At 40.7% G+C, this 72,089-nt stretch overlaps 2 protein-coding genes across 2 annotated transcripts; both read right to left on the reverse strand.

Annotated features, from left to right (window-relative positions):
• Positions 1–2,389: 2,389 nt before the first annotated feature.
• On the reverse strand, positions 2,390–3,459 carry LOC110920636 (chlorophyll a-b binding protein of LHCII type 1). The gene has a single exon (XM_022164812.1). The coding sequence runs from the start codon at positions 3,385–3,387 to the stop codon at positions 2,584–2,586; it is 804 nt and encodes a 267-aa protein (XP_022020504.1). The 5' UTR covers positions 3,388–3,459; the 3' UTR covers positions 2,390–2,583.
• A 30,004-nt stretch (positions 3,460–33,463) lies between these two features.
• Positions 33,464–35,087, reverse strand: LOC110925844 (universal stress protein PHOS32). Its single transcript, XM_022169673.2, has 2 exons — positions 34,289–35,087; positions 33,464–33,728 (listed from the first exon to the last, which is right to left on the reverse strand). The coding sequence occupies exons 1-2, from the start codon at positions 34,944–34,946 to the stop codon at positions 33,712–33,714; spliced, it is 675 nt and encodes a 224-aa protein (XP_022025365.1). The 5' UTR covers positions 34,947–35,087; the 3' UTR covers positions 33,464–33,711.
• Positions 35,088–72,089: the final 37,002 nt, after the last annotated feature.

Below are 72,089 nucleotides of genomic sequence, written 5' to 3' on the forward strand. Positions count from 1 at the left end.
TTTTTATGGTTGAATCTTCATGATTATATGACGAACTTTTCATTGATGTTGAGTTCCTGATTATGTTTGATTATCTTGGATAATGAATCTGTGGTTAGTGGGATGGTAACTATTTCTTGATTAATCACTTGTTTGTAAACTTGTTTACACCATGAGACTAGAGAGGGGTATTGGTTTTATCTAAGATATATCTTATTTTGATTAGGAATGCTTTCTTGCACGTAAGGGTTCTAACGAATTATATGGTGTTGATTACATGTTCTTGCATGTGGTTTATGATCCTTGTTTAGTAGTTTTGATCTGAAATTGCTGACATAGTAGATTTGTGTTCAAGACTTGTAAAGGTGAAATATGTTTTTATATGATCTACTTTAATGCTTATCCTCGTGGCTGTATTGTGACCATCGGTATTGCTTTCTCTGATAAGTGAGGTTAGACAACTCCTAGCGGATGACTAATCTATCTTTAAAGGTTTACATGAATGGATATCAATAGCTCGCTAAAGAATGAGTTTAGGTGGTTAACGTGTGTATATCGCGTTAACTTTCCGAAGAATCATCATGTTAGAAAACTCCTAGAGGATGACTAACTGTCTCGAATTTGGAAAATTGATTAAGTGCTTCTATGACGTATGTAATGTAGATAACATGTTTAGGATATTTGTGAAACAATATAATAGTATATTTTATGTTTTAGAGATAATTTAGATAAGTTAGTTAAACAACCATTCACCTATCCTTTTATCTGGTAATCTAATGACAAAGATTTAGTACTTAATAACGCTCGTGTTCCATGGATCGATATCTGGCTCTTACCAACACTTTGCTACATATATGACGGGATATACTTGTCCTTTGTTGTGTGTGTTTTAATGTTAAGGTATAAACCATTTTTATAAATAAATAAAAACATTTCGTTGCATGTGAAAATATTGTAAATAAATGTATAAAAAACACGTACGTCATATGCTACACGTAGGAAGGACTCGGGCCGTTGTTTACCTTAAAATCTAAAGACAATTGGTCATGTTTTATTTATGTTCCAAGATAATGTAATTTAATTAATCAATAACAATGAAACTTTAAATACCATGTGTTGTGAAACAATTTGTAACGTGACTCTCTGACGATTCCACCGTGGGTTATTATACGCGGTCGGGGTGTTACAATACACACCGGGTCTCAGTCTATTTAGATGGGTTAAATTTGTATCTAGCATTTCCTTCAAGGCTGAAAAATTACTTACGAGTCAGTTGGTTTTAAAGGTAAAATACAACAAAGTGAAATGTACCAGGTCACACATATATGGAGATCTGATCGTGGTGTGTTTCTGGTACGCGGTATTGCTAACAAATTAGCAAGTTATGAGATTTAACAGTTTACTATGTTTCTTTTTTTTTGGAAGCCGAATTTCATTATAGCACAAAACTAGCAAGGCGCTAGAAAGGTAAACAGGGAAACAAGATGGCTAAACAACCAAACAACACCGGTACAACTACACATCAGAGAATTTAAAGGACTTCTATGTTGCATCATTCAAGGAAAATGACTTGACGCGATTCTTTATAAGCGAAGACCCAACGCGTTGAGTTCATCAATAACACAAGCATCAATCCTCTTCTTTTTATTGAAGATAACAATGTTTCTAACTCACCAAATAGCCCAGCAAGTAAGGATCATAGCTGAATGCACCCATTTGTATAGTTCAGTTTTACTTTATAAATTAAATATTGTTATGGTTGTGAGAAGTTAACCCGACTCTCTTGTGCAACGACTGTGGGGAATAATATCCTATGTATATAAAATTACATACAATACATCAAAGTTTTTTTCTAAATATTATATAGAAATATTATACTTAAATTCTAAGTAATTAAATTCTCTATTTATGAAAGTAATTTGAGTTTATAAAAATGATGAAACCAGATTTAAGCCAAAATGTGTAACCATTAAGGCTTACTAAATGTTAACCTTTCTGCCCTTAGGCCACACGGGGTGGTCAAGTTATATACCGTGATATTATTGTATCACTTGTGGAACACCGCCCCGCCCAATTCCCATCACTCGTGGTCAAGTATAACGAGTTATATATATAACGCGTTGAAGTTGGAGGGTGATGAATGTGTATCTTGTACATTGTGTATTAATACTTGTACATTGGAATCCCATCACTAGTGATACCATCCCCCCCCCCCTACATTTCTATCACTAGTGATAGAATATTGGGTGCTGACATGGCATGATTTGATTGGATAGTGGGAGTGATAGAAACTATCACTAGTGAACCACCCCTCATCCCCTTATGCAATGTAACTCTTTGTCATTGACGATTTTATCACTCTTCAATCTTAACCATTGATAAAATAAAATCAAAGGTTCGGATCAAGTTCTAAATTCTGAAGATAATTACTTTTTATTATATGTATACATACATACACACACTCAATACAACAAGAGTACAACCATCATGTATTTCAACCACCATATTCCTTAAAAGAGATCTTTGTCGGCTGGATGATACTTTACAAACTCAAATTCACCCATCTTAAAAACACTTTAAAAACCATATTTCAATCTAATGATCTCATTTTCCGGGAACAAAGTTGGTGGCATAAGCCCATGCATTGTTGCTAACTGGATCAGCTAGGTGGTCAGCCAGGTTCTCTAGTGGGCCTTTTCCTGTGACTATAGCTTGAACATAGAACCCGAACATTGAGAACATAGCCAACCTTCCATTCTTAATCTCCTTCACCTTCAACTCCGCGAAAGCCTCGGGATCGTCCGCCAAGCCCAACGGATCAAAGCTTCCTCCAGGGTACAAAGGGTCGACAACCTCTCCAAGTGGCCCACCAGCAATTCTATAACCCTCTACTGCGCCCATCAAGATCACTTGGGTGGCCCAAATGGCTAATATGCTTTGTGCATGTACCAAATTTGGGTTCCCCAAATAGTCTAGCCCACCCTCGCTAAAGATTTGTGATCCGGCCTTGAACCACACGGCTTCGCCAAACTTGACACCATTGCGGGCCAAAAGCTCCGGGAAGACGCATCCTAGTGCTCCAAGCATGGCCCATCTGCAGTGGATGACTTCAAGCTCACGGTTCTTAGCAAAAGTCTCAGGGTCTGCTGAGAGTCCAGCTGTGTCCCAACCGTAGTCACCTGGGAATTCGCCTGTAAGGTATGATGGAGCCTCACCAGAGAATGGGCCCAAGTACTTGACCCTGTCTGGACCATACCATGGGCTGCCAGATGAAACAGTTTTGGGCTTGACCGCACTTTTTCGCATGGTGACTCGTCCTTCACCAAGCAACTTAGAGGTTGAGAGGGCAACCTTCACGGCCTGCCCGGCCAACGAAGAAGGCGAGAGAGTCATTGTTGATGCAGCCATTGGAACTCTTGAGTAGAAATCAAAAATATGGATGAAGAAGGTTTGTATTGAAATGGGATGCTTTGTAGACTATATGGGTACCAGTAATTATAGGTGCATAGCGGGATTGAGGTCCTTATCTAGTGAAATTGAAATCTTGCATCTTATTGGCTCATAATATCATTTAAGAATTCAAAGATTTTCGATAAAATGGCCCACATATCTCTATTTTTATCCAATTTATTGTGAGATTCTCACGAGATAAGCTATCAAATATGGCAAACCAATGAAAACATGCACATTAGTCGATCTAATTCATCCCACACATGTCTATTTTATGTAGCGTCTAGTGTACTAGATTTTTTTTATGGCAAACGAGCATGAAATCCATGCGTCAAATTCAAAATATTTGATAAAGCTAGGTATTGAACAGAATAGTTTTAAAAAAATTCGCAGATGTAAGATGGGTATGGTAGTAAGTAATAACTAATTCAATTACCCTTAACTTTTAGTCTTTGAATTTCTAATTTTATTGGGTGATCCCATAAATAAAAGTAACTGTCACAAGGCTGGTGTTCAGCCACTCCACATTAAGTTTTTAGCCAAAACTGAAAGCATAACATGTTGGAAGTGAGTTCACATTTTGTTAAATGATATAATATAATACAATATGTAATAACGATACTCTTGTTATTCGTTAAAAATAAACATATACAATACCGTATAAAAATATAAAATGAACATAAAGATAAAAAACTATGAAATGTAAATAAGTTGATTCAAAGTTCAAACCAATATCATTTTGAAGAACTTCAAACACACTTGTTGAAAAACACCGCTACAAGAATAAACTAATCATTGTTGAAGGTTTTGGTTGAAAATCGTGTTTGACACAGGTCCCTTAAAATAGATTCTACGCTTCCTATAAGACGAATGTGTTTCTCTCTAGGTACAACCATCGGAATAGCATGTGTACTAACAAAGAGAACACTTGAGCCCCAGATAGTATCGGGTATAAGAGTGTTTACAAATATAGGGGGAAAAGATGTGTAAAAGAAACAATTCAAAGAGTGTTCCTCACTAACTTGTCCGTGGGTATTGAAGTCTATGGGGTTCCACTCTAAAACCAATTGGTGATAGAGGGAGTAAACCAAGATCTTAATTAATACAACCGGAAGGTCTTATTCTTTCGATGTGGGATGGGCTCCTCCAATACCCTCCCGCACGTGTAACCCGGTCTATCAAGAGGTGTACACGTGGCCTTAACCGGAGCTGACATAGAGCCGTGGCTCTGATACCATATTGAAGTCTATGGGGTTCCACTCTAAAACCAATTGGTGATAGAGGGAGTAACCCAAGATCTTAATTAATACAACCGGAAGGGCTTATTCTTTCGATGTAGGATAGGGCTCCTCCAATAGTGGGACAGTGAATCTGTATGTATGTGTATTTTACTCTCTCTATAAAATACCATATTCATCTTATATACATAGACTTGAAGACTCATACAACCCTTATTTAATAGATGTAATAAAAAAGATAATAAATCTTGCAATAAACGCAATTTAATGTTGTTTTTAATGGATTTAAGTAGCAGTCAAAACCGTAGTTTTCATACCTAACACGAGTTAAAATGGCTGGATTGCAACGTTGTTGCTCGAAATGGTTGTTCTAGACCGAGACGATTGCTCAAGGCTAGGGGTGTTCTTCGGGTTTTTAATCGGGTTTCGGGTTTTTCAGTTCGGGTTTTTCGCGTTTTCAAAACTAAATATTTAACCCGATAACCAAACCTTTCTAGGTTCGGTTTCTTCGGTGTTCGGGTTAAATGGTTTGGATTAGAACGGGTTGGGTTAGATCGGGTTTTGGGTTAGAAAATGAATTAGTTATTAAACAAGCTTTTCTTAAATGATTGAAACTAAAAAGCTATCAAGAATAGTTTAAAAGTTAATTATGAAATAAAACAAAACCACAATCCCAAAATATATCAACCAATTGTTAAAACAAAACGTATCAATAAAAAAAAAGCCATTAGAATAAGTTTGATATTCTTCTTCACGCTTCACGGTTGACAACTTGACATTGCAAACATCATGTATGCTCCTCTATATCCAATGCTTTAGTAAATAAAAATCAGTTAAAATTAGCAATGATCCGTGTTATAAAACGAATAAAAATTACTAAACTAATTAATAAAAAAACATACCTTTATCCATTTCTTGGATTATATCCCGATCTTCTTCAGTAAAGAGACCCGGGATCGAAGTAGAACCATCCCGAATCCAGTCTTGGGTGCAGACTAAACTCTCAACAATCCTAGGAGTCATAGAACTCCTATACAGGTCCAAAACTCTCCCGCTCGTGCTAAAAACAGACTTAGACGCCACCGTTGACACTGGAATGGCGAATAAGTCTCTAGCCATTAAGGACAGAATCGGGAATCTCGGACTATTAACTTTCCACCATTCTAACAGACTGAAGTTCTCTGAATCGTTTTCAAAATCTTCGCTTAAAAATTTGTCTAATTCACCAACCGGTTCAACTGTTTGTGCTTGCATTTGCTCCCTTAGTTTGTTTCTTAAATGTGGTTTTGTGTCATATCTTCAGGTTTTTTCCGGTTACCTAATACTACTGAATCTGAAGACTCAATAGTTGTATTAGAAGCTTGGGAATGAATTCTAATGTACTCATTATATAATTCTTTCATAGAATCTATAACAGGTTTGAAATTCTTCTTTGCCAACTCTATTCCATAACGATCAATAAAAAGTAAATTCAAGTAGTGCGTTTTATTCCTTGGGTCTAAAACTAGAGCAAAGTATAACAGTAAGTTAATCTTCTCTATGCTGCCAAAATATTTCTGAAACTTTGCATTCATTGCCATTGCAATCTGACAAAGAGTCTCATTGCCAATAGCCTCATCTAATATGGTACGAATTTGATATATCTCATCTATGCATGAATTTGATGTTACATAATGTGTCCCTGAGACCCTCTTAGTAATATCAAAAAACGGTTTCAAAAAATGGCACAAATCTCTAACACTTTGCCAATCTTTAGGTTTAAGTTCCTCATGACCCGCTTTTTCAAGTTCGGTTCTAAAGACAGACTCCTCAATATCATATCTCTCAAATGTTTTCTCATAAGATTGTGCAACCTCCAACATAAGGTATGTTGAGTTCCATCTAGTTGCTACGTCTACAAGTAGGTGTTTCTCTGTATTGGCATTAACAAGCTTAGCGAAATTGTTCAATTTGTCAATCCTAGAAGGTGATTTTCTAATCCACCAAACCGCCCACCTAATTTTATCAACCGACTTATTAACCTTTTTAACCCCATCCTGAACCACTAGGTTTATAATATGTGCAACACATCTAATGTGTGTCCATTTGGCATTTAAAAGACACTTGGTGGAATTTCGGAAAACCCTTTTCAAAAAATCTATTGCAACATCATTAGCACTAGCATTATCAACTGAAACTGTTAAAATGTTTTCAATTTCCCATTCTTGTAAACATTTTTCAACTGTTTTCCCAATGTCAACACCACGGTGGTCCTCTTGAGGACAAAAGGCCAAGACTTTGCTCCTTAACTTCCACTCGATATCTATGAAGTGCGCAGTGAGACACATGTAACAAGATTGTTCGCTAGAAGTCCATGTGTCTGTTGTCAAACAAATCCTCCCGACATTTTATTTATAAAATCACGGACTTTTGTTTTTTCTTCTTGAAACATATTGTATATGTCTTTTGTAATGGTGGTTCTAGATGGCACTTTAAATTGTGGTTGACATAGGCTCATGAAATACCTAAAACCCTTTCTTTCCACAAAACTAAATGGTAATTCATCATGTATTATCATATAGGCTAGACCCTTCCTAATGGTTTTTTGATCAAATTTCCAAGCGATTATTTTATTTTCCACCCCAAATGCAATTTGTGTTTGTCCACTAGTTTTTTTAGCAAGGTACAGGGCGCATTTGGTTAAATGTACGCTAAGAGTGAAGGTACCTTGACTTGATGGACACTTGTACGTATTATTACAATGCATACATCTTGCTCTTTCAGCATCATTTTCATCTTTGTACTTTTCAAAATCATTCCACACAGCCGATCTTGGTCTGTAGACTTTAGGTTTCTTGGCAACTTGTTCAGTTGTTTGTAGAATTTTATCTTCAGCCGAATCATGTGATCCTGACATCTGTTAAAAAAAACTTTAGATGATATATATGCTCAACATCAAAACATATAATCATTTAGATATAATCATTAAAAAATTGACACCTTAAAACAACATACGTTGATTGCAAACTTGAATAATCATCTAGATTAAAACATGCATAACTTAAATATAATTTGATTTAAATGTACTTGATTGCAAACTTGAATGTAGTTGAATGATTAGAAGTTGAAATAAGAATGGCAGAGGGGATGAGTACGTGAAGGGAGGATTAGAGAATATATTGAATTGAAGATATATGTTGATATTTTAAATTTTTAAAAATTGGAGATATGGATGGAATTAGTGATTTAAAATTTTTAGAAGATATGGTTGGTTTCATCATGGAATAGGAAAGGATTATTAGTTCCTTTTAAAAGATATAACTATATGTAGAAAATATGTTAATTGTTTTAAAGTTATTTCGGGTTTTTCAGGTTAAACCGTTTACCCTTTATTCAACCCATTAACCAATCCATAGAACTATATTCGGGTTCGGGTTTACAGTTATTCGGTTACTAGTTCTTCGGGTTTTGTCTACTACGGGTTTGGGTGACTTCGGTTTCGGTTTGGGTTTCGGGTTTCGGTTAAAAAAGACAGCCCTACTCAAGGCAAACAACTACCTTTAACAATTGCACAACTACCTTTAACAATTGCTATAAGATTAAATATATTTTTCTTGCAATATTTAATCTAGTAGCCATATATTTATTTATATGACAGAGATCAAAATATATTATACCTATTATATAATTAGTTGGTAATTATTGATGCAACACATTACCCTTATTAACTAATTAGATTTCCTCTTGGGTGTATATATATGGAGATAACTAGAGAGGTTAAAGGACACACAAACTTGGACTCCCGTAACATCAATAAAATCGTCATCCATCTCTCTCCCCATAACCATACGAATTCTACCCTTGACTACGGTTGTTCACCATCATCATCTTACACCCTAAGGAGGAACCAGATCAAGCTGACAATAATGTCAAACTCAATGGTTGCTTCTCTGACTGTATTCTCTGCTGGTCTGTCTGCGATTACAGATATTCTAAAGAAACACCAAACCAATCTGGTGATTAGTTTGTGATTTGTGTCTCGACAAATAAGGGTTAATCTTTTTTGTCTCGTCTAAGCAGCTATGTCGATGATCCTGCAAAACAGTAACACACCGTAAGCTCGGTACAAGGAGGAGAATAGGGGGGTTCTCCTTGTAACCACCCACCGGCGTGAGAATAAGTAACTACTTTGAAGATAATAGTGTGTGTATAAAGTGAGAGAGCAGGAGAGCGTTGCTTAAACCTGGAGGTAAAGTTCACTATTTATAATCGAGATGGTTTGTGACATAGATGGACTGATGGGCCTTGGTCCTGTAGTCGATAACAAGGAATACCCATTCTGCCTCCTCTGCCACGACCGTTGGTGCTTTTAGGCGAGAGAGTAGCTAACGCACGCTGAATGAATCCATGTGTACTGACGATTCTCCTTGTTGTCTGGTCTGTCATCAGCAGCTAAGTGCAGATCGTGGAGCAGTGGTTGGCATATGTTGATTGGTGCCATGTGTGCGTCCTTGTGTACCTTTTTGTCTCTTGTACAATTGTCCATTGTGCAACATGATCAGATAGAGCCTGTTGGATGCTCATTGGTCCATTGCTCTGCCACTTGTACCTTTGGTACTTGTCCTAGGTTTACATGCGCTTGTTACCTCAGCGCGGCCCCCGGGGATATCCCGTGTAGTCGGCGCAAGGTCTAGGAAGTCAGAGTTTTTATCCAAGGAGTTAAGTATCAAACTGATCCTGTGTTAGTCCTGACCTCGCGCGCGACCTGGGTTACACCCGATTAGCCGACGCGAGGTCGGGAAAGCTACCAAATTGGTCTGATATGAGTATGGTCCCGTGTGCGACCTGACTAGTCAGCGCAGGATTTGGGACCATACCCCTTCTGCTCGAAACAACTGGTCTGGTCTAACGGCTGTTGACCAAACAACTGACGTTGCCAAACATGTGTTGCTCAGGAAGAAGTGCCGGTTCGAACCAATAGTTGTTTAGCTATTACCACTGTTAAGCTCATCAGCAGATGATGATGCCTCAACTGACGTCAACAGTTGTTCTGGAGCCGACACGTTGGACTTGCAGCACACAGCGCCATAAATTGATGGATGGTGTTATGGGTTGGATTAGTTTATGAGATTGGAGCATTCTTATTATCAAATATTTTAAGGAATAAATGTTGGTGTGGTACTAGCAAAGAATCTCCCTAAAGAGGAAACTAAAAACGCTAACGAAGAACAACAAGCACTCTTTCAAGTGTATGAACATATTCATAGGTTGACAAGAGGTCAAGAGTTCCCCAAAGATCTCTCTTGGACCGGTTTGTAATCATCTAACCCTTGTGATAAATGAACTTTGAACTCTTTAGAAAACTTAGAGATCTTACCCTTTGAGTTCCTCATCAAAAAATTGAGCTTAGCTAAGTCGAAAAAACCAATTAAGATTATATCTTCATCAAGAACGATAGATATAAAGAATGATGCAGAGTTTTAGGATGATACATTGAATGTATATACATAGTATTTTAGAGATAATTTCGTTCATAGTTCATTGTAAACAGTTGAATTTGTTCCAAGTGTTGTAGACTAGATCTAGGTTTATACTAATTATTTAAACACTTTTGTCATTTTACTAATTCCGCTAAAAATATCATTAAATGGACGAAGAGGAATTCACGTTGACTCGGGTGTGACTCGACATTTCGGAGGACGAAGATACCGGTAACCATTATATATATATATATATATATATATATATATATATATATATATATATATATATATATATATATATATATATATATATTGTCACACCCCAACCGATGGCGGAATCATCGGGGCGCGGCACTGAGCGAAACAGATTGTTCAGAAGTTCCCACAACAACTATCATACAATTCAGTTATATAACACGTCCCATACCGTGTCCCAAATAATAACAAGTTATCATAGAAATCAACCAAACAATATGGGAACTGTTCCGACAACTCATGTTCTTAATTATTACAGACCGAAAGTAAATATCATTTTAAGACTTCTAGACGGTTATCCGTAAACCTTACTGACTACAGGTGCCAGTACAAGATCTACAGATAATTATGGCCCTGGAACAGATACGTGGGCACTGTCCTAAGGTCACGGGCTCCTAGAAGCTTATTATTGCCCTGCTTCCCTAGCACGCTAGTAGCTTAAACACCTGTCACATACGTTAAAATAACAGTCAATACATATAATGTAAAGGTGAGTACACAAGTTTGATATAGCATATAGAGTTCGAATAGTTTACGCATAACCAAGCACGTACACAAGGGCAACCGATGCATGTAAATTATCAACATGGGACCATCGATACCAACGACTTCGAGTTGACTGTCCGAGACAGTTCGCAATACATGATTACCACCGTAATCCATGCAAGTAATTGTCCTTAGCAACCCCCGTGTGAACGGGTGCTGAGTCCAAACTATAGTACTATGTTGCTAAAGCAGGTAGATAGCACTCCACGTGTAAACATAATAAACAGCAATCATTTAGACAAGTATTACATGCAAATAGGTTAGCGTTCAAATGGTTTGTGTCGTTTGTGAATTTGATAGATTACGTATGTAACACCCAAAAGTGCTGAAAGCAAAAAGGGATCGAGTATACTCACAGTGGTTGGTTGTGGATTGAAGGGAGCACTGAGAATAGGTTAGCCTGAATAGTTCGATAACACAACGATGAGTAACGCGGAAAAGTAAACAATGTACTTGGATCGAGTAGGCCATTCGATCGGACAGCAGTTCGATCGAGTGGGCTGTTCGATTGGTTTGAAAGTCCGTTCGAACATCCATTCGATCGGCTGGCTGGTTCGATCGGCTGGTTCCTTCAAGTGGATTGTTTCTTCCTTTGATGTGAAGGATGTGTTTGTGTACGATGGTTTGTACTACCTTTCAAGTTGGCCGATCGAACAGCTGTTCGATCGGTTAGCCCAACCGATCGGTTAGCATTGCATTGTTTTCAAATATGTCACTCGATCGGTTGGCATGTTCGATCGGGTGACATTCCAATGTTTCGAAAAGTCTAAGTGTTTTAAAGTATAGTATCTCATGATCCGAGCAGTAATGATTACAATCGAGTGGCGTAGTCGATCGAGCAGTACCTCGTCAATACTACACTTTTAGTGAGTTGGTGGGTCTAAGTGCTAGTCGATCGGTTAGCCTAACCGATCGGCTGGCATAGTCGTTCGGTTGGGCTGTTCGATCGAACAGCCTAGCCGTTCGGCCAGCTTCTCGATTTGGTTAACCTATCACTTAACACTTGTTTCTTCCCGTGAATTGTTGATGTTTTAGAGATATTTTGACTACGAGTTGAACCACCAAGCTGAAGTCCCTATTTAGTCTACTGACTCGAGCAGGAATCACCCAAACTCGGTCAGAGACGGTTTGGAACCCAAGTTTAACGTTTAACCCGGAATCGGTATATCTCTCGGTAGAACCCGAATCTTGAACCATGTGTTTGTTTAGATGGTTTATAAATCGGTTCGAGCTTCGTTTTCACCGGTTTGAGTGTAAAAGAGTTGAAAGATAGATGAAAACTCATCTTCCAATCCTTTTCCACCGTGAAATGTTAAGATCTTTGGAAGATTTTAGGTTGTTTATGTGGAAATCGGTTAGATCTAGCTTATTCATGGTTGAATGAAGTCAAGAACATGAAGTTCTTGATGAACACCAAGAACACCATGATGACATCACTCAAGAACACCTAGATCTTGGTGATTTCATGGATGAAATCCAAGTTTTGAAAGATAGAAAGATGGAGAATCGATTAATGAACAAAAACGTACAAGGATTAGAACGAAATACTTACCGGTTTGAGAGAAATCTGAGATTTAGTGGGAAGAAGAGGCTGGTCGGTCAGAGCTTTTCCAAAAGTGGAAAGCTTGACAAGGACAGCCCTATTTATAGGCTTCCAAAAGAGGAAAGGGTCTGCTGATCGAACAGCATCCCTGATCGAGCAGCTGTCCGATCGAACAGCCTGTTCGATCGGCTAGCCTGTTCGATCAGGTTGCCCTGTTCGATCGGCTTGCCTGGTTTTTGAGTGTTTTGCGATGATTTTCGATATTTCGAGTTCGATGAACGATGATTTGAGAATGATAGAATTCCTAATCAAATTACTTTTAGTTCCAACTACTATATCTAACATACAAGCATCCTTACACCACGATTTGGATTCGTTTTCGGTTGAGTTTGATTCACCTTTGAGTCTTGATTGATTTGATTGATTCACCGCACACTTTAACATCAAAGTAAACATGCACAAGTAACACATAAGGCACACACACACGTATAAAAAGTACTAAAAATTCCCACACTTGAGTTTGATGATTGATTCGATTAGCTTGATTATTGATTGACTAGCTTTATTGCGTTGTTACTTCCTATCATTCACAGTCGGTCGTTGATTCACAGTTCGATTATCGGTCGATTAGTTTGATTATACAACACTTACTCCAAATAATACGAAAATCAAAATAAAACTAAAATGAAATTAATCTTTATTAATCTTTAATTCCAATAACAGTCAACACTTGACTTTGACTTTGACTTTGGAAAACACGGGGTGTTACATATATATATATATATATATATATATATATATATATATATATATATATATATATATATATATATATATATATATATATAGGGGGCTGCTAGAATGAAAACCACCCCGAGTTGTAAGAACCGCGAGAACTACACCCCACGGAGCGCCGTTCGCCATGATTTTTTTTACAAGTAGATGTGTGTGTTATAAACACAGCCGTAAAAAATCATGGCGAACGGCGCTCCGTGGGGTGTAGTTTTTTACACCACAAGTTTGGTGTTTTTTAATTTTTTTTTCTTTTTTCTTTTTTTTTCACCAAACTTGTGGTGTAAAAAACTACACCCCACGGAGCGCCGTTCGCCATGATTTTTTACGGCTGTGTTTATAATATACACATCTACTTGTAAAAAAAAAATCATGGCGAACGGCGCTCCGTGGGGTGTAGTTCTCGCAGTTCTTACAACTCGAGGTGGTTTTCATTCTAGCGGCTCCCTATATATATATATATATATATATATATATATATATATATATATATATATATATTATTTTACTTATTTTGTTACTTTATTTTTTAACATACAACTTATAATTTTTTTTTAATTTGTAGCAAACTTTCAAACGGGCCCGGTTTTTGGGGATAGGGTTCGTGCACTCTTTTTTAGCACGTGGGGTCAAGGCGAACATCGGGACAAAGATTCCATTTCTAGCAAATGGACCGACATCAACAACAAGTGTCATGTGTTCCAAGAAGTCTACCAACGTAACTACGATAATCGCCCGAGCGGAGAAAGTGACATCAGGGTTTTAACGAGGACTTTGGAGGAGTTCGAGAGGACGAAATGCCCTTTCACGTACTATAAGAGTTGGGAGCTACTACGAAAAAGTCCAAAGTGGGCGGTAGTTAATCCAATGACGTCTAGTAGTAGACGTCGGGCTAAAAGGTCAAAAACATCATCCTTCGTTGACACGTCAACTCCGATATCAGATGCCCGCAATGTTGATTTAAATGAGGCGGTGGACGTTGACGAGGGAATTCAAGAAGAGTTGGTCCGACCCACCGGTAGAAGAAAGGGAACCGGGAAAAAAACGGTCGAGTCGTCTTCCGATCTCGAGTTAAAGGAAGATTTCGAGGAGATGAACCGTCGTCTCCAAGACATTCGCGACCTCGGCCACCAACGTTATGAGATTATGAAAGAACGAGTGGCCGAAACCAAAAAGTTTAACGAGATGCAAGAGGCGAGGCAAATGGAAAAGGACATTGAGTTTTTGTCCAAACCTATCGACCACCTACAAGGCGATGCGTTGATCATTGCGTAAATGCGTCGCCAAAAAATTAGAGAAAAATATGGACTTTAGATGATGTTCTTTTTTTTTTAACTTTCTTTTATTTTTTCTGTTTTTTTCTGTTTTTTTTATTTTCGGTTTTTTTTTCAGTTATTTTTTTTTTTAATTTCAAGTAGTGTAATTTTTTTTTTAAATTAATGAAGTTTTTTATGTTTTAAATTAAAAAAAATAATTGTGAAATGATTGAATGGGGGGTTATTGGCATAATGCCCCCCTACGCCACTTTTTGCTATAATGTCTAAATATGACTAGGATGTCACGTGTCGGATAATGCCCCGTGATAGGGGCATTATACCAACGTACCACTACACATGGTCTAAGAGTAGGGCTACAACCATTTACTTAATAAAATTTTAAAACCTTATAAATGATAAAATCATCTTTATTTTGTTAAACTACAACTAAGTATATTCATCCCCTCTTGAAATCATAAAGTCATGGCTATTGTTAGTCAATGGTTGTCTATGCAGTCCATGCACAAGTGCTCCACATAAGCAAAGTTTGAAACTAAAAAATAAAAAAATAAAAAAAAAACAAAAAAACAAAAAAAAAACAAATCTGGGTGAAGGGGTATGGTCCCAGATCTCGTGTCAGCATCGACCGCGAGTGACCATTACCCTTATCAAAACCCCCACCAGCTAACAACCTACTTGTGCCCATGCGAGAACGCGTCGACACAAGGGTTGAATCCAATCTATCTAGTAACGACGGAGGACTTACATGGAACATGAGAACGGTAGAGTGATGCGACATAGCATCACATCTGGTGTATGAAAACGCAAGTATTCACAGCGATGCGGCCTCGCACCGCGTCCAGTGAACACTTCTATCAATACAAGGAAGCCTTACCTTAGGCGTAGAAGAAGATGAACGTAACGATGCGGCTGGCACCGCATCATATGGGCATTTTCGTCACGATAAGGGATGCAGGCAAACAATCGCCGTGTGATTTTACCTATTTGATGCTTCAGATCTATCTGAACAACTGCGGGTACTTGGCCTTCATGTCACTTTCGAGTTCCCAAGTAAACTCCGCGCCTCGTTTGCCTTCCCATCGTACCTTCACAATAGGAATGCGAGAGCGTCTGAGTTGCTTGGTCTGTCGGTCCATGATTTCGACAGGCTTTTCCACGAAGTGTAGAGTCTTATTGACCTGAAGATCGTCGAGTGGTATTATTGCGTCGTGGTCAGCTACGCATTTTCGAAGGTTTGAAATATGGAAAGTCGGGTGGACATTGCTGAGTTCCTCCGGTAGTTCGAGTTTGTAGGCAACTTTACCGATCCTCTCCAGAATCTTAAAAGGTCCAACAAATCGAGGCGCAAGTTTCCCTCTTTTGCCGAATCGGACTACTCCCTTCCAAGGTGATACCTTTAGGAGCACGTAGTCGCCAACTGCAAATTCGCGGGGCCTGCGTCGTTTATCGGCGTACATCTTTTGTCTGTCCCGGGCCTTTACCAAATTTTCCCTTATCTGGTGGATCTTGTCAGTCGTTTCTTGCAGAATCTCGGGCCCAGTCAATTGTGAATGACCGACCTCGTGCCATACAATAGGCGAGCGACATCTCCTCCCATACAAGGCTTCGAAAGGTGCCATTTCGATGCTGGAGTGATAGCTATTATTGTACGAAAATGTGACAACTCGAATTTCCAAGATTTCTATTTTGTATTTATTGCACGATCATGTATTGATTGCCGTGAAGTTATTTATGTGTTGATTGTTTGATTGTATTTGTGAAACTTGTCAAATGTGTAAACTTGGTGGTGAAATTGTGTAAGTAATTGGAATGGTGCACTATTGTAAAATATAATACTTGAGGATGTAGAGGGCAATTAGTGAAATTCTAGTAACACTTAACCCTAATCCCCTCCCTAATCATTCACTAATCACTTTCACCAAAACCAAAGAACGTACTCTCATTTCTTGGGCTCTAGCAATCATCACCACCATCATCACCAAGATAATCATCACGAGTTTGATCACTTTACTCATCTAGAATCATTCAAGGTAATTGTTTAATCATTGTTGTGAATAATTGTTGATTGTTTATTGATTTCTTGATTCTTGTGTTCTTGGAAAACCCTAGTTCTTCATGTGATAGGTTGTGATTTTGGTTTGATTCTGAACTATTGATGATAATGATTAGTCGTATGATTGATAGATGGTTCCTATAATGATATAGTTTGATTGTTGTTGAGCATGAATGGATTGATCATGATTCTGCCGTCATATGTTTTGATTTAGGGTTTGTTGAATGAAAAACGTAACTGTTCTGATCCTATTAAATTCTGTGCAAATTGAAATTCATGCATGATAGTCTGAGTTAATGGTTAATTGAAAGTCTGAGTTTAAATGTGACTTCATATGGCCCGAACTTATTTGATTGAATGTGGTCCGAATATAAACAATTGTAAATGGTCCGAGTATATTATCATCTTGATTGGTCCGAGTTTAATTAGGACCACTATGGTCCGAGTTTATTGGACCACTTTTGGTCCGAGTTTAATTGGAGCAACTTTGTCCGAGTTTATTTTATGTCAATGGTCCGATCATAATGTGCATCACTTAGTCCGACTTTAAATTGGATTAATTGGTCCGAGTTTAACATGTCTTCAATAGGTCCGAGTTTAATTCAATTAAAGGGGTCCGAGTTTAATTCAATTAAAGGGGTCCGAGTTTAATTCCATTAAAGGGGTCCGAGTTTAATTCAATCAAAGAGGTCCGAGTATAATTGGATCATTGATTGGTCCGAACTTAATGTAGCCTAATTGGTCCGAATATAATGGGCTAGATTGGACCGAGTTTAATAAGATGTCATTGGGCCCGAGTTTAAATGAATGTGTCAATGGATCGAACTTGTGTGTGAATCATGATGGTCTGAGTTTATTGTATGATTACATGTACTATCCGAATTTTGAACAGGGGAGACCCCCCCCCCATACTTGTCTGAGTTTTGTGAGATGCATGATCCTGTATATATTCATATGAATTACGTGAATTGCATGAATGGGTTAACTGTTACGTGATACATGATTGATACATGATATTGGCTGTCAAGCACCATACGACATTAAATTACATGCGTATCATTGTGAACATGAACTGATTTGTATACGTGCATACAATAGGACTTGGTTAATTACTTGTGAGCGCATAACCTAGCATACCGAGCAAACCAAGGTGAGTTCACACTCTTACCAAGGCATGGGGTTCCCGGGGTTGGGAATGGGATTGGAAGGTTGATTAGATACTCTATTGACACTATGACTAGACTACCACATCACTATCCTCGGTTGTGAAGGATACCTATAATTACGAGTAGTCTAGTGGTTAGGAAACGTGGAACACCACCACAGGAAACGTGGAACACCACCACAGGAAACGTGGAACACCACCACAGGAAACGTGGAACACCACCACAGGAAACGTGGAACACCACCACAGGAAACGTGGAACACCACCACAGGAAACGTGGAACACCACCACAGAAAACGTGGAACACCACCACAGGAAACGTGGAACACCACCACCAGTAACGTGGAACACCACCACCAATAGAATATGCAACGGCCCAGTAGAGCCACCTATTACAAACGAACTTATTGTTACGCATTTCCTTTATGTGAACTCGCTCAACTAGTTGTTGATCATTCTGTTACATGCCTTGCAGATCGCTAGGTACTGGGAGCTTGCACTGGAGAAGCGGGTCGTTGTGGACAAGGATCGTGGCTTTTCCATTGAATTATTATGACACTTAAACTGTTAACTATTACTGGTTATTTACTATGCTTCCGCTACACTTTGAAACGATTTATTGTTGAACACCTTTTGTATTGAATGGATGGTTTTCATTTCTTTTACTTAATATTAAATGCATGTTCAATATGATTGGTGGCTTGATCCTGGTCAGTCACGCTCCCAAGCGGTGATACTCCGCAGGTGGATTTTGGGGGTGTGACAGAAATTTCCATGGATTTTGTTACCGGTCTGCCTAGATCTCAGCGTGGGAACGATACAATATGGGTCATAGTTGATCGACTCACCAAGTCTGCACACTTCCTACCGATCAAGGAAACGGATAAGTTCTCCACTCTCGCAGACGTATATCTTAAAGAAGTTGTTTCGAGGCACGGAGTGCCCACCTCTATTATTTCGGATCGCGATGCACGATTCACGTCAGAGCTTTGGCAAGCGATGCACAAATCCTTCGGCTCACGATTAGACATGAGCACAGCATATCACCCTCAGACGGATGGGCAGTCTGAGCGCACGATTCAAACCCTAGAAGACATGCTTCGAGCGTGTGTTATCGATTTCGGCAACGGTTGGGAAAAGCACCTCCCTTTGGTGGAGTTCTCGTACAATAACAGTTACCATACCAGCATTCAAGCCGCTCCATTCGAGGCATTGTACGGACGTAAATGCCGGTCACCTCTCTGTTGGGCAGAGGTGGGGGATAGTCAGATTACGGGTCCAGATATTGTAGTGGACGCCACAGAAAAGATTGCACGGATACGACAACGCATGGCGGCAGCACGCGACCGTCAGAAAGCCTACGCGGACAAGCGTAGAAAGCCATTGGAATTTGAGGTCGGGGACCGGGTTTTATTGAAAGTTTCACCCTGGAAGGGTGTGGTTCGATTTGGTAAACGAGGCAAACTGAATCCGCGGTACGTCGGACCATTCGAAATCTTAGAAAAGATTGGCAAAGTAGCCTACAGATTAAACCTACCTCCTGAACTCGGTGCAGTTCACAATGTATTTCACGTGTCGAATCTGAAGAAATGCCTATCAGATGAGACCCTTATAGTTCCTTGTAAGGAACCCACTATCGACGAGCGGTTGCAGTTCGTCGAGGAACCAGTTGAAATCACGGACCGGGATGTTAAGGTCCTCAAACACAAGAGAATCCCTCTTGTTCGAGTTCGTTGGAACTCCCGACGTGGTCCAGAGTATACCTGGGAACGCGAAGATCAAATGAAAGAGAAGTACCCCCAGTTATTCGAAACCAATGCATCCACTACTGAGGCTGAAGCTACTACTACTGAATTTCGGGACGAAATTCCAAATCAACGGGGGGATGATGTGACACCCCAGGAAAACCAGTGAACGATGTAACTTACCTAGCTTCCTCAGTGAGTGCGTACCAAATTTCGGGACGAAATTTCTTTTAAGTTGGGGATAATGTGACAACTCGAATTTCCAAGATTTCTATTTTGTATTTATTGCACGATCATGTATTGATTGCCGTGAAGTTATTTATGTGTTGATTGTTTGATTGTATTTGTGAAACTTGTCAAATGTGTAAACTTGGTGGTGAAATTGTGTAAGTAATTGGAATGGTGCACTATTGTAAAATATAATACTTGAGGATGTAGAGGGCAATTAGTGAAATTCTAGTAACACTTAACCCTAATCCCCTCCCTAATCATTCACTAATCACTTTCACCAAAACCAAAGAACGTACTCTCATTTCTTGGGCTCTAGCAATCATCACCACCATCATCACCAAGATAATCATCACGAGTTTGATCACTTTACTCATCTAGAATCATTCAAGGTAATTGTTTAATCATTGTTGTGAATAATTGTTGATTGTTTATTGATTTCTTGATTCTTGTGTTCTTGGAAAACCCTAGTTCTTCATGTGATAGGTTGTGATTTTGGTTTGATTCTGAACTATTGATGATAATGATTAGTCGTATGATTGATAGATGGTTCCTATAATGATATAGTTTGATTGTTGTTGAGCATGAATGGATTGATCATGATTCTGCCGTCATATGTTTTGATTTAGGGTTTGTTGAATGAAAAACGTAACTGTTCTGATCCTATTAAATTCTGTGCAAATTGAAATTCATGCATGATAGTCTGAGTTAATGGTTAATTGAAAGTCTGAGTTTAAATGTGACTTCATATGGCCCGAACTTATTTGATTGAATGTGGTCCGAATATAAACAATTGTAAATGGTCCGAGTATATTATCATCTTGATTGGTCCGAGTTTAATTAGGACCACTATGGTCCGAGTTTATTGGACCACTTTTGGTCCGAGTTTAATTGGAGCAACTTTGTCCGAGTTTATTTTATGTCAATGGTCCGATCATAATGTGCATCACTTAGTCCGACTTTAAATTGGATTAATTGGTCCGAGTTTAACATGTCTTCAATAGGTCCGAGTTTAATTCAATTAAAGGGGTCCGAGTTTAATTCAATTAAAGGGGTCCGAGTTTAATTCCATTAAAGGGGTCCGAGTTTAATTCAATCAAAGAGGTCCGAGTATAATTGGATCATTGATTGGTCCGAACTTAATGTAGCCTAATTGGTCCGAATATAATGGGCTAGATTGGACCGAGTTTAATAAGATGTCATTGGGCCCGAGTTTAAATGAATGTGTCAATGGATCGAACTTGTGTGTGAATCATGATGGTCTGAGTTTATTGTATGATTACATGTACTATCCGAATTTTGAACAGGGGAGACCCCCCCCCCATACTTGTCTGAGTTTTGTGAGATGCATGATCCTGTATATATTCATATGAATTACGTGAATTGCATGAATGGGTTAACTGTTACGTGATACATGATTGATACATGATATTGGCTGTCAAGCACCATACGACATTAAATTACATGCGTATCATTGTGAACATGAACTGATTTGTATACGTGCATACAATAGGACTTGGTTAATTACTTGTGAGCGCATAACCTAGCATACCGAGCAAACCAAGGTGAGTTCACACTCTTACCAAGGCATGGGGTTCCCGGGGTTGGGAATGGGATTGGAAGGTTGATTAGATACTCTATTGACACTATGACTAGACTACCACATCACTATCCTCGGTTGTGAAGGATACCTATAATTACGAGTAGTCTAGTGGTTAGGAAACGTGGAACACCACCACAGGAAACGTGGAACACCACCACAGGAAACGTGGAACACCACCACAGGAAACGTGGAACACCACCACAGGAAACGTGGAACACCACCACAGGAAACGTGGAACACCACCACAGGAAACGTGGAACACCACCACAGAAAACGTGGAACACCACCACAGGAAACGTGGAACACCACCACCAGTAACGTGGAACACCACCACCAATAGAATATGCAACGGCCCAGTAGAGCCACCTATTACAAACGAACTTATTGTTACGCATTTCCTTTATGTGAACTCGCTCAACTAGTTGTTGATCATTCTGTTACATGCCTTGCAGATCGCTAGGTACTGGGAGCTTGCACTGGAGAAGCGGGTCGTTGTGGACAAGGATCGTGGCTTTTCCATTGAATTATTATGACACTTAAACTGTTAACTATTACTGGTTATTTACTATGCTTCCGCTACACTTTGAAACGATTTATTGTTGAACACCTTTTGTATTGAATGGATGGTTTTCATTTCTTTTACTTAATATTAAATGCATGTTCAATATGATTGGTGGCTTGATCCTGGTCAGTCACGCTCCCAAGCGGTGATACTCCGCAGGTGGATTTTGGGGGTGTGACAGAAAATTCGACTAACGGTAGGTGTTTGCTCCAACTACCACCAAAATCGATAACACACGCACGGAGCATGTCTTCAATACTACGAATCGTTCTTTCCGTCTGCCCGTCGGTTTGCGGGTGGAATGCGGTACTCAAATTCAGCGTCGTACCAAGAGCCGCTTGAAAAGTTTCCCACAATCTCGATGTAAACCGAGCATCGCGATCAGAAATGATGTCTCGAGGCGTACCATGATTCTTAATGATCTCGTCGGTGTAGATTTGGGCTAGTTTGGCCACCTTGTAGTCTTCTCGTATTGGCAGAAAGTGGGCTGATTTGGTCAGACGGTCGACTATAACCCAAATACTGTCGTGGCCTGATGGCGTGGTCGGAAGATTAGTTATGAAATCCATAGCTATGCTTTCCCACTTCCATACGGGTATCGGCGGTTGTTCGAGTAAGCCTGAAGGTCTTTGGTGTTCAGCCTTGACTCTTGCACAAGTTAAACAGCTACCAACATATAGAGCAATATCCCTTTTCATCCCAGGCCACCAGTACTTGTAGCGAAGATCCTGGTACATTTTGTCCGCACCGGGATGAATGGAATATCGGGATTTGTGGGCTTCGTTCATGATGATCTTTCGCAAATCTGTCCTCCTCGGAATCCAAATTCGGTCCAGATAATAGAATATCCCGTTGGCTTTACTCACGAGCTGAGTTCCATCGTGATAGATTCGTTCTTTCTTCAACGTACGCTCGTTAAAGCAAGCGTGTTGTGCTTCACGGATGAGAGCTTCGAGGTTACACTGAGCCTGGATGTTTCGAACACCTATCACGTAATTCTTTCTGCTGAGGGCGTCTGCAACTACATTCGCCTTGCCTGGGTGATAACGGATCTCACAGTCGTAATCGTTGAGAAGTTCTACCCATCGGCGTTGACGCATATTGAGTTCTCTCTGGTTAAAGATATGTTGTAAGCTCTTGTGATCGGTGAAGATCGTACACTTTGTACCATACAAATAGTGTCGCCAAATCTTTAAGGCGAAGACAACTGCGCCTAGCTCGAGGTCATGGGTTGTATAGTTCTTCTCGTGAATTTTGAGCTGTCGAGATGCGTAAGCTATAACCTTGTCTCGTTGCATGAGAACACAGCCAAGTCCAAGGGTTGAAGCATCACAATAGACGACGAAGTCATCGCTTCCGTCCGGCAGTGTAAGAACTGGTGCATGGCACAGCATATGTTTGAGGGTTTGGAAAGCAGTCTCCTGCGCGGTTCCCCACACAAAAGGCTTGTCTTTATGAGTAAGGGAGGTAAGTGGTACAGCAATCTTGGAGAATCCTTCGATGAATCGCCGGTAGTAACCAGCCAATCCGAGAAAAGAGCGAACTTCTGACGGATTCTTTGGCGTAACCCATCCCTTGACTGCCTCAATCTTTGCCGGATCAACGTGTATACCCCGACTATTCACAATGTGACCCAGAAATTGAACCTCCTCTAACCAGAACTCACACTTGGAGAATTTGGCGTAGAGTTGGTTTCCCTGAAGCAATTCGAGAACCAATCGCAAATGCTGCGCATGTTCGGCCCTCGATCTGGAATAGATCAGGACATCGTCGATAAATACAATGACGAAACGGTCTAAGAACGGTTTACACACGCGATTCATCAGATCCATGAAGACCGCGGGTGCGTTGGTCAAACCAAAAGGCATGACAACAAATTCGTAGTGGCCGTATCGGGTTCGAAAAGCGGTTTTGGGTATGTCTTCCTCTTGAATCCGCAACTGATGGTAGCCTGAACGTAGGTCAATCTTGGAGAAACACTGAGCGCCTTGTAGTTGGTCAAACAGATCATCGATTCTTGGTAAAGGGTATCGGTTCTTGATGGTCAGCTTGTTCAATTCCCGGTAATCGATGCACATTCGGAACGACCCGTCCTTCTTTTTGACGAAAAGGACTGGTGCGCCCCATGGAGAAGTGCTCGGGCGAATGAAGCCTTTTTCAAGTAACTCTTGGAGTTGGTTTGAGAGTTCTCGCATCTCGGATGGAGCGAGTCGATACGGAGCCTTGGCCACAGGGTTGGCTCCTGGAATAAGGTCGATTCGAAAGTCGATATCACGACTTGGAGGTAATCCAGGAAGATCATCAGGGAACACCTGAGGAAATTCTCGGACAACAGGAACATTATTGACTTCAACTTTCTTTTTCTTGTCCGTCTCTGCTACAACAATGTTGGCCAAGAAGGCTTGATATTCCTTGCGGAGATATTTGCGAGCTTGAAGACAGGACATGAGCTTGAGATCTTTTGCAGTAGTTTCACCGTACACACATAGAATATCACCACTAGCTAGCACAAAACGAATCATCTTATCGGCACACACAATTTCAGCATGATTTTCACGAAGAAAGTCCATGCCTACTATGACATCGAAACTTCCGAGTTGCATTGGAATGAGGTTAATCGGGAATACATGATTGTTGAGCTTGAGAGTACAATCACGGAGCACAGAATTGACAGCAATGGTTCTTCCGGTAGCGACTTCTACTTCGAAAGGCGTCGAAAGATAAGAGCGCTTACGTCTAAGAAGTTTCTCAAACTCAAATGACACAAAGCAGTTATCGGCTCCAGTATCAAACAAACATGATGCATATATACCATTCACAAGGAACGTACCATTGACCACGTTGTTATCAGCTTGAGCCTGGCGTGCATTGATGTTGAAAGTTCTGGCGTGAGCGGCTTGTTGTTGAGGCTGTTGTTGTTGTTGCTGGGGTTGTTGGGCTTCTTGTTTCACCACCCTGTTCGGGCACCGGTTTGCGAAGTGGTTAGGGTCACCACATGCAAAGCAGGTCTGAACATTGTTTGCCGGGGCCTGTGCAGCTTGAGGAGCTTGAGGAGCTGGGAGTAGAGCCTGGTTGACAGCGGCTTGAGCTTGAGCTTGACGGGGACCATAGCGGCAACTCGCAGTGAAATGCCCGTAAACGTTGCAGTGGGCACAGAATCGGCAGGCCACACCCACCGGGTGATGATAAGAACATGTAGCACAGAGTGGGTGAGGGCCGGTGTACGCACGCTTCGCTGGCGGCGCATTGATCACTGGCGCTGAACGCTGTGGCTGCTGCTGTTGTGCTGGTACAGACTGTAGTGGAGCAGCAGTGGTTGCGGCAGCGCAACTTTTGTTCTTCCTTCTTCTTCTCGAAGACTTGGAGGCTTGTGTGGTGGTGTTGTCGGTTGATGCGGCGGTGACTTGATGCAGAGACTTGGTTTGTTTATCCCAGAAACCAGCCTTCACCCGCTTGTCATTAATCTCAGCGGCGAGCAGGTAGGTTTCCTCAATCGTTGCGGGTTTGGCGGCGTGAACAAAATCTGCGACACAATCCGGAAGAGCACGGATGTATTTCTTGATGGTCATGTCAGAATTCTTGACCTGGTCGGGACATATGATACTCAATTGCTTGAAGCGAGCAGTGAGACCAGCATTGTCTCCCTCCTTTTGCTTGATACCCCAGAACTCATCCTCCAACTTTTGGCGTTCGTGGGGAGGACAGAACTCGTCCATCATGATCGCTTTCAATTCCTTCCACGTCAGCTCGTATGCAGCGTCGTTCCCGCGCTTGTTCCTTTCTGCGGTCCACCAGTCCAAAGCTCGCGACTGGAAGACACCGGTAGCATTGAGAGTACGGAGTTGATCTGGGCATCCGCTTTGACGAAGGGTGACTTCTACCGAGTCAAACCAATGAAACAGAGCCGTAGGGCCATCTTCACCGGTAAACTCTTTTGGCCCACATGCCTTGAATTGTTTGAAGCTAAAAGTAGCCTTGTTGGAGTCTTTGGGCGTGAGGGTTCGGGATTCCTCAGATGACTTGCTTGCGTTCTCGAATACTTCACTCACAGCCTTTGCTACTGTTTTAGAGAGGATAGCAGCAAGACGACGATCTCTCTTCTCCCGACGAGTAAGACGTTGACGAGGCCTTGATGATGACGACATGGTCTGCAATAGACATCGCCATAGGGCTCAACACAACGAATTCGAGTCTCGCACGTCTTAGTTTACTAAAGCTTAGAATCACGTCGCATTTCACGTCACGTAACACATACAAACACATAAGCACAGTATCACAGAGGCAATTAGAGCACATAAGCAACTAAGCAAATAGAGCACTTAATTTCCTAAACACGTACGAAATTTTATCACAGAAGCAGTCAGAAAACAGAAACCTATATCCACATATCGAGTGTCGTTTGTTTTGCGTATCGGATAGCATCACATCGTATCGTCTAACTTAGTCGTATAGCGTAGCCTAGCACACTGGTTTCGTTCGGATCACATCAACAAGGATTTGAATCGAGATAGGATAACAACAAAAGTCACGCAGATTGATAACAAATGGAGTAACCAACAAATCTTAAAAACACGTAAACAGGTAAATCATGTAAAATCAACAAGGCAACACTCATAATCGGAAAATGGATTGTCTGCGGCTACTAGACTTTGACTAACCATGGCAATTTAACTATTCACAGTTGACTTGTCGTCACTTTCGACTCTAGGGGACATGTTTCTGCCTCGATTCTTGGGCATCATGCATGCGCATTCTAGGCCATACTCGTGAGTTCAGGTCGTTGGAGTCCGTCAATTGCCTTGGCGAGATGAAATAATGTTGGAAAAACTGCCAAGGTTAGGGTTTCACCCCTAGCTTAGCAATTTCTTCCTTGTTTTAAGAAAATTCAGAGGAAAGTTTCCATCAAATTAAGGGTTTCAGCCCTGATTTGGTATAATTCTCCCCCGTTTGTTGATAGAAATCGCACAAAATAATTGACAAAAATTTGTAATTTAGGCAGGAATTTGCGGGTTTCACTCCTAATCCCGTCCAAATTACAAAATTTGGCTCGGAGTTCGGATGTAATGATAGAACAGAAGGAAATAACATAAAATAAGCACATAAACTTGGTCTCTTGGTTCCTAACTATAGTCTAGGTCTCTAAGACAGCGATCCGGACTAGATCGTGTCTAACCTAATTCCCTATAGTTATGGCTCTGATACCAATCTGTCACACCCCAACCGATGGCGGAATCATCGGGGCGCGGCACTGAGCGAAACAGATTGTTCAGAAGTTCCCACAACAACTATCATACAATTCAGTTATATAACACGTCCCATACCGTGTCCCAAATAATAACAAGTTATCATAGAAATCAACCAAACAATATGGGAACTGTTCCGACAACTCATGTTCTTAATTATTACAGACCGAAAGTAAATATCGTTTTAAGACTTCTAGACGGTTATCCGTAAACCTTACTGACTACAGGTGCCAGTACAAGATCTACAGATAATTATGGCCCTGGAACAGATACGTGGGCACTGTCCTAAGGTCACAGGCTCCTAGAAGCTTATTATTGCCCCGCTTCCCTAGCACGCTAGTAGCTTAAACACCTGTCACATACGTTAAAATAACAGTCAATACATATAATGTAAAGGTGAGTACACAAGTTTGATATAGCATATAGAGTTCGAATAGTTTACGCATAACCAAGCACGTACACAAGGGCAACCGATGCATGTAAATTATCAACATGGGACCATCGATACCAACGACTTCGAGTTGACTGTCCGAGACAGTTCGCAATACATGATTACCACCGTAATCCATGCAAGTAATTGTCCTTAGCAACCCCCGTGTGAACGGGTGCTGAGTCCAAACTATAGTACTATGTTGCTAAAGCAGGTAGATAGCACTCCACGTGTAAACATAATAAACAGCAATCATTTAGACAAGTATTACATGCAAATAGGTTAGCGTTCAAATGGTTTGTGTCGTTTGTGAATTTGATAGATTACGTATGTAACACCCAAAAGTGCTGAAAGCAAAAAGGGATCGAGTATACTCACAGTGGTTGGTTGTGGATTGAAGGGAGCACTGAGAATAGGTTAGCCTGAATAGTTCGATAACACAACGATGAGTAACGCGGAAAAGTAAACAATGTACTTGGATCGAGTAGGCCATTCGATCGGACAGCAGTTCGATCGAGTGGGCTGTTCGATTGGTTTGAAAGTCCGTTCGAACATCCATTCGATCGGCTGGCTGGTTCGATCGGCTGGTTCCTTCAAGTGGATTGTTTCTTCCTTTGATGTGAAGGATGTGTTTGTGTACGATGGTTTGTACTACCTTTCAAGTTGGCCGATCGAACAGCTGTTCGATCGGTTAGCCCAACCGATCGGTTAGCATTGCATTGTTTTCAAATATGTCACTCGATCGGTTGGCATGTTCGATCGGGTGACATTCCAATGTTTCGAAAAGTCTAAGTGTTTTAAAGTATAGTATCTCATGATCCGAGCAGTAATGATTACAATCGAGTGGCGTAGTCGATCGAGCAGTACCTCGTCAATACTACACTTTTAGTGAGTTGGTGGGTCTAAGTGCTAGTCGATCGGTTAGCCTAACCGATCGGCTGGCATAGTCGTTCGGTTGGGCTGTTCGATCGAACAGCCTAGCCGTTCGGCCAGCTTCTCGATTTGGTTAACCTATCACTTAACACTTGTTTCTTCCCGTGAATTGTTGATGTTTTAGAGATATTTTGACTACGAGTTGAACCACCAAGCTGAAGTCCCTATTTAGTCTACTGACTCGAGCAGGAATCACCCAAACTCGGTCAGAGACGGTTTGGAACCCAAGTTTAACGTTTAACCCGGAATCGGTATATCTCTCGGTAGAACCCGAATCTTGAACCATGTGTTTGTTTAGATGGTTTATAAATCGGTTCGAGCTTCGTTTTCACCGGTTTGAGTGTAAAAGAGTTGAAAGATAGATGAAAACTCATCTTCCAATCCTTTTCCACCGTGAAATGTTAAGATCTTTGGAAGATTTTAGGTTGTTTATGTGGAAATCGGTTAGATCTAGCTTATTCATGGTTGAATGAAGTCAAGAACATGAAGTTCTTGATGAACACCAAGAACACCATGATGACATCACTCAAGAACACCTAGATCTTGGTGATTTCATGGATGAAATCCAAGTTTTGAAAGATAGAAAGATGGAGAATCGATTAATGAACAAAAACGTACAAGGATTAGAACGAAATACTTACCGGTTTGAGAGAAATCTGAGATTTAGTGGGAAGAAGAGGCTGGTCGGTCAGAGCTTTTCCAAAAGTGGAAAGCTTGACAAGGACAGCCCTATTTATAGGCTTCCAAAAGAGGAAAGGGTCTGCTGATCGAACAGCATCCCTGATCGAGCAGCTGTCCGATCGAACAGCCTGTTCGATCGGCTAGCCTGTTCGATCAGGTTGCCCTGTTCGATCGGCTTGCCTGGTTTTTGAGTGTTTTGCGATGATTTTCGATATTTCGAGTTCGATGAACGATGATTTGAGAATGATAGAATTCCTAATCAAATTACTTTTAGTTCCAACTACTATATCTAACATACAAGCATCCTTACACCACGATTTGGATTCGTTTTCGGTTGAGTTTGATTCACCTTTGAGTCTTGATTGATTTGATTGATTCACCGCACACTTTAACATCAAAGTAAACATGCACAAGTAACACATAAGGCACACACACACGTATAAAAAGTACTAAAAATTCCCACACTTGAGTTTGATGATTGATTCGATTAGCTTGATTATTGATTGACTAGCTTTATTGCGTTGTTACTTCCTATCATTCACAGTCGGTCGTTGATTCACAGTTCGATTATCGGTCGATTAGTTTGATTATACAACACTTACTCCAAATAATACGAAAATCAAAATAAAACTAAAATGAAATTAATCTTTATTAATCTTTAATTCCAATAACAGTCAACACTTGACTTTGACTTTGACTTTGGAAAACACGGGGTGTTACATATATATATATATATATATATATATATATATATATATATATATATAGGGGGCTGCTAGAATGAAAACCACCCCGAGTTGTAAGAACCGCGAGAACTACACCCCACGGAGCGCCGTTCGCCATGATTTTTTTTACAAGTAGATGTGTGTGTTATAAACACAGCCGTAAAAAATCATGGCGAACGGCGCTCCGTGGGGTGTAGTTTTTTACACCACAAGTTTGGTGTTTTTTAATTTTTTTTTCTTTTTTCTTTTTTTTTCACCAAACTTGTGGTGTAAAAAACTACACCCCACGGAGCGCCGTTCGCCATGATTTTTTACGGCTGTGTTTATAATATACACATCTACTTGTAAAAAAAAAATCATGGCGAACGGCGCTCCGTGGGGTGTAGTTCTCGCAGTTCTTACAACTCGAGGTGGTTTTCATTCTAGCGGCTCCCTATATATATATATATATATATATATATATATATATATATATATATTATTTTACTTATTTTGTTACTTTATTTTTTAACATACAACTTATAATTTTTTTTTAATTTGTAGCAAACTTTCAAACGGGCCCGGTTTTTGGGGATAGGGTTCGTGCACTCTTTTTTAGCACGTGGGGTCAAGGCGAACATCGGGACAAAGATTCCATTTCTAGCAAATGGACCGACATCAACAACAAGTGTCATGTGTTCCAAGAAGTCTACCAACGTAACTACGATAATCGCCCGAGCGGAGAAAGTGACATCAGGGTTTTAACGAGGACTTTGGAGGAGTTCGAGAGGACGAAATGCCCTTTCACGTACTATAAGAGTTGGGAGCTACTACGAAAAAGTCCAAAGTGGGCGGTAGTTAATCCAATGACGTCTAGTAGTAGACGTCGGGCTAAAAGGTCAAAAACATCATCCTTCGTTGACACGTCAACTCCGATATCAGATGCCCGCAATGTTGATTTAAATGAGGCGGTGGACGTTGACGAGGGAATTCAAGAAGAGTTGGTCCGACCCACCGGTAGAAGAAAGGGAACCGGGAAAAAAACGGTCGAGTCGTCTTCCGATCTCGAGTTAAAGGAAGATTTCGAGGAGATGAACCGTCGTCTCCAAGACATTCGCGACCTCGGCCACCAACGTTATGAGATTATGAAAGAACGAGTGGCCGAAACCAAAAAGTTTAACGAGATGCAAGAGGCGAGGCAAATGGAAAAGGACATTGAGTTTTTGTCCAAACCTATCGACCACCTACAAGGCGATGCGTTGATCATTGCGTAAATGCGTCGCCAAAAAATTAGAGAAAAATATGGACTTTAGATGATGTTCTTTTTTTTTTTTAACTTTCTTTTATTTTTTCTGTTTTTTTCTGTTTTTTTTATTTTCGGTTTTTTTTTCAGTTATTTTTTTTTTTAATTTCAAGTAGTGTAATTTTTTTTTTAAATTAATGAAGTTTTTTATGTTTTAAATTAAAAAAAATAATTGTGAAATGATTGAATGGGGGGTTATTGGCATAATGCCCCCCTACGCCACTTTTTGCTATAATGTCTAAATATGACTAGGATGTCACGTGTCGGATAATGCCCCGTGATAGGGGCATTATACCAACGTACCACTACACATGGTCTAAGAGTAGGGCTACAACCATTTACTTAATAAAATTTTAAAACCTTATAAATGATAAAATCATCTTTATTTTGTTAAACTACAACTAAGTATATTCATCCCCTCTTGAAATCATAAAGTCATGGCTATTGTTAGTCAATGGTTGTCTATGCAGTCCATGCACAAGTGCTCCACATAAGCAAAGTTTGAAACTAAAAAATAAAAAAATAAAAAAAAAACAAAAAAACAAAAAAAAAACAAATCTGGGTGAAGGGGTATGGTCCCAGATCTCGTGTCAGCATCGACCGCGAGTGACCATTACCCTTATCAAAACCCCCACCAGCTAACAACCTACTTGTGCCCATGCGAGAACGCGTCGACACAAGGGTTGAATCCAATCTATCTAGTAACGACGGAGGACTTACATGGAACATGAGAACGGTAGAGTGATGCGACATAGCATCACATCTGGTGTATGAAAACGCAAGTATTCACAGCGATGCGGCCTCGCACCGCGTCCAGTGAACACTTCTATCAATACAAGGAAGCCTTACCTTAGGCGTAGAAGAAGATGAACGTAACGATGCGGCTGGCACCGCATCATATGGGCATTTTCGTCACGATAAGGGATGCAGGCAAACAATCTCCGCGGACGACGATGCGGCTAGCACCGCATCTCGCGTATTTCTTGATCACAAGCAGGAGACACAGTAACCTCAGACGTTACCGCATGCAGCGATGCGGCTTGCATCGCATCCTATGCACTCAACAAGTGGGACTGACACCACAGTGCAAGTGGCACCAATGGCAGTTACCTGTCAGAGCTACGTAAGCAATGGACTGACGTGGCATAACCTCCACAACCGACAAGCCTGACACACCTGCAAAGGTGCAGCACGTCGTCAGTCCATCCATCATCCTCCTCCTTCACTCCTCGGCTATAAATACCAACCCCAAACCAGGTTTGAGGTATCTCTTCACAACTCTCTCACTACTACTACTATCTTACTTTGCTTCCCAAGCAAACTACTGATTCTCACGCCGGAGAGTGGTAACAAGGAGCACCCCCCACCCCATCCTCCTTGTTACGAGTCACGGCTTGTTCCCTTGTGGAGGAGATCAACCACCGGTGATCCAGCCAGCGATCCTCGAGAGGAAGGGATTAACCCTTCTTGACGAGACCAGTGTGTTAACCCTGCCCGGTTAACCATTGTTTCATCACTGGGAGACTGTCTAAGATGCATGTCCTAGAAGTGTTGCTCATCTAATGACCTTTACCAAACGGCTGGTGGCATGATAATACTCCAATGGTCCGTTAGTGATCCAAAATTTGCCATTAAAAAATAGGAAAATCTAATGACCTATACCAAAGGGCTTATGGCCGCTAATGGTATCAAGGGGTTAGGAAACGTGTTCCACCCCGAGTGGTTGAGGGTTCTAGTGTGATGGTGAACATTGGTATAGATTTATGAGTAGTTTTAGAGGGTGTGTAAGTTAATCGTTAAAAAAAATCTTATGACATTCTAAATAGTCAAGATGGGTTCTCAACTTCCTCATAATGTAGGAACAGCACTAGCACTAGCACTAGTAGCACTAGCACTAGCACTGCTACTCCTTACTGTGTACTCCATAATAAATGGTAGTTCGACGTATCTCTATACAATCAATTTTTAGTTGGAATGGTGAGCACACATCCCAAAATCTACTCCTAAAATCAATCAATTATATACTTTGCGGGACTCACACGCGTACCATTTCGATAGAGATAAACGCCATAATGTACACTTAAATAACTACAAGGTCTCTTATTATGAAAACAAAATAAAAAAAAAAAATCACACCACAGATCAGATCAGGGTCGGCTGGATAGCTACTGGAACCCAAGCTAGGGTTTGGTCCCAAATGGTTGAGCTGCACTTGCCCTAGTTGAAACCATTACAGAAAACCAATACATAATTAATCAAATCAAACAAATCATATGTATTTTTATTTGTGATTCAAATGTAGCAGATCAAAACCAATACATAGCATCAAGGCTTAAACTTCTCTAAATTCACAAATACAACACCAATGAGAATTGCATCTTATCTAGACAACTGAGAGAAACATATATTAAACGATTACTCTTAATTTCTTGGCCCTTGCATGAGAAACTGTGGCTACTTGTTAGCGACATATGCCACCTATTTGATGAGCCCGTCAGACTGAAGCAAGGGGACATATGCTACTTGTTCGAGACTTCTGAAAAAAAAATGATACCATGTACGTTAATTAGTTATTATCTTTTTCCTACTTAATAAATCATTTTTATTTCATTTGATTATTTACTTCTGTATTTAATAAATACCCATCACACTATTATTTTTACTGAGGAAATTACAAAATAAACTTGATTTTTCAAAATCACAAAAATAGTTAATTGACTTTTTTTTTTAATTTAATATCCATTAAATTCCCCCAATCACAAAAAAAAAAAGAAAAAAAAACACGAGTCACACGAATCACTGATGGATTAGACCCTCGATTAAAATCCAATAAGTGAAATTTCCTATGCCACCTTAAAATTAAAAAAATTCTTTTATTTGCTCGAGTTGGCGCAACATCATGAATCTGCTACGCTAGGATGAATCTGTTGCGCATTTTGAATTGGCTGCAACAAAAAATCCAATTTGTTGCGACAGATTTAAATATGTTGCGCTAAAAGACACATGCTGCACTTAGATTATCGTGATTTCTAATAATTACAATTTTTGAATTTTTTTTGGTGATTTTCCCATTTATCTACATAGGCTGAATTGCACCTTTTGGATCATGATCATCAGCATCATGAAACACTGGTTCCTCCTCCGATCCCTTCTTTGCACTATCCACCTCCGCATCAACATCTTCATCAGAATATCTAACCACAACCACAGGACAAACACAATGACGTACACAATAATCACTTACACTTCCAAGCCTCCCTTTACCCTTTCTCTTTGTAGCACCAAACCCTCTACTACCCATGATCATAACACATAGTCCAAGCCTCTCCACCTCCAAACAAAGCCTTTCCTTCAGATCATGGTCCTTTACAATGTGAATCTTGAAAGGAATGTTCGCCTCCACCAACGGTTGAGACAATGTGTTGGCTTTCGTGGTCGTGAAGTTGTCGAAATCATCCTCGAGTTTCTGTCTTGTTTCTTTCGATGGGTTTTCCACCACGTCCATTGCATGGCCCCAATCTGCGCCGTAGAGGACGGAGGTGAGCTGGATATGGAGGAGGATGACTGCGTCTCCAGGACGAAGGTAGTTCTGGACAGCCCATTGAACCGCGAAGGCGCTTTCGTCGCTGAGGTCTACAGCGATCGCGATACGGCGTTGGGCACCGGTGGTGGGAGTGGTGACGGGGGGAGGGTATCGTGGGGATGATGGTGGATCTGCACGAACCGTGGACAATGGAGGAACCGGGCGTTTCATTGAAAGAATGAATAAATGATTTCGTTCGGTATTTTTTTGAGGATTAGTTAAGATGGAGATGGATGAACAAACTTTAATTTAGAGGAAAATTTGGACGAATTCGTTGGCTTGAGGGAGTAAATAACACCGAAATTGGAGGGGTGCATATGTGTGTGAAAGAGTGGGGATCGAGAAAAATGTGTTGATAAGGGGTAGGGTTGGTTATCACTCACCATCTATTTATTACTCACAACTTCTATTCAATTTCCGTCATGTCATCAACCATTATTCAATCACTAACAACCTTTTTTTAGTAGAAATGACCATCACTCACAACACCCAACAATAAACCCTCACACCCACTCACATCCTTCCTTCCATCACGCGTCAATTTTATCACGGAAACAACAATTCACGCGTTGAACTTTGTTGGTTGCGGTGGTTTGTTTGTTTGTTTCATGCGTGGAAGGAGAATATAACGTGCAAAAAAGGAACCACCCCGGATGGCCTAAGCATGCTGCACGACGCACATTCGGTTTTGTTGGAGGTCCTATTTAATGTTTGTACATGTTATAAAATGTGAATGTAAATTATTATTGTATAGCCTAGTAATTTTTAAAAGTTACACTAGGTTAGAACCCCGTGTAATACACGGGTTGAATAAATAATTTTATGTATTAAATAATAATACAATATATCTTTAAAAACCTCGTTTATTACACGAGTTGAATAAATATAATTTTGTATACGAAATCATAAAACAAAATATCTTTAAAAATCTTGTTTTGAATAAATGTAATTTTATATATTAAATAATAAAAAATCATATCTTTAAGAACCCCGTATATTGTACGAGTTGAATAAATTTAATTTTATATATTAAATAATGAAAAAGTTACATTTTTAAGAAACTCATGTATTGTATGGGCTGAACACATGTAACTTTATATATCAATCAATAAAAGTTATATCTTGTTATATCTTTATAAACCATGTGTATTATACGGATTGAATAAATCTAATTTAATGTACTCTTATGTTAATTTCAGGATAAATAATTTTGAAATCTAATAAATATTTCAAAATATCATATTATCTGCTATACGAATTGTTTAAATTTATATTAAATTTAATTTTATAATTATCTTTTAATTAATACTAATTATCTATAATTAAGTAGGATAGAGAGAAAGAAACGAAAAAATTGATGGCTTCAATGAATGACACGTGTCCTTTTGTTGGTTTCTTTTATTATATAGTACTAACGGTAAGACCCGTGTGCAAACACAGGTAGTTTCTTAGAAAACCATGCATAACACATTTTAAATAGAAAGTATAGACAAGTGTATAAATATTGTAATTTTTAGTTTAAAGCTAGTAGTGATACCCATGTGTAATTTTTAGTTTAAAGCTAGGTACTATTTTCCACCAAGAAATCAAGATTAGAAATAAAACTCATATAAGTTGCATGTGATGTAATTAAATTAACGAATGATGGTAAGTAACTGAGAGAACATGATGAAAGGAAATAGCATTAGTATGCAACCACTGTTTGAACAAAGTGAAACCACTGTTTTTAAAAAAATCTGTTTGACCAAAGTCAAACCACTATTGCAAAACTATGATTCTTAGTGGTTCAAAAGTCTGTTTGACCAAAGTATGTTTGACCGAAGTCAAACCACTGTTTGACCAATGACAAACCACTGTTTTCTCCACAAAACACTGTTTAACCCAAAAATGGTTTCAAACATCTGTTGACCAAAGACAACAGATGTATCAACCACTGCATCAACAACAATGGTTTTAAGTTGATGAGCATTATTTATGAAAAAATAATACCAAATCATATTGAAAAAATCATACAAAATCATATTTGCTTTCATAGTTCCTACATGAAAAGCATATAATACTTCATATCTAATCATCAAGATTCCATTTTTATGCATAATCACTTGAAAACACTCAGACAAAACACCTCATTTAGACAACTCGTTTCAAGACATGAAAACATGTACACTTTTGGTTCTCAGTGTCTGACAAACAGGAGGAGCCATGTCTTGTTTCTCAACAACAGGAGCAACATACCTGCAAAAATCGATTGACAAAAAAGGGACAACAATTATTATGTGAAATGAAGTTATTAAAGATATTAAATAGGACAACAATTATTATGTGAAATGAACTTATTAAAGATAATAAATAGGAAAATCTTAAGCAATACTGCCACTACATTAGAGAGAAAAGAGTTATTTTTTTCATAGGTTTGAACGCACCGATTAAAAGCAAAAGCATATTACAAGTTTTGAAATAACGTTTCTCTAAATTTATGTTAACTATCTGAATCATGGTATCCATACCTTGCAACATAGAAAATATGTTAACACAATCTAATTTTAATATACCTTTCATTTGCAAAGGTTTCATGACAAAACCTAAAATACCAAATGGAAGCATTAAGATTGCCTCGCAAAAAGATAATTATTATTTACTACTCAAATGGTTTGAGCAAGACTTGGTGGACTAAATAATCAAGTTGTTGGGACAGATCATGATGAAAATAGTTCAAGTTATCAGCGGGGTTGGGAATTACCTCAAACACACCAAGGCTTACTCTAAGAAACTTTTTCATGGTGCTGCAACCCTTTGGAAGTTTGCCAGAGATCAACGCGGTAGTTACAGTACCGGAGCTGATGCTGCAACTTTTTATAACTCAAGCATGTTTTGGGTTGAGTTTGTTTGGGGTGGAACCTGGATGTATTATGCAACCGGAAATCAATCTTATCTTTACCTTGCTAGTCAACCTACTGTCACGGAGTTAGTCCTTCAACCCACGTGCGGCTCTTAGTCACCGTGCTAAGATCAGCCTTGACACCAACTTGCAACTCGATTCAATGACTTGAACAAAGGGAACAAAGATTGTGAATGAAAGGAACACTTGTATTGCTTTGAGAACTCTTTACAAAGGATGCTTGTTACAATCTTGGAAGGTGATTTACAAATGGGCATGATTCACCTATTTATACTTGTGCCTATGGTTCTAGATCCTTCCTAATCTAGATAATTCTAAGTATAAATATCTTTGATATTTACATGGACTAATCTAGAATGATTAAGGAAAATATCTTGGATATTTTCCTAAGAAGTCTCTAGTCCTTTGATGATATTTTGGTGCCTTGAATCCAGAATTTTCTAAGGAAAAATCTGCCATAGAAGTCCCATGAAGCTGGTAGAAAATTCCGGAATCCCGAGAGTTACGATCTAAATTCTGGCGGGCTGTGACATTCTCCCCCACCTAATCCGTCGACGTCCTCATCGAGCCTTCATGATATTTCTTGATCTCGTCTCTGAACTGCCATACTGAATCTTCTGTTTCCCAGCTTGCTTCACTATCTGGTAAGTTCTTCCACTTGATCAAGTACTTCTTGTAGCTTGGTACTCCTCGTCGTCGGATGGTGCGGTCGGATATAATCTCGGCAACCTCTCGATCGAATGATGTTACAACTGCCGTTGGTGTCCGCTTGGATACTCCTCGATCTAAGTCTTCCTCATCGGCATAGTAAGGCTTGAGATAACTTACATGGAAGACTGGGTGAATCTTAAGCTTGGGCGGTAATTGTAGTCGGTAAGATACTTTGCCAACGCGAGCAATCATAGAGAAAGGTCCCTCATATCTCCTTACGAGTCCCTTGTGCACGCCCCTTAGTGACTTGAATTGTTGTGGCAATAGTTTCACCATGACTTGGTCACCGAATTGGAACTCCACATGTCGCCTTTTATCATCCGCCCATTTCTTCATTCTCTTAGCCGCCTTGTCAAGGGAAGTACGAGCCAAGTCTGCTTGTTCGTGCCACTCCTTTAGACTTTTGAAAGCAGCTGGGCTATTACCATCATAAGATGCGGCTAAGGCATTTGGAGTCAATGGTTGTCGTCCCGTTACAATCTCGAAAGGGCTTTTTCCCGTTGCTTCACTCCGCTGCATGTTGTAAGAAAATTGTGCAACATCTAAAAGTTTAGCCCAATCACGTTGGTTAGCACTTACATAGTGTCGGAGGTATAACTCGAGCAATGCATTGACTCGTTCCGTTTGCCCATCGGTTTGGGGATGAAAGCTGGTTGAGAAGTTGAGTTCTGTCCCCATAATCTTAAACAATTCGGTCCAAAAACGCCCCGTGAAGCGAGGATCTTGATCACTGACAATGGTTTGCAGTATGCCCCAATACTTCACCACGTGCTTAAAGAAAAGTCTCGCAGTCTCCGCTGCTGTAACATCGGCGGGTGCTGGAATGAACGTTCCATACTTGGGAAATCTATCGACCACCACAATAATGCTCCCCGATCCTTCTGACTTTGGTAAGCAAGTGATGAAATCCATTGAAATGCTTTCCCAAGGGCCATTTGGGATTGGTAAGGGTTCTAACAAACCTCCTGGTTGGCGTTGCTCGATCTTGTCTTGCTGGCAAACTAAGCAAGTATGCACGTATGCTTCAACATCGTCTGCCATACGTGGCCAATAAAACGTGCCTCCGATCAGTGCTAATGTGCGTTTGATGCCTGGGTGACTAGCCCACTTGGAATCATGGCATTCCTTCATCACGGCTCGCCTCAGATTGCCCCATCTTGGTACATAGAGCCGGTCTCCTTTGGTGAATAAAAGATCCCCTTTTAACCAAAATCGTGTCGTCTTTCCATCTTGGGCCAAGGCGACAAGATGTTTGGCAAATGGATCTTGATTGAGGCCTTCCTTGATTTGGTCTTTGATATCAAATGTTGGGCGTGTAATAGCAGCAAGTTCGGCTTTGCGACTTAGTGCATCAGCCACAACGTTCGCTTTCCCGGGCTTGTACTCCAAGACATAATCAAATTCAGCAAGGAAGTCTTGCCACCTAGCTTGCTTGGGACTTAGTTTCTTTTGAGTTTGGAAGTAGCTAGTGGCAACATTATCGGTTTTGATAACGAACCTCGACCCAAGAAGATAATGTCTCCAAGTGCGCAAGTAATGCACGATTGCCGTCATCTCCTTTTCTTGCATCGTGTATTTCTTCTCGGTGTCGTTAAGCTTCCGACTTTCGTACGCGATCGGGTGTCCCTCTTGCATAAGTACTCCACCAATTGCGAAATTCGATGCGTCCGTGTGTAACTCAAAAGGCTTTGAAACATCAGGCAGGGCTAGTACCGGTTCTGACATGACTGCCTCCTTTAACTCTTCAAAAGCTGCTTGATAACGATGGTCCCAGTCCCAAGCCTTGTTTTTCTTGAGCAGATCCGTTAATGGTGCAGCTTTTGCGGTGTATCCTCTGATGAAGCGACGATAGTAATTTACCAAACCAAGGAATGAACGTAACTCTGGAACCTTGGTTGGTGGCTCCCATGCCTGAATAGCTTTAATCTTGGCATAGTCCATCATGAGTCGCCCCTTTTTGATTTTATGACCCAAGAATTCAACCTCTTCTTGGGCGAACGAGCATTTCTCCAGCTTAACATAGAGCTCGTTCTCACGTAGTACCTGAAAAACTTGCTGCAAATGCTCCACATGTTCCTTTAGAGTGCGGCTGTAGACGACTATATCGTCCAAGTATACCACCACGAACTTATCAAGGAAGGGGTGGAAGAGTTTGTTCATTAGAGTACAAAATGTTGCCGGCGCATTAGTAAGACCGAAAGGCATCACCAAGAATTCGTACGAGCCATACCTTGTGATGCATGTTGTGTTTGCTTCATCCCCTTGGGCGATTCTTACTTGATAGTAGCCCGAACGTAAATCCAATTTTGAAAAGTACCTAGCATTGCCAAGTTGATCAAACAAATCAGCAATAAGAGGAATTGGGTACTTATTCTTTACCGTGATTTTGTTAAGTGCCCGGTAATCAATGCACATTCGGAGGGACCCGTCCTTCTTCTTTTGGAATAGTACCGGTGCACCATATGGGGCTTTCGAGGGATGAATATAGCCAGCATCCAACAACTCCTTAAGTTGCTTTCGTAACTCTTCCAGTTCTGGTGGTGGCATGCGATATGGGGCCTTCGATGGCGGTTTAGAACCAGATTCCAACTCAATCTCGTGATCAACTTCTCTTCGAGGTGGGAGTTTCTTGGGTAATTCAGCTGGCATAACGTCCTTGAATTCTTCTAACACTTTCTTTATCTCCATTGGTACTACATCATTGGGCTTTTCCTCATCGATCTTTGCTACTGCCAAGTAGCATGGTTCCTTCTTGTTGTATCCTTTCTTGAACTGTATGGCTGAAAGGGTCTTTGATCCGTTCTTTGACCCGCGCTCCGTGCGCACCATACAAACCTTCCCCTCATCAAGGATACATAAAGAGTTAGCAATTGGCACAAGGAGAGCCCGTACCTTGTAGAAGAATTCCAACCCAAGTACGATCTTGATATCGTCCATTTCCACTATTGAGAAGTCGACATGCCCGGTCCATTCTCCAATGCGAACCTGAATATTTTTGGCCTCCCCATGTATTGGTTTGGCACTAGTATTAACCGTCTTTATTGCCCCGCTTCCTTTAACAAAGTTTATTCGAAGTCGCTTTGCCTCTTCAATAGACATGAAATTATGCGAAGCACCAATATCGACAAGGGCCCGGACCTGGTTCCCTTGAATGTTAGCTTGGACAAATTGCAGCCCTTTAGTTGGTGACGGACTTTCTTCCAACTTGGCCTTGATTGCGGTTAGAACTTGCATCGATCCCATGCAAGCATATTCTTCTTCATGACAACCTTCTGCTTGGGCAAGCATGGCATGCAACTGGCTCTCTTGGGGCACTCTCGAGCATAATGTGGCCCGTCACATATAAAGCACTTGTTTTCTTTTGTTGAGGGCTTCTTGTCCCGGGCCTTCCATTGTGGTGGAGACTTTCGTGTAGTGCTTTCTTTATTTTGGGCTGATTTTTCTCCCCCACCTTTCTCATGGCTACTCTTGCGGTCCTTGTTCCTAGATTCTCTTCGGCTATAATCAGTTAAGCCCTCGGCTATAGCGATTGCCGAAGAGAGATCTTGGACACCGCGTCTTTCTAATTCAGTTTTGGCCCATGCTTGTAAGCCATCGAGAAAGTAAAAGAGGGAATCTTTGTCGGACATATCCGGAATTTCAAGGACAAGTGTAGTGAACTCTTTAATATAGTCCTTGATTGTGCCGGTTTGTTTCAACTTCCGCAACCGGCTCTTAGCTTCATTTTCCGCATTCTCCGGATAGAATTGCTTTTTAATTTCTCGAATAAAATTAGCCCAAGTGTTAAGGATACACGTACCTTTTTCAATCTCAGCATACTTACGTCGCCACCACAAGCCCACGATTTCTTTTAAGTAGAGCGTGACTGTTTTGATCTTCGTGGCATCATCAGTCACATTTACACCTTCGAAGTATCTTTCCATCTCCCATAAGAAATCGTCAACAACCCTTGCTTCCCGTTTGCCAATGAAGGGTGTTGGTTTTGGTACTTCGATTCTTGGAGTGAAACTGACAAAGCTGCTTCCACTTGAAACCACAGCCCTGCTACAATCGTTTACCTTAGTTTCCAGACCAAGAAGGCTTCGGTGCATATCCATTGATAAGTCATCCATGTCTTTACGAAGTTTATGGATTGCTTTCTCCGTAGCCTCTTTGATGCTTTCGTTTACTTTCAGCTGAAATTCAGCCTGAAACAACTCTATTGCAGCCTTCAAGTCGTCACGAAGGTCACTAAAGCTTGTCTCCAACTCGTCCAAGCGTTGTAGTCCGCCATCGACTTGAGCTCCGAGTCCGGTCATCGCGGTCTCCAATTTAGCAACCCGTTTTTCCAAGGTCTTGTCCTTTGATGCACCACGATGTTTCCTTCCTCCATGGGGTGTTTCATCCCATCCACGAGTCTCATCCATAGCAACATTGATGCCTACTCCTTTGTTGCCCGTATCAGCCATTTCCCAGCGAATCGACGTGCTCTGATACCACTTGTCACAGAGTTAGTCCTTCAACCCACGTGCGGCTCTTAGTCACCGTGCTAAGATCAGCCTTGACACCAACTTGCAACTCGATTCAATGACTTGAACAAAGGGAACAAAGATTGTGAATGAAAGGAACACTTGTATTGCTTTGAGAACTCTTTACAAAGGATGCTTGTTACAATCTTGGAAGGTGATTTACAAATGGGCATGATTCACCTATTTATACTTGTGCCTATGGTTCTAGATCCTTCCTAATCTAGATAATTCTAAGTATAAATATCTTTGATATTTACATGGACTAATCTAGAATGATTAAGGAAAATATCTTGGATATTTTCCTAAGAAGTCTCTAGTCCTTTGATGATATTTTGGTGCCTTGAATCCAGAATTTTCTAAGGAAAAATCTGCCATAGAAGTCCCATGAAGCTGGTAGAAAATTCCGGAATCCCGAGAGTTACGATCTGAATTTTGGCGGGCTGTGACACTACGCTTGCTAAAGCAGCTGCCATCTCCAGTTCAGAACAACTTGAGCATTCGGTCACGGGTCGTTCGTAGTCGATGTCTTCTGGTCTCATCCAACAACTATGGTCATTAGGATCACTTTCCCCTCCTGATGTATCACCTTTCCCAACCTATGGTGTTCTTAACTAGGACAGTAAACTTACATGAGCTCAAGTAAGTAGTTTTTAAAAAAAAAATAGTACAACTGCATGAAATTTCGCATTTCAGTTGTGTGGAAATTGCTACCTCTAATAGTTCGTCTAACTATACGCACCGACACAATCTCAGTTTCAATTGATATCATTTTTGTGACAGCCCATTTACCTCTGAAATTTGGGATGCCAACTTAAATGGCTTTAGCTTGAACCATTCCCGAAGAGCATATCCGCAACCTAAAGTGAGACAAAAAACGGTCACATGCTTGCCAATGGGTTGATTTGGGTTGTCTTTTATCTCAGCGGGTTTTGCAAAAATATACGCAAAATGAGTTGGAAGCTGCCAAAAATCTTTTTTTATAAATAGCCAATAAAGGTGTAAACAAGCCAAGCTCAAGCCCGGCTCCTTCAACTTAAGAGAACTCAAGATCGGCTCATTTCGAAAACTATTTATAAAGCCTGAACTCTGCTCGTGAGTAGTTTTTCAAGTCGAACTCAACTCGGGCTCAGCTCGCTTATTGTTTATTAATTATTTACTTTATATAGATTTAAAACTATCTTTTATATATTTACAAGTGTAAATCTTAAATATAACATAACATATATTATTTAGTTAGTTTTATCGAAATGTTATATTTATAATATTAATTATGTAAATATATAGCAAGCTCGTTTAGGCTCGCGAGTCTAGTCGAGCTCGATAAGTGCAGCTTGGGCTCGAGATCATTTATTAAACGAGCTACAATAGAGGCTTGAACTCGTTTAAATTCAACTTGATTTGAGCTCGTTTACACCCTTACATTCTAATGCAGAAGACCTAATTGATTTATTAAAAGGACTTTTACGATGAACAAACCTTTGAAGCAGTACATGTGTAACCTCAGAAGAGGGGAAGATGCGTATCTTTGAATCAAGTACTGGAGCTCCCCAAGTCAAAGTCCATGGTGTAGTTGATGCGTGTGAAGTGTGTATATATTTTAGGTGTATATTTTAAGCCCTTTTTACACTTTTTAGCAAAGTTTTAAATTTATAAACACGATTTCACTAACACTAAACACACATATGGGCAAATGCACCCATCTTGGACATAGTATAGTGTTGGTAAGATACTGAGGTCGTCCAAGGACACAAGAGCTTTAGTACCGGTTTATCCTCAACGTCTAATTAAATCAAAATGTTAGAAAAAGGTTTTTAAACTAGAAAAATAAAACTAACTAAAATGCTGAAAATAAAATAAAAGTAAAAAGAGATAGACAAGATAAATCACTTGGATACGACTTGTGTGTAGTGTAACCTTTGATTATTTTCTCACTTTTGCACTTGTTTAAGAGATTATCTTAGTTATTGTAGTAGGCCCCTCTTTTGAAGGTGACGTTACACTCAACCCAGTAGTTTGAGTCAGCAAGGATACAATCCTAAAGGTCGGATTATTGAAAGATAATTAATTAAGTTATTAATGCATAATGTGGTAGGCCCCTCTTTTGAAGGCGACGTTACCCTCGGCTAAGTAGCTGAGTCAGCAGGGATACAGTCCTAAGTAGCCGAGTTAAAGTTTTAATAGTAGTTTAACTTATGAGGGGATCAAAGAGTTTGGACCCCCGCCATCCAATACCGGTGGGTATTGAAGGAGGTCCTACTAAATTTGACCTAGGTCCTTTGCAGGATCTATACACTGAACAATGGCAAGACTCTTACCAAACCGTTCCTTTTACCCCCGACCAGGTAGCCAACATACCTCCATATAGACCGTGGAGATATGAATGGTGAAAATCTTTTATTTTATATAGACAGTAAAATAATGCCAAGACACCACGGACAAACGATAAGGAAGAATCACCTTCAACATAAGAAACTAGTAGTTAAAGTCATTAATACAAAACCAATTAAAAAGTGCAAAAGATTAAAAATAAAAAAGTATTATACTAAACACTTGTCTTCACCAAGTGATGTAAGAGACTTAGGCAAACATGGCCTTTGATTGTCAAGAACTCTTACCATCAATCTTGGATCCCGAGACGACTCACACACTCTATGATGGACAATGGATGATGGTGGTGGATGATGGTGTTGTGATGGTGGTGGGTGGTGGGTGAAGTGTGAGAGAGGTGGTGTGCCAAGGGATGAGTTGCAAGAGCTCCAAGCACTCCTATTTATAGGCTGAACAGAAGCTCGGGCACGGCCACGTGTCCACTGGGCACGGCCCCGTGTCCACTGGGCACGGCCCCGTGTCCACTGGGCACTCTTCTCTTTCTTCATTAATTGCTTTTTGTCTGCATTAGTTGACCATTCCCCCGTGTCCGCTGAGCACGACCCCGTGTGCAGAAGCATATCTTTACTATCAAGATTTGCCTGGATTCCGCGAATCTTATAGTTGAACACGGCCCCGTGTCCGCTGAGCATGGCCCCGTGGTGGGCGATGGAAGCTTCTACAACTTTGTCTTTTCTGCTGACACTTGGGCACGTCCCCGTGCTCACTGAGCACGGAGCGTGTTCAGTCTTCTGTCTTCTTGTTTTGCTTGGGAAGATGCTGTCGGGAGGCCGGGCATGCCACTTTTGTTCCTTTTCTTGTATTTGTGTTAGATTTAGCTGCCTTTTTGCTTCTTTTGTTAATTTGAGCTCATTTAATCCTGAAAATACAAAAGGAAGACAAAAGCACACTTTTTCCAACATTAGTACTAAAAAAGGGTTAGTTTTATGCCACAATTGATGTAATTTATATGTTGCATTTTGTGCACATCAAATACACCCACACTTGAATCTTTGCTTGTCCTCAAGCAAAACTCTTTATAATGTGGCTTTACACTCCCAAATGGAATGGGTATAAGAGAAGGTTTTTGGGCTTGTCATAGAGTGTCGGGATTTCCAAGATTCATTATTGAGTTTTATTTTTATTTATTTACAATACTATTCGTCATGATTTATTAAAACGTTTCATAAGATAAATTACTTATTAGGGCATAACATGCCTTTTTAAAATTCCATTTATATACAAGTTCACATACCTCACGGGGGATCACTCAACACTCAGCCGAAGGTGTATTTTTAGTGGATCACTCGAGAGCGGCATGGAACTTACTAGTACCATAAGCTTGCCGAGCAATCAATCCTCCTCCTTTTTAACTATACACCTTTGTAAATATCAAGAGGACTTTTTGGGTGAAAGGTTAGGCTTGGGCTAAAGGTGGGTGGTTGGGTTAGTGGTTAGTAAAAGGGCAAAAAGCGTAAAAACCGTCGGTTTTTTAAAGACTTTTTATTTTTGACAATTTATTTTGATGAACCATTTCTTTTCAAACAAAGTTATTTTTGATGAACTTGTTTGTTTATTTGGTTTCATCATATCATTCATTTTTTTTTCAACATAAGTTATAAGAATAACCAAGCTTTGTTACTAAAAGAAGGGTTAAGATAAAAAGGGTTTTGGTGGGTAAAAAGGGTGTTTGTTTTGGGTTAAGAAATGAAATGATTTAGGCTCAAAGGGGTTAACTAGGGGGATTTTGGGTACGTGGTAAAAAAATGAAAAATAATGGTGTAGAAAGAAAAAGGGTTAGTCCTAATGCCTCCATCATTTACTTACTTGGGTTTAAGTTGGTAAGGACCGGGAATGCATTGTCGTGGCAAGTTCTAGAGTTGTAAGAACCAAGCGGCTATTCACACAAGAAACGAAAAATGAGCATTTAGTGTAAAGATATGTATTTGTATGCTCAATAAAGGCTCAAAACTCACTTTTGTGGGAATGGGTTTTTATGTGATCAAGTATATATAATCAAATTTTAACTAAGCTTGTCATGCCATTTCATAATTTTCTTATGTTGGTTCTTTTTATCACGAGGCTATCGGTTGTAAATTTGTAAAAATATAACCTTGTTAGAACTTGAAATTCCCAACTTAATCTTAGACAAGTAAAAAAAATGAAAATTTTTGAAAAAATTTGGGGTGATTAGCGGTTCCAATAGAGTTTTGTGTAAGGCTTGTTAATTAGGACTTGCAAGATTCAAAGTTTTAGCATCCCCCCCCCCACACTTAAATTACACATTGTGCTCAATGTGTCCCAAAAAAAAAAGTTTTTAGGTTGATTGAATGTGTAAAAGGGTGTTACAAGCAAAAAATTATGTTACTGGTACTCTGGACACGGCCCCGTGTCAGATAGACACGACCCCGTGTTCAAGTGCCAGTAACGAAAACTTACAGAAGGTGGACACGGGGGCGTGTTGGCTGGACACGACCCTATGTAGACAGTCTGCAAGGTTGAAAAACAGGTTTCTAGCTCCGGTTTTCCTGTCCTGGCTTTAGTAGTACTAGTGTTTAGTACTCTAAGCCTCGTATGTACCCGTTTTATCAATAAATGCCACACCAAACAATACCAAACATCCTAGATTACCAAGTTCAACATCCAAACCATCAAGTTAATAACAACAAAAGCAGAAAATAAAAAGAAATTAGGAAAAGTAAATTGTTTAGCACTCGGCACGTAGGCTGGAAATTGTTTGATAGAAAAGGGGTTTAACCTGTGGGATCACCAACCAGCCACTCCTACTCCTACTCCACCCGCCTAGTCCATGGCTTCATCATTATCATCACCTCCCCCTCCATGCTCCGCCATGTACTCCCGGATACTCCCAATGTCATCTTGAATATCGGAAATGTTTCTTTCAATGGCCCCGACCCGGTTGTACCTGTTGTTGGCGAGGTTGTAGGTGTTCCTAGTGCACATGAGGTTTTCCTGCAAAAGATCGTGTAAACTTTGAAAGTTAGGAAAACCACCTCCTTGTGAGGAGGATTGGCCCGGATCACCGTGGGGTTGGTACTGGTACTGATGATGATGTGGGGCTTGAAGGACTAGTGCCTCTTGCGGGTTCCATGCATGCCCTTGCATTCTCTGGAAGCTACCCGACCCGTCTTCCGCCTTATAGATTAGGCTCATGGAGCGGCAAATGTGCACATCCACCCTTCCCGACCATGGGCTCCTCTCGAAAGACCTAGGAATGTTCACGAAGTGCTTGAAGAGACGGTATATCCATCCCCCGAAGAAGATAGGGGTTGGAGCATTAGAAAGCCGGTTCAAATGCATGTTTCAGAGTAGGAGAAACGGAACATCGAGGTGTCTTCGGGTATGAATGCAGTGAAGAACCACCAAATCTCTTAACCCAACAACGCCACTGCTGTCATGCCTTTGACTAAGAGAGTAAGCGAGGACCCTATGAATGTAGCGGTAGAACGGGTCTCTCAGCTTAGTGCTCTTAGTGCTGCTCGGATTGTAGTACCCTTCACCAATCTGAGCCCATGCGGCTTGGCGTTCGTTCTCATCTAACTCTCGGATCCCTCCGGTGTTCTCTTCACTCCCCGAATCTTCTTCCGCATACAGCCCAACTATCGACCCAAATTGGCCATTGAAATCGAGTACCGAGTTTCTCCACATCGGAATTGCACTTCTCATGATCGAAAGGGTCGCTCCTTGGATTGAATGTGAAAGTGTTATAGAACTCCATAGTGCACTCATGAACAGAACGAAGTCGAGTGCTTAAGACGACTCTTAGTGGGACGGTAACTAGGATGTTAAACCGGTAAAGTTGGTTCACCATGGCTAAGAGATCCGTGCACACTTGTCTTGGGTATTCTTCTTGTCTTGTTTGAAGTATGCCATATCTGGCCCTAGCATCGAGCTCATTTGCGTTGAATCTTGTGAACTTCTTCGACATCTGAAAGAATACACCAAAAGTTAGCACGAAATAGTTAAATTTTCAGACAAAACTGGAAACAGCAGACTGGACACGGCCCCGTGTTCAGTGGACACGACCCCGTGTCCAGGCGTCTGTTACTCAAAATTTCCATTTTTCGACCCAATCCCGAAAACTTGAAAATTTTTGGTTCAGTAGGTGCGGTTTCCCCCGAAAATGAAACCCCAAGTGTCGTTTTTCCCAAAACAAACCGTTTACCCCTTCGATTTTATCTTTTTCGTTTCAAAAACAAGGGTTTGGGGTTTATGTGAGAAATCGGGCAAATCTATCAATAATACAAGTGCGTTTACTTCCCATAACACTAATCTAAACTAATGCTAACAGATCTAGGCAAAAATTTGAGGTTTGATCTGTATGAACTTCAAGAACCCTAGATTTTTCCCCAAATTTTTGGTGTTTTAACTACATGCAAGTAAATAATCTAACTACTAATGATGATAGAATCATACCTTGATGTTGTTAGAATGAGAGGAGACGTCGAAACTCCGCGGAAAATCTCCTGGACCAGAGCATTTTGTGGGGAAACGGGGCGTGTGGAATGATGTAACTGTTATGAAAAAGGGGTTTTATCCCGACAGTTGCCCGGACACGGCTCCGTGTTCAGCGGACACGGCCCCGTGCTGAGCAAAGTTTTGAATTTTTTTTTAGTGCTCGTGTGAGTGCCCTGTTTTCCCAAAATTTGGTTAGGAGACTTACCAGTTTCGATGTTTATTTGCTTGTTCGTAACTTACCAGGTATGATGTTGATGCCTTTACTCGTCGACCGTTTGAAGCGAGATTTCTTCCTCCTCATCCTCAATGAATCCTTGATAGACGTTCAGCCGTTGGCCATTGACTTTGAATGGAATTCCATTCCGAGATTTAATTTCTACTGGACCGTGAGGAAAAATATGGGTGATGGAGAAAGGTCCTGACCACCTAGATTTTAGTTTACCCGTAGATAGTCGAAGTCGTGAATTAAACAATAGAACTTTGATCTCCTACTCAAAATTCATTAGGTTTAATGTGTTTGTCATGCAAATTTTTCATTCTTTCCTTATAAATTTCAGAGTTAGAATATGCATAATTCCTTAGTTCGTCTAATTCATTTATTTGACAAAATCGATTTTTACAGGCAAATTCTAAATCTAAGTTTACATTTTTTATTGCCCAGTAGGCTTTGTAAGCTATTTCTACCTGCAAATGACAACTTTTTCCATAGACGAGCTTATATGGGGTTGTGCCTATAGTTGTTTTATAAGCAGGTCGAAAAGCCCATAAAGCATCATCTAATTTATCGGCCCATTCCTTTTTATTTAATCCTACGGTTTTTTCAAGTATTCGTTTTAAACCTCTATTAGTCACTTCGGCTTGTCCGTTTGTTTGAGGGTGATATGTTGTTGAGACCCGGTGATAGACCCCATATCTTGTTAAGATTTTCTCAAGTTGATGATTACAAAAATGGGTACCTCTATCACTTATTAATGCTTTAGATGTTCCAAAACGAGAGAATAATTTTTTCAGAAATCTTACCACGACTCTTCCATCATTTGTTGGAAGTGCCTCGGCCTCGACCCATTTAGACAAGTAATCTACTGCCACAAGTATATATTTGTTTCCTTTTGATGGCGGGAAAGGTCCCATAAAGTCGAGTCCCCACACATCAAAAATTTCACAAACGAGAATACCATTTTGTGGCATTTTGTTTTTGGAAGAAATATTACCTGTTCTTTGGCAAGAGTCACATGTCTTAACTAGAATTTGCGCGTCTTTGTAAATGGTCGACCAATAAAATCCTGAATCGAATACCTTTCGTGCGGTACTAGCGGCACCATGATGTCCTCCATATGGACCTTCATGACAATGGCGGAGAATCCTCCTTGCTTCACTACCATGTACGCATCGTCGGTCGGCACACATTTTGAAAAAGATAAGGATCTTCCCAAAAATAATGCTTCACATTAGCAAAGAATTTTTTTCTTTGGTGATGTGGCCATCCTTTTGCGACTATACCGCTAGCTAGGTAGTTAGCATAGTCGGCATACCATGGTTCCTCTTTGTATTCCACCATTTCTAGGGATTCGGTTGGAAATTTTTCGTTGATTTGCTCATCCCTAGTTGCCTCCAAAGCTGGGTCTTCTAAGCGTGAAAGATGATATGCTGCTGTGTTTTCTGCTCCTCTTTTGTCTTTGATTTCAATATCAAATTCTTGGAAGAGTAAAATCCACCTGATCAAACGGGGTTTTGCGTCTTGTTTCTTGAAAAGGTATCGAATGGCTGCATGATCTATATAGACTATTGTTTTAGAAAGAACAAGATAAGAACGAAATTTATCAAAAGCAAATACCACAGCTAGTAATTCTTTTTCAGTTGTTGTGTAATTTTCTTGTGCATCGTTAAGTGTTTTACTAGCATAATAAATTGGGTGAAAATGCTTTTCTTTCCTTTGTCCCAAGACTGCTCCAACTGCAAAGTCACTTGCATCACACATGATTTCGAAAGGTAATTTCCAATCAGGCGCTATCATGATAGGTGCATTGACTAGCATTTCCTTGAGGGTTAGAAATGCTTGATTGCAATCCTTGTCAAAGATGAAAGGGGCATCTTTTTCAAGTAATTTTGTTAGAGGTCTTGAAATTTTTGAGAAGTCTTTGATAAACCGTCTATAAAATCCAGCATGCCCTAAGAAACTTCTGATTGCTCTAACGGGGGATGGTGGAGGTAATCGAGAAATAGTTTCTATTTTTGCTCGATCAACTTCCATTCCTTCGCTTGAGATTTTGTGACCCGAGTACTATTCCCTCTGTTACCATGAAATGGCATTTTTCCCAATTAAGGGCGAGGTTAGTTTTCTCACATCGGGATAGCATTCGTTCAAGGTTATCGAGGCATTGGTCGTATAAATCTCCAAAGATAGAAAAGTCGTCCATGAAGACTTCCATCGTCTTTTCTATCATGTCATGGAAGATGGCCACCATGCAACGTTGGAATTTTGCCGGGGCATTACATAGACCAAATGGCATGCGTCGATAAGCAAAAGTTACATAGGGACATGTGAAAGTTGTCTTCTCTTGGTCTTCGGGTGCTATCGGGATTTGGAAGTAACCTGAAAAACCATCCAAGAAACAATAAAATTTATGATCGGATAATCTTTCTATCATTTGATCAATGAAGGGCAAGGGAAAGTGATCTTCCCTTGTTGCTTCACTTAATCGTCTATAGTCTATACATACTCTCCATCCTGTGACGGTTCTCGTTGGTATTAGTTCATTCTTTTCATTAGTTATTACCGTCATACCTCCTTTCTTTGGAACTACTTGAACGGGACTTACCCAAGGACTATCGGAGATAGGATAAATAAGTCCGGCGTTAAGTAATTTGATGACCTCGTTTTTAACCACTTCTTGCACATTTGGATTTACTCTTCGTTGTGGTTGTATTACCGATTTGTAGTCATCATTCATTAAAATTTTGTGCGTGCACATGGAAGGGCTTATTCCTTTAATATCTACAAGCTGACATGCGATTGCATTTTTGTGCTTTTTCAAAAGTTTAATTAATTTTTCTTTTTCTAAACTACTTAATTTAGACGAAATAATTACAGGTGATTTACCATCTTTGTCTAGAAAAGCATATTCCAAACCTTTTGGAAGTTCTTTGAGCTCAAGAGGTGGGTCTTTAGGAGACTCCTTATTAGGTTGCTCATTTTGATCAAGAACCTTAAAAGTTTATTCTATGGCGATCTCTTCTTCAACTAAGTGGTCAATCTTTTCACTTGTATCAGGTGGTTCATCTTCTTCTTCAATTAGGGGGTCATTGTTGCCAAAAGGATATTTCATTGAGCGCTCAAGATCTATGCTCCTTTTGAATGCCCCTAGTTGAAGAGGTAGATTGTTAAACTTCCGGTTTTTCAAAGTTTCGTGAGTTTTTACAAAAGGTCGTCCCAACACTAGAGGAGCGTCATCGAGGATGACAAAGTCGGTTGGGATTACCATTTGATTTGTCTGAACCAAGACATCCTCAACTACACCGATTGATTTTATTATTTTCCGATTGGACAGAAAAATGGGTATTTGAAGTGGAGAAAAATCACTAATACTTAATTTTTCGAAAATGTAATCAGGCATTATGTTAACACAAAGATCTTTATCAATAGTGACATTACTAATAAAGGAATTTTGTAAAAAACATGGAACCGGTGTAATGTTGATTTCAAAAGGATCTTCTTTTATTAGCGAAGTTTGATCGTTAGTTAACTTAACACTTGTTGTTTCGTCAATTTTAGTGTTAGTGTTTAACTCTTTTAAAAACTTAGCATGAGTGGGTACTAAACAATGATTTTCAAAAGAAGGTGACAAGAGATTAATTTCTTCAAAATTAGACTCTTCTTGAATTTTAACGTTATCGGCCTCACCTCTTTCGTTGTTTAACTCATGTGTCGGTTTTTCACTTATTTGTTTTTCCATCTTTGATTCTTCAACTATCATTTCTTTATTTAATTCTTCTCTTGCGTGGGACTCCTCTTCCCTTGCGCGAGATTCTTTTATGTATCGCTCGATAGTTTTAAGTTTTTCTAATATCCTGTCGGTCACTTTGGTGATAGAAAAAGGATCGGGATCCTCAAAGCTTGAATCCGGTTGTTCGATACATGGTTCCTCATAGTACTCATATGAAGTAGATGGTTCATACCATTGTTCTTCATTGTAAGCATATGATGGATAAAGGTCGTAATTTTGTTCTTCATAGTACTCATATGAGGTAGGTTGTTCACGCCATGGTTCCTAATTGATTTAGTAAAAGGACTTTTATGATGAACAAACCTTTGAAGCAGTACATGTGTAACCTCAGAAGAGGGGAGGATGCGTATGATGCGTGTTAGTGTGTATGTGTTTTAGGTGTATATTTTAAGCCCTTTTTACACTTTTAGCCAAGTTTTAAACTAAGAAAATAAAACTAACTAAAATGCTGAAAATAAAATAAAAATAAAAACAGATAGACAAGATGAATCATTTGGATCCAACTCGTGTGTTAGTATAACCTTTGATTATTTTCGCACTTTTGCACTTATTTAAGAGATTATCTTAGTCATTGTAGTAGGCACCTCTTTTGAAAGTAACGTTACCCTCAACACAGTAGTTTGAGTCAGCAAGGATACAATCCTAAAGGGTCGGATTATTGAAAGATAATTAATTAAGTTATTAATGCATAATGTGGTATGCCCCTCTTTTGAAGGCGACGTTACCCTTGGCTAAGTAGTCTGAGTCAGCAGGGATACAGTCCTAAGTAGCCTGGTTAAAGTTTTAATAGTAGTTTAACTTATGAGGGGATCAAAGAGTTTGGACCCCCGCCATCGAATACCTTTGGCTATTGAAGGAGGTCTTACTAAATTTGACCCAGGTCCCTTGCAGGATCTCTAAACGCTGAACAATGGCAAGACTCTTACCAAACCGTTCCCTTAACCCCCGACCAGGTAGCCAACATACCTCCATATAGACCGTGGAGATATGAATGGTGAAAATCTTTTGTTTTATATAGACAGTAAAATAATGCCAAGACACCACAGACAAACGATAAGGAAGAATCACCTTCAACATAAGAAACTAGTAATTAAAGTCATTAATACAAAACCAATTAAAAAGTGCAAAAGATTAAAAATAAAAAGTATTACACTAAACACTTGTCTTCACCAAGTGATGTAAGAGACTTAGGCAAACATGGCCTTTGATTGTCAAGAACTCTTACGATCAATCTTGGATCCCGAGAAGACTCACACACTCATGATGGACAATGGATGATGGTGGTGGATGATGGTGTTATGGTGGTGGTGGGTGGTGGGTGAAGTGTGAGAGAGGTGGTGTGCCAAGGGATGAGTTGAAATGGCTCCAAGCACTCCTATTTATAGGCTGAACAGAAGCCTGGGCACGGCCCTGTGCCCGCTGGGCACGGCCCCGTGTCCGTCTGACACTCTCTCTCTTCATTAATTGTAATTCGCAGTTACAATAAATGCGCCTGCAGCAACCTGACCACGCCCCCGTGTCCGCTGGGCACGGCCCCGTGGTGGGCAATAGAAGCTTCTATAGGTTTGTCTTTTCTGCTGCTTCTTGGGCACGGCCCCGTGCTCGCTGAGCACGGGGTATGTTCAGTCTTCTGGCTTCTCTGTTTTGCTTGGGGAGATGCTGTCGGGGAGTCGGGCATATCACTTTTCTTCCTTTTCTTGTATTTATGTTAGATTTTGCTGTCTTTTTGCTTCTTTTGTTATTTTGAGCTCATTTAATCCTGAAAACACAAAAGGAAGACAAAAGCATACTTTTTCCAACATTAGTACTAAAAAAGGGTTAGTTTTAGGCCACAATTGATGTAATTTATATGTTGCATTTTGTGCACATCAGCGTATCTTTGAATCAAGTACTGGAGCTCCCCAAGTCAAAGTCCATGGTGTAGTTGATGCGTGTGAAGTGTGTATATATTTTAGGTGTATATTTTAAGCCCTTTTTACACTTTTTAGCCAAGTTTTAAATTTATAAACACGATATTCACTAACACTAAACACACATATGGGCAAGTGCACCCATCGTGGACGTAGTATAGTGTTGGTAAGATACCGAGGTCGTCCAAGGACACAAGAGCTTTTAGTACCGGTTTATCCTCAACGTGTAATCAAATCAAAATGTTAGAAAAAGGTTTTTAAACTAGAAAAATAAAACTAACTAAAATGCTGAAAATAAAATAAAAGTAAAAACAGATAGACAAGATGAATCACTTGGATCCGACTCGTGTGTAGTGTAACCTTTGATTATTTTCGCACTTTTGCACTTGTTTAAGAGATTATCTTAGTTATTGTAGTAGGCCCTCTTTTAAAGGTGACGTTACCCTCAACCCAGTAGTTTGAGTCAGCAAGGATACAATCCTAAAGGGTTGGATTATTGAAAGATAATTAATTAAGTTATTAATGCATAATGTGGTAGGCCCCTCTTTTGATGGTGACGTTAACCTCGGCTAAGTAGTCTGAGTCAGCAGGGATACAGTCCTAAGTAGTCAGGTTAAAGTTTTAACAGTAGTTTAACTTATGAGGGGATCAAAGAGTTTGGACCCCCGCCATCCAATACCGGTGGGTATTGAAGGAGTTCCTACTAAATTTGACCCAGGTCCTTTGCAGGATCTCTAAACGCTGAACAATGGCAAGACTCTTACCAAACCGTTCCCTTAACCCCCGACCAGGTAGCCAACATACCTCCATATAGACCGTGGAGATATGAATGGTGAAAATCTTTTGTTTTATATAGACAGTAAAATAATGCCAAGACACCACAGACAAACGATAAGGAAGAATCACCTTCAACATAAGAAACTAGTAATTAAAGTCATTAATACAAAACCAATTAAAAAGTGCAAAAGATTAAAAATAAAAAGTATTACACTAAACACTTGTCTTCACCAAGTGATGTAAGAGACTTAGGCAAACATGGCCTTTGATTGTCAAGAACTCTTACGATCAATCTTGGATCCCGAGAAGACTCACACACTCATGATGGACAATGGATGATGGTGGTGGATGATGGTGTTATGGTGGTGGTGGGTGGTGGGTGAAGTGTGAGAGAGGTGGTGTGCCAAGGGATGAGTTGAAATGGCTCCAAGCACTCCTATTTATAGGCTGAACAGAAGCCTGGGCACGGCCCTGTGCCCGCTGGGCACGGCCCCGTGTCCGTCTGACACTCTCTCTCTTCATTAATTGTAATTCGCAGTTACAATAAATGCGCCTGCAGCAACCTGACCACGCCCCCGTGTCCGCTGGGCACGGCCCCGTGGTGGGCAATAGAAGCTTCTATAGGTTTGTCTTTTCTGCTGCTTCTTGGGCACGGCCCCGTGCTCGCTGAGCACGGGGTATGTTCAGTCTTCTGGCTTCTCTGTTTTGCTTGGGGAGATGCTGTCGGGGAGTCGGGCATATCACTTTTCTTCCTTTTCTTGTATTTATGTTAGATTTTGCTGTCTTTTTGCTTCTTTTGTTATTTTGAGCTCATTTAATCCTGAAAACACAAAAGGAAGACAAAAGCATACTTTTTCCAACATTAGTACTAAAAAAGGGTTAGTTTTAGGCCACAATTGATGTAATTTATATGTTGCATTTTGTGCACATCAGCGTATCTTTGAATCAAGTACTGGAGCTCCCCAAGTCAAAGTCCATGGTGTAGTTGATGCGTGTGAAGTGTGTATATATTTTAGGTGTATATTTTAAGCCCTTTTTACACTTTTTAGCCAAGTTTTAAATTTATAAACACGATATTCACTAACACTAAACACACATATGGGCAAGTGCACCCATCGTGGACGTAGTATAGTGTTGGTAAGATACCGAGGTCGTCCAAGGACACAAGAGCTTTTAGTACCGGTTTATCCTCAACGTGTAATCAAATCAAAATGTTAGAAAAAGGTTTTTAAACTAGAAAAATAAAACTAACTAAAATGCTGAAAATAAAATAAAAGTAAAAACAGATAGACAAGATGAATCACTTGGATCCGACTCGTGTGTAGTGTAACCTTTGATTATTTTCGCACTTTTGCACTTGTTTAAGAGATTATCTTAGTTATTGTAGTAGGCCCTCTTTTAAAGGTGACGTTACCCTCAACCCAGTAGTTTGAGTCAGCAAGGATACAATCCTAAAGGGTTGGATTATTGAAAGATAATTAATTAAGTTATTAATGCATAATGTGGTAGGCCCCTCTTTTGAAGGCGACGTTAACCTCGGCTAAGTAGTCTGAGTCAGCAGGGATACAGTCCTAAGTAGTCAGGTTAAAGTTTTAACAGTAGTTTAACTTATGAGGGGATCAAAGAGTTTGGACCCCCGCCATCCAATACCGGTGGGTATTGAAGGAGTTCCTACTAAATTTGACCCAGGTCCTTTGTAGGATCTCTAAACGCTGAACAATGGCAAGACTCTTACCAACCCGTTCCCTTAACCCTCGACCAGGTAGCCAACATACCTCCATATAGACCGTGGAGATATGAATGGTGAAAATCTTTTGTTTTATATAGACAAGAAAATAATGCCAAGACACCACGGACAAACGATAAGGAAGAATCACCGTCAACATAAGAAACTAGTAATTAAAGTCATTAATACAAAACCAATTAAAAAGTGCAAAAGATTAAAAATAAAAAGTATTACACTAAACACTTGTCTTCACCAAGTGATGTAAGAGACTTAGGCAAACATGGCCTTTGATTGTCAAGAACTCTTACGATCAATCTTGGATCCCGGGAAGACTCACACACTCATCATGGACAATGGATGATGGTGGTGGATGATGGTGTTATGGTGGTGGTGGGTGGTGGGTGAAGTGTGAGAGAGGTGGTGTGCCAAGGGATAAGTTGAAATGGCTCCAAGCACTCCTATTTATAGGCTGAACAGAAGCCTGGGCACGGCCCCGTGTCCGTCTGACACTCTCTCTCTTCATTAATTGTAATTCGCAATTACAATAAATGCGCCTGCAGCAACCTGACCACGCCCCCGTGTCCGCTGGGCACGGCCCCGTGGTGGGCAATAAAAGCTTCTATAGGTTTGTCTTTTCTGCTGCTTCTTGGGCACGGCCCCGTGCTCGCTGAGCACGGGGCATGTTCAGTCTTCCAGCTTCTCTGTTTTGCTTGGGGAGATGCTGTCGGGGAGTCGGGCATATCACTTTTCTTCCTTTTCTTGTATTTATGTTAGATATTGTTGTCTTTTTGCTTCTTTTGTTATTTTGAGCTCATTTAATCCTGAAAACACAAAAGGAAGACAAAAGCATACTTTTTCCAACATTAGTACTAAAAAAGGGTTAGTTTTAGGCCACAATTGATGTAATTTATATGTTGCATTTTGTGCACATCAGCGTATCTTTGAATCAAGTACTGGAGCTCCCCAAGTCAAAGTCCATGGTGTAGTTGATGCGTGTGAAGTGTGTATATATTTTAGGTGTATATTTTAAGCCCTTTTTACACTTTTTAGCCAAGTTTTAAATTTATAAACACGATATTCACTAACACTAAACACACATATGGGCAAGTGCACCCATCGTGGACGTAGTATAGTGTTGGTAAGATACCGAGGTCGTCCAAGGACACAAGAGCTTTTAGTACCGGTTTATCCTCAACGTCTAATCAAATCAAAATGTTAGAAGAAGGTTTTTAAACTAGAAAAATAAAACTAACTAAAATGCTGAAAATAAAATAAAAGTAAAAACAGATAGACAAGATGAATCACTTGGATCCGACTCGTGTGTAGTGTAACCTTTGATTTTTTTCGCACTTTTGTACTTGTTTAAGAGATTATCTTAGTTATTGTAGTAGGCCCCTCTTTTAAAGGTGACGTTACCCTCAACCCAGTAGTTTGAGTCAGCAAGGATACAATCCTAAAGGGTCGGATTATTGAAAGATAATTAATTAAGTTATTAATGCATAATGTGGTAGGCCCCTCTTTTGAAGGCGACGTTACCCTCGGCTAAGTAGTCTGAGTCAGCAGAGATACAGTCCTAAGTAGTCAGGTTAAAGTTTTAACAGTAGTTTAACTTATGAGGGGATCAAAGAGTTTGGACCCCCGCCATCCAATACCGGTGGGTATTGAAGGAGTTCCTACTAAATTTGTGACACTCTAGGTTTTTCCGAACGAACACCTTGTAATATTTTGTGTATATAAATATTATTAAATGAAAACGTGACTTTTACATGATATGTGTGGTATGTATGTAATATATATATATATGTATGAGAACCGAGACCACGACCCGAGACCATGACTCGCAACCACTCGGTTGCGAGTGGGCCACTCGGTCTCGAGTGGGCCTTTGGGCCGTAACCGGTTTGGGCCGAAACCCTTAGCCTATGTTGAACCTTGTTATATAATCCCACCTTTCCCCACTTCTTTCATTTTACACACACAAACACTCCTTAAATTCTCTCTCAACTAGAAACCCCAAACCAACAACATTCCATCTCTTCCAACTTTCGGTTCAAGCTCAAGAATCTCGGACAAGACCATCACTCGGACACTTCATCTTTTCTCATTTTCTTCCTTTGTTTTCGGCTCATTCTTCTTCTTCACAACCGGTTAGTGTTAACTTTATGTATAAAAGATTTATGAAATGTTTATGAACTAGAAATGCTTGGTTAGTGATATTATGCATGAGCTTTAGGATGATTTGTGAAGTTTGACTATGTGTAAACTTTTATGTGTAAAATACTTGTTACATGTTCAAAATGACTAGTTGTATGTTCAAACTAAATAGTAGATAATTTGGAAATGAATGATGGATTCTTATGACCAAACATGTTCTTGTATGAAAAATGTTATTTAAAGATGATGAATCTAGGATGGTGTGTAATTCATGAACGACTTGGTATGTGTTTTCTTGTTTTTGCATCATGATCTTGTTAAAAACATATGATTTTGGCTCATAAAATATGGTTATATTTGACATGAAAACCCTAGAAAATTTATGAACTTGGATGAACTTGTTGAATGTGGTTTGAAGAATTCAAAAATGGCAAAGTTTGATCTAAGTTTACTAATATTCAGATTAGGCAAAGTGTTAATGGAAACCCCATTGGCTATTTCCCGATTTGGGCCTGATGACATTGTACTAATTGGACTGTTACATCTGCATTATCACGTGTTCATGAAAGGGACAGCCTTCTGACTCGCAACCACACTGTTCCGACTCGCAACCACACCGTTCCGACTCGCAACCACACTGCTGCGACTCGCAACCACAGCATGATGACTCGAGACCACACGGTTGCGACTCGCAACCAAAACGTGACAACTCGAGACCACGGTTGCGACTCGCAACCACAGCGTGACAAGCCGAAACCTCCTGGTTGCGACTCGAGACCTTCTGGTTGCGACTGGGCTGTCCACTTTGGTTATTGGGCCATAACGTGTAATATGGGCTACTTGTTGACTGATCTGCATGTTACCGTTTGACTGCTTAAATGCTAGGGCCGGCCCAATAACCCACTGTCTATATTGTTTTGCATGCCACGTGTTAGTTATGTGTAAGTTTTTACGTGAATGCTTGTACACCGAACCTGACCTATACCGGTAACCATGTTAGGACGTGGTGACCAACGTGTTTGACAAGTAACCTAAACCTACCGAGCAACCCAAGGTGAGTTCACAACTTAAAAGCATGCGTCCCGGTGGTTTGGGACACGAGACTAAAACAACCCTATCCCCTTGTAAAGGGGATACCATTCACATTCCTTCCCTAGTTATTGGGAACAAACTTACTTTTTCTTCCCTGGTATTGGGAAACCTATTGGTTAATTACTGTTTATACGGATTGCAACTAACGGCACTAAACGCAACTCTATCACTCAAGTCCCTACTACATAATACCGATTAGTCGCCGGGGCCAGGCGAACGGGTTATTAGTTGATAGCGCTATTTAGGTTTTACCAGCCTCACACCGTGCCCTGGTTTGGGATCGGTCGTGAACTAATGTACTCAGGCATCCGTCAATGATGATAGAACATTGACATCGGGGCATCCTGCGGAAACGCATTCGGTTACCTAGTGTTCGGTATTGGAAAAACAGTTTAGTCGCTAACTTTTGGGGTAGCTCCCCATGGCATGTATAAACGGCTAAATTAACTGGTGAAACAAGTTTTTGGTAATTAAAACTGGACAACTAGTGAACTCACTCAGCATTATTGTTGACCCCTTACTGCATGCTTTGCAGGTAACCAGTGACGAAGGAGCTTGCTGCTTGGGAATGAGTAGTGTCCGTCCACCCTTGTGTTGGGTGTTACCTTATTTTGAAATATGAACTTTGTTTAAACTGCTTCACTTATGCTTCCGCTACTTATTAACTGTTTGAACTTGAAACCTTAAACTCTGAACTTGATATTTGCTAATCCTATGGTTAGTAAGTACTACTTTTGATAACAATTTAATTATTCGGTATAATTGGTGGTTGGATCCTGGTCAGTCACGCCCTCGAAGCGGGTGTTATCCGCAGGTGGATTTTGGGGGTGTGACAGATTGGTATCAGAGCCATTGGTTATAGTGAACTTGGTTTTAAAAAGGGGAAAAATCTTTTTGGAGAAAACCAGACTATAACCCGTGACTCGCGACGACACTACACTCCAAGTGCAAGGCTCGGCACATTTGACCTCATAGCTCGGACCAGTGTTTACTTGTTTGCTTACTTTATGTTTCCTGTTTTGCTATACATATTAGTATGCCTAATTAGATAGATACACTTCTCTCCCTTCTATCTCATTCTCGTTACACTACGGCATCACACTCATACTGTGTTTTCTGGTTATGAAGACAATGAGTGGACGTGGAAGGGGAAACATCAACATGACTCAGGCTCAGTTCACTAACCTGCTCAACACAGTGGCTGCAGCTTTCGCAGCTCACCCTATAGGTAAGCTCGTTGTTTTAGGATGTTTAGATCCTACCGCCACATCGCCTTTTCACCTCTAAGTCTATACGTTTCGCTTCTCACCCTATAGGTCAGCATGCACCTGCGCAACCACCCGTGTGTACTTTCAAAACTTTCATGGATTGCAAGCCTCTCCCTTTCAACGGCACTGAGGGTGCCATAGGTCTTCTGCATTGGATTGAGAAAATTGAAGCTGTTTTTGCTGTTTGCGAGTGTCCCCCTGCAAATTGGGTGAAATTTGCTACTGCTACGCTTGAAGGAAGCGCGCTTTCTTGGTGGAAGGCGCAGATTCAGATGTTTGGATTGGAAACTGCAAATGCTACAGCATGGGAGGATTTCAAGGATATGATCAAGGATGAATACTGTCACCGGGATGACATCCACAAGCTTGAGAATGAGTACTATGAGCTCAAGATGGTTGGGTCGGAAATTGAAACTTACACCAAGCTGTCCAATGACTATGCTGCTCTTTGCCCAAACATGTCTCGACCTATGTATCGAAGAATCGAACTGTACATCAAGGGTTTGGCTCCAGAAATTCGAAGCCATGTAACTTCAGCCAACCACACTACCATTCAGCCAATCGTTCGACTTGCTCACAAACTCACTGATCAAGCCGTAGAAGAGGGCAGGTTGCCCAAAAGGATCAGTGCCACTGTCGGAACTTCTAGTGACAACAAGCGTAAGTGGGAAGGAAGTCAAAGCAAGGATGCTAACCCCACTCAGGCCCCAGCACAGCAAAGGAAAACGGAAAACAACAAAGGCACTCAGCAACAGGGTGGCTACCGGGGAAGCTACCCTAAGTGCAACAAGTGTAACAGACACCACAATGGGGCATGTAACAAGGGCCAGTGTCAGCGATGCCACAAGATGGGGCACGAAGCCAAGGATTGTAGAAGTCAGTTCCCAGCAAGACAGAATCAGCAACAACCCCAACAGCAACAGCAGCAGGGAAACAACCGAGCATGTTTTAAGTGTGGAGCTGAGGGGCACTTTAAGAAGGATTGCCCTGAACTGAATCAGAATCGCAACAACCAGGGAGCTGGAAACAACAATCAAAACAACAATGCTGGGAATGGTGCTAGAGGAAGGGCTTTTGTGATTGGAGCTGGAGAAGCAAGGAATGACCCCAATGTCGTGGCGGGTAAGTTCCTACTCGATGATCGTTATGTTTCTGTGTTATTTGATTCCGGTGCCGATGCTAGTTATGTGTCCCTACGTATTAGTAAGAAGCTTAGGCGTCCGCTTTCGTTACTAAGTTCTCCTCATATCGTCGAGTTAGCTAATGGTAGAAACATCGAGGCCTCACATGTTGTCAAAGGCTGCAAACTAGAGTTGTCTGGTCAGACATTTAGTATCGATCTTTTCCCTGTTACTCTTGGAAGCTTCGACGTCGTTATTGGTATGGATTGGTTATCCAAGCATCGCGCTGAAATCCTCTGTCAAGAGAAAGCAGTTCGTATTCCCCGCCGTTCTGGCAAATCCCTCATTGTACAAGGTGGCAAAGGCGGAGAAATCTCCGGCGTTATCTCTTTCTTGAAAGCCCAGAAGTGTTTACAAAAAGGGCACACCGCTATCTTAGCACTTGTCACCAACACGCAGGAAAAGGAAAAGAGGATTGAAGACTTTCCAGTAGTGCGTGACTACCCCGAGGTATTTCCTGAGGAACTACCTGGACTCCCTCCCCATCGTCAGGTCGAATTCCAAATCGAGCTAGCTCCCGGAGCAGCGCCTATAGCTCGTGCGCCTTATCGACTAGCCCCCGCAGAATTGAAGGAACTCTCTACTCAACTACAGGAACTTTTGGATAAAGGGTTTATTCGCCCTAGTTCATCACCCTGGGGAGCACCGGTACTCTTTGTTAAGAAGAAGGATGGCACGTTCCGAATGTGCATTGACTATCGTGAGCTGAACAAGGTTACCATCAAGAATCGTTACCCTCTCCCGCGAATCGACGACCTATTCGATCAGTTGCAAGGATCGAGCTACTATTCTAAGATTGACCTGCGATCAGGTTACCATCAGTTAAGGGTCCGTAATGAAGACATCTCCAAAACTGCATTCAGAACTCGTTATGGTCATTATGAATTCCTCGTTATGCCCTTTGGAATGACCAACGCGCCTGCAGTGTTCATGGATCTTATGAACCGAGTATGCAAAACCTACCTCGACAAATTTGTGATCGTGTTTATAGACGACATCTTGATCTACTCGAAAAGTCAGGAAGAGCATGAACAGCACCTACGCCTTATCCTCGAACTCCTTCGCAATGAGCAACTGTATGCCAAGTTCTCGAAATGCGACTTCTGGCTTCGAGAAGTCCATTTCCTTGGGCACGTGGTTAACAAGGATGGGATCCATGTCGACCCTGCAAAGATCGACTCTATAAAGAATTGGCCTACCCCTAAGACTCCGACCGAAGTCCGCCAATTCTTGGGACTGGCGGGATACTATCGAAGATTTATCATGGGATTCTCCAAGATCGCTCAGCCTCTCACGGCTCTTACTCAGAAGGGTATGGTTTATAAATGGGGTGAAGCTCAGGAAACCGCGTTTCAGAAACTAAAGGATAACCTCTGTAGTGCTCCTATTCTCTCGTTTCCTGAAGGCACTGACGACTTCGTAGTTTATTGCGATACATCTATTCATGGGCTCGGTTGCGTGTTAATGCAACGCGAGAAAGTTATTGCTTACGCCTCTCGACAACTTAAGACACACGAAAGGAACTACACAACGCACGATTTGGAGCTGGGAGCAGTGATCTTTGCGCTTAAGATATGGAGACATTACCTGTACGGTACCAAGTGCACCATTTACACCGATCACAGGAGTCTCGAGCATATCTTCAAGCAAAAGGAATTAAACATGCGACAACGCCGATGGGTCGAACTTCTGAATGATTATGAATGTGCCATCAAGTACCATCCGGGCAAGGCCAATGTCGTGGCAGACGCCCTTAGCCGAAAAGACACTATACCAAAGCGCGTACGAGCATTGCAACTTACCATCCAGTCTAATCTCCCTACCCAAATCCGAAATGCTCAGATTGAAGCTCTGAAACCGGAAAACATCAGGGATGAGTCCCTGCGAGGATCGAGGCAGCAGCTAGAACAGAAAGAAGACGGCGCTTACTATGTGGCAGGGCGCATTTGGGTCCCCCTTTACGGAGATCTACGAGAGCTTGTGATGGACGAAGCCCATAAGTCCCGTTATTCAGTACATCCTGGTTCAGATAAGATGTACCACGACATAAGGACTACTTACTGGTGGCCTGGCATGAAAGCCAACATAGCCGCTTACGTTGGCAAATGTTTGACCTGCGCAAGAGTCAAGATCGAGTATCAGAAACCAGCAGGCCTACTCCAGCAACCCGAAATCCCGAAATGGAAATGGGAGCAAATTTCCATGGATTTTGTTACGGGGCTACCTAGATCCCAACGTGGGAATGACACTATTTGGGTAATAGTAGATCGATTGACTAAGTCTGCACACTTTCTGGCCATTAAGGAAACAGACAAGTTTTCTACCTTAGCAGAAATCTATTTAAAGGAAGTAGTCTCCAGGCACGGGGTGCCAACTTCTATTATTTCCGACCGAGACGCTCGTTTTACTTCCGAGTTGTGGCAAGCTATGCACAAATCCTTTGGCTCACGTTTGGACATGAGCACCGCTTATCACCCGCAAACGGATGGGCAGTCCGAACGCACCATCCAAACCCTGGAAGACATGCTTAGGGCATGTGTGATCGATTTTGGCAAGAACTGGGAGAAGCATCTACCGCTGGTGGAATTCTCCTACAATAACAGCTACCACACTAGCATTCAGACGGCACCTTTTGAGGCATTGTACGGTCGTAAATGCCGATCACCTCTTTGTTGGGCGGAAGTCGGTGATAGTCAACTCACAGGCCCAGAACTGGTGGTAGATACAACGGAAAAGATTTCCCAGATCAGGCAACGCATGGCGGCAGCTCGTGACCGTCAGAAAAGCTACGCTGACAAGCGTAGGAAACCGTTAGAATTCCAGGTCGGGGACCGGGTTCTACTTAAAGTCTCACCCTGGAAGGGTGTGGTTCGTTTCGGTAAACGAGGCAAGCTGAATCCACGATATGTTGGACCATTCGAAATTACCGAGAAAATCGGTAAGGTTGCTTATAGATTGAACCTGCCTGCAGAGCTGAGTGCAGTGCACAACGTTTTTCACGTGTCTAATCTGAAGAAGTGCCTGTCAGATGAAACGCTCGTAATTCCTTTCAAGGAACTCACTGTTGATGAACAGCTACACTTTACTGAGGAACCGATTGAGATCACGGATCGAGAAATCAAAACCCTCAAACGTAGCCAGATACCTCTCGTGCGAGTTCGTTGGAACTCACGACGCGGCCCAGAGTTTACCTGGGAGCGGGAAGACCAGATGAAGTCCAAGTATCCCCAGTTGTTCCCAAACGAAAACCCCAGCACTGAAGCTACAACCGAATTTCGGGACGAAATTCCAAACTAACGGGGGGATGATGTGACACCCCGTTGAAACACGCTAGCTTGGCAGTGGCTGCCTTAACTTTCGGGACGAAAGTTCTTAAAACTTGGGGATAATGTGACACTCTAGGTTTTTCCGAACGAACACCTTGTAATATTTTGTGTATATAAATATTATTAAATGAAAACGTGACTTTTACATGATATGTGTGGTATGTATGTAATATATATATATGTATGAGAACCGAGACCACGACCCGAGACCATGACTCGCAACCACTCGGTTGCGAGTGGGCCACTCGGTCTCGAGTGGGCCTTTGGGCCGTAACCGGTTTGGGCCGAAACCCTTAGCCTATGTTGAACCTTGTTATATAATCCCACCTTTCCCCACTTCTTTCATTTTACACACACAAACACTCCTTAAATTCTCTCTCAACTAGAAACCCCAAACCAACAACATTCCATCTCTTCCAACTTTCGGTTCAAGCTCAAGAATCTCGGACAAGACCATCACTCGGACACTTCATCTTTTCTCATTTTCTTCCTTTGTTTTCGGCTCATTCTTCTTCTTCACAACCGGTTAGTGTTAACTTTATGTATAAAAGATTTATGAAATGTTTATGAACTAGAAATGCTTGGTTAGTGATATTATGCATGAGCTTTAGGATGATTTGTGAAGTTTGACTATGTGTAAACTTTTATGTGTAAAATACTTGTTACATGTTCAAAATGACTAGTTGTATGTTCAAACTAAATAGTAGATAATTTGGAAATGAATGATGGATTCTTATGACCAAACATGTTCTTGTATGAAAAATGTTATTTAAAGATGATGAATCTAGGATGGTGTGTAATTCATGAACGACTTGGTATGTGTTTTCTTGTTTTTGCATCATGATCTTGTTAAAAACATATGATTTTGGCTCATAAAATATGGTTATATTTGACATGAAAACCCTAGAAAATTTATGAACTTGGATGAACTTGTTGAATGTGGTTTGAAGAATTCAAAAATGGCAAAGTTTGATCTAAGTTTACTAATATTCAGATTAGGCAAAGTGTTAATGGAAACCCCATTGGCTATTTCCCGATTTGGGCCTGATGACATTGTACTAATTGGACTGTTACATCTGCATTATCACGTGTTCATGAAAGGGACAGCCTTCCGACTCGCAACCACACTGTTCCGACTCGCAACCACACCGTTCCGACTCGCAACCACACTGCTGCGACTCGCAACCACAGCATGATGACTCGAGACCACACGGTTGCGACTCGCAACCAAAACGTGACAACTCGAGACCACGGTTGCGACTCGCAACCACAGCGTGACAAGCCGAAACCTCCTGGTTGCGACTCGAGACCTTCTGGTTGCGACTGGGCTGTCCACTTTGGTTATTGGGCCATAACGTGTAATATGGGCTACCTGTTGACTGATCTGCATGTTACCGTTTGACTGCTTAAATGCTAGGGCCGGCCCAATAACCCACTGTCTATATTGTTTTGCATGCCACGTGTTAGTTATGTGTAAGTTTTTACGTGAATGCTTGTACACCGAACCTGACCTATACCGGTAACCATGTTAGGACGTGGTGACCAACGTGTTTGACAAGTAACCTAAACCTACCGAGCAACCCAAGGTGAGTTCACAACTTAAAAGCATGCGTCCCGGTGGTTTGGGACACGAGACTAAAACAACCCTATCCCCTTGTAAAGGGGATACCATTCACATTCCTTCCCTAGTTATTGGGAACAAACTTACTTTTTCTTCCCTGGTATTGGGAAACCTATTGGTTAATTACTGTTTATACGGATTGCAACTAACGGCACTAAACGCAACTCTATCACTCAAGTCCCTACTACATAATACCGATTAGTCGCCGGGGCCAGGCGAACGGGTTATTAGTTGATAGCGCTATTTAGGTTTTACCAGCCTCACACCGTGCCCTGGTTTGGGATCGGTCGTGAACTAATGTACTCAGGCATCCGTCAATGATGATAGAACATTGACATCGGGGCATCCTGCGGAAACGCATTCGGTTACCTAGTGTTCGGTATTGGAAAAACAGTTTAGTCGCTAACTTTTGGGGTAGCTCCCCATGGCATGTATAAACGGATAAATTAACTGGTGAAACAAGTTTTTGGTAATTAAAACTGGACAACTAGTGAACTCACTCAGCATTATTGTTGACCCCTTACTGCATGCTTTGCAGGTAACCAGTGACGAAGGAGCTTGCTGCTTGGGAATGAGTAGTGTCCGTCCACCCTTGTGTTGGGTGTTACCTTATTTTGAAATATGAACTTTGTTTAAACTGCTTCACTTATGCTTCCGCTACTTATTAACTGTTTGAACTTGAAACCTTAAACTCTGAACTTGATATTTGCTAATCCTATGGTTAGTAAGTACTACTTTTGATAACATTTTAATTATTCGGTATAATTGGTGGTTGGATCCTGGTCAGTCACGCCCTCGAAGCGGGTGTTATCCGCAGGTGGATTTTGGGGGTGTGACAAAATTTGACCCAGGTCCTTTGCAGGATCTATACACTGAACAATTGCAAGACTCTTACCAAACCGTTCCCTTAGACCCGACCAGGTAGCCAACATACCTCCATATAGACCGTGGAGATATGAATAGTGAAAATCTTTTATTTTATATAGACAGTAAAATAATGTCAAGACACCATGGACAAACGATAAGGAAGAATCACCTTCAACATAAGAAACTAGTAATTAAAGTCATTAATACAAAACCAATTAAAAAGTGCAAAAGATTAAAAATAAAAAAATATTATACTAAACACTTATCTTCACCAGGTGATGTAAGAGACTTAGGCAAACATGGCCTTTGATTGTCAAGAACTCTTACGATCAATCTTGGATCCCGAGACGACTCACACACTCTATGATGGACAATGGATGATGGTGGTGGGTGATGGTGTTGTGATGCTGGTGGGTGGTGGGTGAAGTGTGAGAGAGGTGGCGTGCCAAGGGATGAGTTGCAAGAGCTCCAAGCACTCCTATTTATAGGCTGAACAGAAGCTCGGGCACGGCCCCGTGTCCATCCTCCTCTCTTTCTTCATTAATTGCAGTTTGTCTGCATTAGTTGACCACGCCCCCATGTCCGTTGTGCACGACCCCGTGTGCAGAAGCATATTTGTACTATCAAGATTTGCCTGGATTTCGCGAATCTTATAGTTGACCACGGGACCGTGTCAGCTGAGCACGGCCCCCTGGTGGGCGATAGAAACTTCTACAACCTTGTCTTTTCTTCTGACACTTGGGCACGTCCCCGTGCTCACTGAGCACGGGGCGTGTTCAGTCTTCTGTCTTCTTATTTTGCTTGGGAAGATGCTGTCGGGAGGCCGGGCATGCCACTTTTGTTCCTTTTCTTGTAGTTGTCTTAGATTTAGCTGCCTTTTTGCTTCTTTTGTTAATTTGAGCTCATTTAATCCTGAAAATACAAAAGGAAGACAAAAGCACACTTTTTTCCAACATTAGTACTAAAAAAGGGTTAGTTTTATGCCACAATTGATGTAATTTATATGTTACATTTTGTGCACATCAGTAGTCATATTCAATTGTTGGAATTACAGTAGGAACAAACTTTAAGAATAAGAAAAGGTACCTGCACCACATAAAGTTCTATCAAACAGTAGTGCAAACCCCGGCATTCAAATTTTAGAGAAAATTTATGAAACACAATAAACCGATCGGAGATATATCATCCTAATCAACCCATTCAAAACTCAAACGTAGTCGTGTGGAAATTGCTACCTCTAATAGTTCGTCTAACTATACGCACCGACACAATCTTAGTTTCAATGGATATCATTTTTGTGACAGCCCATTTAACTCTGAAATTTGGTTGGTTATTCATGATCTCTTTTGTTGTGATCTTAGGTGTTACTGACTCGATTGAGATTGTTTTTGAGCCCTGGTTATCCGTATGAACAAATATTGCAAACATTTCATAACCAGACCAGCATAATCATGCGCTCATACCTGCCATACTTTTCAAGCTTCTCGTTGGAGAAATCGGATCAAACATGCCTGCAAATACATCTATCAGCAGCAAGATCTAATAGTCATGAAATCATCCGTTCAAACACGATACGTAAATTATTGAATATGAAAACTTACTTGTAAAAAAAAACTAAAAGAAAATAAACGAAAACTCACGATTTCGAGAAGACTGACTCTGTGAAGAAGGAACATATTTAATATTTCCCTGCAAAAAAAAAAAAAAAAAAAAACAATAGATGGCAGCAAGATGAAGGTTGATGCTTGATAAAATAATCCAAATGAATACAAAATTCATCAAATTTCAGATTCCAAATCGCTTACATCCAACTGATTTTGTATAACTGTATCATATCTATACAAACAAATTAGTCTCTAAGGTGTATCTAAACCCAAAAACATGATCAAACAATCCAAATCACTACAAAATTCATCAAAATCACTTACATCCAGTTGATTATCTATAACCCTAGGTCTCTTCTTAGGTTTTGGAGGTGATACCTGCTATGGTTGGCTGGTGAGAATGCTCTTCCACTTATCTGCAAGTTCTAATCTGATCGAGTAAATTAGCACGCTCAGCAACGATAAATCTTCCAATTAAAGATCAAATTCATTATATTACATAGCAAATCGAATAAACAAAGACTAAAAATATAACAAAAACACATAACACAATTCTTGATCAAACTAAAAACACAAAATCGACTGGAAAATCAGTTCAAGATCATCAAATAAAACATACCTAGATTCTAATTCATCAAAATAAACAAAGCCTAGTTCTTGAAAGCGAGTTTCTTCACAAGTGGGTACTGTTAAAGCCCTCTTCTTGCGATGTCTATTTTGATGATTTCTTGTCAAGATTCAATGTGTGTTTATTCGGCTTTTGAATTCGTCTGGTGTGTGACACGTATCTTCACAAGTGAGTTTTAGAGAGAGAGAGAGA

Source organism: Helianthus annuus, chromosome 17, assembly GCF_002127325.2.
Source record: "Helianthus annuus cultivar XRQ/B chromosome 17, HanXRQr2.0-SUNRISE, whole genome shotgun sequence".
Lineage (NCBI taxonomy): Eukaryota > Viridiplantae > Streptophyta > Magnoliopsida > Asterales > Asteraceae > Helianthus > Helianthus annuus.

What these genes read in the sequence shown, in the direction of transcription:
- LOC110920636 (XM_022164812.1), bottom strand. Translation starts at nt 3,387, where the DNA reads ATGGCTGCATCAACAATGACTCTCTCGCCTTCTTCGTTGGCCGGGCAG.
- LOC110925844 (XM_022169673.2), bottom strand. Translation starts at nt 34,946, where the DNA reads ATGAAACGCCCGGTTCCTCCATTGTCCACGGTTCGTGCAGATCCACCA.